The 60,948-nt window shown below is 35.8% G+C and overlaps 1 protein-coding gene and 1 pseudogene across 1 annotated transcript; both read right to left on the bottom strand.

Annotated features, from left to right (window-relative positions):
• Positions 1-5,182: 5,182 nt before the first annotated feature.
• On the bottom strand, positions 5,183-5,616 carry LOC101401291 (transmembrane protein 230-like; annotated as a pseudogene).
• Positions 5,617-37,559: 31,943 nt separating this feature from the next.
• Positions 37,560-59,866, bottom strand: LOC101401555 (amine sulfotransferase-like). Its single transcript, XM_087443767.1, is given in 6 exon segments — positions 37,560-37,717; positions 39,133-39,319; positions 50,730-50,824; positions 51,693-51,819; positions 57,739-57,947; positions 59,725-59,866. Coding segments are annotated over 6 exon segments (918 nt in total).
• Positions 59,867-60,948: the final 1,082 nt, after the last annotated feature.

Consider the following 60,948-nt stretch of genomic DNA (forward strand, 5'->3'; position numbering starts at 1 on the left):
TGTGTCCTTCTGTTGTGGCCTGTTTGCTCTCCCTGTAGGCGCCCAGGGAAGCCGAGTTATGCTCCTGGCCAGCTGTTGTAATGCTCAGCTGCTTGTAGTTGTTGTGGGCCCTTCAGTCTCTTTATCATTTGTGTGGAGCCCCAGCACAGTTGGCTACAAGTTCTAATACCACATTTGTGTTTCAGTATTTCTTTTAAGTGAGTAGGCCCCCCGTGTGGCAGGTTGTTATGCTCAGAGGCTTACAAATGCTATAAGCCTCCAGCCTTTAGGTCTCTTGTCAGCTCTCTGAGGATTGCAGCTGGGTGGGGCTGGCCTCAGGCACGGGAGCACCCAATTGTTTCAGGCTTTGGAAGGTGGGACAACCCCCTATGTGGGTCTTTGAGAAGCACAAGTCTTCTGCAGCTGACAAGCCCTGCCACCCCACAGGTCCACACACACAGTCAACACAGTCCTGCCCCGTGTGCACACCCTGACCTCCTGAAGTGGATCCAATCTCTCCACAGCGGGAACCCCACACACTCCACCACCGCCCCACACTCTCCACCCGCTCCTTGTGCACGCCCTGCCCCACTGAAGTGGGCTCAGTTGCCAGGCTGCAGAGAATCCAGTCACCAATCTATGCAGGCCCACAAGTTGCCTGAGGGCTTGTTGTTGGGTGGGGCCAGTCTCTAGGGTGGGCTGCAAAACGGCAGCCCCTTAAGGTCTTCCCCATATAAATCACTACTTAGAATTTTGCTTTAATGAGACCAGCCCTTCTATGACCCAGAGGCAAATTAAAAATATTTGGGGATCATTACATATTCTGGATATTAGTGTAACTTAAATGTCCTCCTTCTCATGCACTTAGTTATTAAATAAACCTTCAAGTATATGTCCCAATACCTGCCTAGTGGTAAATATCCCTGCTTCCTTTCCCAGCCCACTACAGAAACTCAGTGTTTGATAGGTTGTCTTCAACTGCTTCAGTATTTTGTCCCTTTCTCTCACCAAAATCCAAAATAACTTTTAACTATATTGTAAAAGACCTTATTTGACAGGATATTAAATTCACTTAGCTTCATAATATCCAATAGATTAAGAGTATTTGCCTATATATAATACTAGTAAAAGGGCTGAGTCCTCATATTATAAAAGTACCATTTTATTTCTTACATTAGCTATTGAATATGGAACTTATCAGATTTGGGATATGTGATTATGAAGACATTATCATATCTGATTTCAAAATAATAAAATTTTCTGTAAAGTCAACATCAACTCCAACATGTTTAATAATATCCTTTAAATTTCAATAAATGTTTCCAAGTTGTCCATAATTCAATTGCCTACAAATGACAGATAAAATTCTTTGAAAGAAATTTAGTAGAATTTCATATCTTCTTCCCTTCCATATCTTTGCTTTTTGGTCAAATATTGAGAAAAAAGTTGATTTGTTGTTTTCTCTACATACATAAATAACTACTGACTCTGAAGTCTGTTAGTATTTGCTTAACATATTTCAGTGCTTGGGTGTTGGGAGCATATATATTTATGATTTTTGTATCTTTTTGCTATATTGACCCCTCTATCATTATATAATGACCTTCTTTGTCTCCTGTTACTGTCTTTGTCTTAAAGTCTGTTTCATAAGATATGAAAAAGCAGGCTGTGCCTGCTTACTTGTGGTTTCTGCTTACTTGTAGTCTAATCTTCCATCCCTTCAAATTGAGCCTACATGCCTCTTTAGAGCTGAAATGAGTCTCCTGAGGCAGCATATAGTTGTGTCTCATTTTTTCATCCACCCAGCCACTCTGTTGCTTTTGATTGGTGATTTCAATCCATTCATATTTGGAGTTATTATTGATATATAAGGCTTACTGCTGTCAACTTATGCTTTGCCTTCTGATTATTTTCTATCTCCATTGTTTCTTGCCCCTTCGTTTCTATCTTTTTATTTATTTATTTTTAATTTTTTGTTTATTGCAGTAACATTGGTTTATAACATTGTATCTATCTTTTTAAATTGGTAGTTTTCCTTAGTAATTTTTTCTCAGTCTCTTTTTTTTTGCTTTTGTTTTCCCTTCTGTTTCTTTCTTTCTAAATTGGTAGTTTTCCATAGTAAGTTTTTCTCAATCTCCCTTTCTTTTTTATATTTTGTGTCTCTTCTCTAAAGTTTTGCTTTGTGATTACCATGAGGCTTGCATAAAATATCCCACAGATACAATAGTCCTTTTTCTACTGATTTCAAATTACCTTCATTTGCCTATAATGTTCCACCCTTTAATCCTTCCCTTTTATATTTTTGAAGTCAGAAATTACCTCTTATTATGCTGTGAATTTGTTAACCAATTGTAGTAGCTATAATTACGTTTAATACTCTCTTCCTTTAACCTTTACGCTACAATTAAGTGTTGAACACACTATTCTAAAACAGAGTTACAGTTTTCTAATTGTGACTATCACCTTTATCAGAGTTTGGTGTACTTTCATTTTTTTATTTGTCACTAATTAGCCTCTTTTCATTTGAGCTTGAAGAATTCCTTTCAACATTTCTTGCAAGGCAGGTCTGGTGGTGATGAACTCCCTCACCTTTTGTTTGTCTGGGAAAGCTTTTATTTCTCCTTCATATATAAAGGATAAATTTGCTGGATAGAGTATTCTTGGCTCACAATTTTTATTTTTCAGTACTTTGAATATGTCATTTCACTCTCTTCTGTCCTGTAGAATTTCTGCTGAGATATCTGTTGATAGCATAATGGGGGTTCCTTTATAGGTTTCTTACATTTTTCCCTGGCTGCCATTAAAATTTTTTATCATTGATTTTTAAAAACTTCATTGGAGTTTGGAGAAGGTCTTGGAGAAGGTCTTTTTGCACTGAAATAATGTGTTCTTTTTACTGTTGAGTATGATGTTAGCTATGGGTTTGTCACATATGGCCTTTATTATGTTGAGGTATATTCCCACTATACACACTCTGTTCAGAGTTTTTATCATAAATGGATGTGGAATTTGGTCAGATGCTTTTTGTGCATCTATTGAGATGATCACAGTTTTTTTATCCTTCATTTTTTTAAGGCGGTATATCACATTGATTGATTTGCAGATGTTGAACTATCCTTGCCTCCCTGGAAGAAACCCCACTTGATCATGGTGTGTGATCCTTTTAACATATGGTTGACTTTGGTTTGCTAATATTTTGTTGAGGATTCCTTTACATCACTTAGTCCCTTTTAATATTAATTTTTCATATTGAAATTGTGGTGGATTGTTGACTGGTTACTCTTCCAATGGACTTTTTTTTCTTTCCTTTTTTTTTTTTTGTGAGGAAGATTAGCCCTGAGCTAATATCCATTGCCAATCCTCCTCTTTTTTGCTAACATCCATGCCCATCTTCCGCTACTTTATGTGGGACACCGCCACAGCATGGCTTGGCAAGCACTGAGTTGGTCCGCGCCCGGGATCCAAACCTGGAAACCCCAGGCAGCTGAAGTGGAGCATGTGAACTTAACTGCTACGCCACCAGCCTGGTCCCCAGTGGACTTTTCCTATATTCTGTGGTTTCTAATAAGATGGAGGACTGATGTTGCTATCAGAACCCAAACAGATTACAGCTCCTATTATCTCTGTTCATTTAGCACAATTTGATAGATCACAAAAGAATATTTAGAAATTTACCATTTTTTATCATTCTTTCACATCTGTGTACATAATATAGGACCAATGGAAGATCACTAAACTCTTTTTTAACTTGGGTATGTCTTGTTTATCCTAAAGGTAACACACTTGAGAGTATCTTTCTTTCCCTTTATCAATTGCCAACATTCTTTGCCCAGAAAATACACTGTTTTCTTTATCTCTCACAAATCTAAGTCTATATCCTTTATCTACAACACTTCAGAAAGTATTTCTTTTTATAGGATGATATCTTTTACCCTAGAAAACATGACTACTTTCTCAATTGTTACCTTTAATCTGGAGCCACAGCCTTAACTGCAGACATATCCCCACATTCAGTCCTTTTTTCTAGATCCTCTCTTCACCTTCTCTATCAAAGCCACATTGAACAGGAAGATAATGAGGCTTAAGCTTCAGGGTCCTACCCATGTATAGGCCCCTTGCCATGCCCTGCACTTAATTTTGTATTCATAATTTTGTGTTCTTTTTCTTAAGAGACCCCTCCAAATTACATATGCTTCAGCCCCATAAATCCCTAATTTGCCCTATTCCTATGTAGGACTCAAGAGGTGAAGGCTCATACAAATAAAAAGCAGCCCAATGTCCTGATTTAAAATGAGATTATAAATTTTACAGATTAGCAGTCTTATTCTCTTGGGTGGTCAACTCTCCTATGTTAGCTTGAAGGGAATGGAAGCAATTTACTTGTGGCTTTAGTTAACTTTATGGGCAGTCTTCTCTAGAACCCTATTTTACATCGAAGAATTGACAATTTTGAGAATACCTATGTGCCATGTTGTTGATATAACATACTTTATGTGACCCCTATTGAAACCCCAAACAGTAGGAATTATGGTTCCAAACTCTGTCTCAGAGTATGAAGTAATTTGTCCAAGGTTACACAGCTAGAAATTTTGCATCAGTTCTGTCTGACTCTAAAGCTCACGGGGCTTCCACATAACACAACTGTAGTGCTCTTTTTATATTTCTTAAAATTGATATTCTATTTTACCAAGATCATCCATGGAATATAAAGCTAAAGGTAAGTGTGGGTGATAAGATACTGATAAATTTTTCAAATAAATTACTTAGTAACAGGAAATTAGACATACTGCATTTTTCCATTTCTCACAAGATACAATTATCAGTAGTGACTATTTAAAAGAAATGTTCAGCTTTAGATAAGGTGGTGGTGGCAACATTTTCTTCTATAGAATAACTTTTTACTTTCCCCCACAATTAATATTGCTGTTCCTCCACTATACATATCCATGTGGAAAAATTTGTCAGGTGTTTTTCTAGGGCCAGCAAAGTAAAAATAGAGAAAGTTCTGGTTTCCTATTTGTCTAATTGTAAATGCAATGACATTTTGGGGATAGATTTATATCTGACCACAGTTTTGCTAAATATTAACAAAGTTGCAGAATTCCTTTATCCTTAGGCATGGATTTCCATAGCTTCTGCCAAATGACTTAAAGTTCCGCTCAGCCCCATCTGTGACTCTTCTGGCTCCAGTGGCAGCTAGTAATCAGTCCAGAAGGTCACGGTAGGAGTAGCCCTGGCAGCCTTGGTATGCTCTGTGGGCGATGGGCAGGTGGTAAAACTCAGGCAGGAACCCCAGGATGCCCACAATCAGAAAGGAAACTGCCCGGTTGACACCCACTTTGCCGAGGAAGCCCGCCAGCAGGAGGCTGCCTGTGATAAGAAGAAAGGCAACAATCAAAAACTGCACAGTGAACAGGCAATGGCCTGGTAAGGAATCGTAGTGGAGGTTTTCTTCCTTCTTACACTTTAACAAGCAAATTCTTATGACACCCGGACATCTTTTCGATTTAAAGCTACCTTCACTGGTCAAGTTCCCTTCTGAAGGGTGACGTATCCACCGACAGCGCTGGAAAGCTTTGAGTATTTCACTTTGCTACTGTTGATCCCAGCAGCCACGTTGGTGCGAGTGGGCGCCATAACCCACGGAGTGGTTGGGGGCTCACCCGTTGCCACACTGTGGGCGGGGTCGTCAAGGCCCGCGCACCCACCCAAAGACTGCCCTGACCTACAAGGGGAGTTGTCTTAGCATCACTCATTCATCTGTCTCCCAGAAATTAATTGTTTCTCGGACTCTGCTGTGTTTTTGATAGAATCCCCCTCTTATCATGCAAAGTTGTGATTACTTAGATAGTCTGATGGTATATTGGTCTATTTGTTATTTTCCTAGGCCAATTATAGTAAACTCCCAGATTCCTTTATCTCTGAAACTATTTTGACTGAGTAGATTAGCTTACATTTAATAGATTTCATTCAGTCAATTTCATTGAATTTCCATTTTCTCTCAATTTTCATAATCATATCCCATTTTTGCCCCTCTTCCATTCCATTGGTCTAACATGCAGCACACATAGCTAATCTGATCAGCCTCAAATGGCCAATCAAGAGGAGAGGAGAGACATGAGTATTGGAACCCAACCTTGGTGAAATCCTGGCTCTGCCTCTTATTAGCTGTGTAAGCTTGGTCATAGTGCATATCCAGGACCCTAGTTCCTTCTGTAAATGGGCATTGTAACTTGTGCTGCATAAGATTATTGTGAAGACTTACTGAACGAATTATGCAAACTGCATTGCTTATAGCAGGTGCTCTCCATGGAGCTTTGATCCTGACGTGATCAAGGGCAAAGCATGTCCAAAGACTTGAAGGCATTTCACTCCTAAATTTTGGTTCATTGTATAGGCAACAGCTTTCCTGCAAATTGTATTGCCTGAAAATTGAATTGGCTGCCTTGTGGGAGTGGTGTGCCCTTTGGAATGCTAGGGTTTAATCGAAGTAGTGTAGTCTTCTGTTAGGCTATTGCAGAGGGGGTTCCCACTACATGAGAGGTTATATTGGAGACCTCCAAGTTCTCTGTCAACTCCTAGAGTTTAGACCTGAGCTGCAGCCTTTGCTTCAAGGTTCTTGACCAACTGAATGTATGATTTCTCCCTCTTCTGTGCTTTATGCCTACTTCTTACTCACCTATGCCTTCTTTGTAGTTTACAATTCATCTTAAAATTTATAACCTACTGCATTCAATATCCCATTTAATTCAATTTAACCTCATTTTGAATATGCCTTTCAAATTTGACCAGTGAGTTCTATTTTTTAAGTGTATTCTTTCATATTTGAGATTATCTCATTATCCAAAGTAGAATATAAACTTCTCTATGGAAGTAATGGTATTGTTTTAAAATTCTCTTAACCACGCAGAGCCTAGCAGTGAGTCCTTTGCCTTTACTAAACCCTATGTTTGTTGGTTAAATTTACCACAAAATGCAAATATATAACTACCTAAGATAATTCTCCCTACAACTATTCGAATTTAAATTATAATTTTACCTTTACTTACATAGTATTTTATAATGTACATCTCCTCTCCCCAACATATCTCAGAAATAAAAATTTGAATTTGCATATTTGACCCCAAGGTCACACAGCTAGTTAATATGGAAGCTAGAATGAGTTATGTGTAGAGGATCTCCCATTAAGATCTAGAGACAAGTCATTTGTAATGGAGTTGAACTTTGACTTCACTACAACTTAGTGTGTTATGTGCATATGATCACATTTAGTATGAACTAGATGATAAAAAGAGTGTATCAGACCTGTCAGTTTTGGCGTATTCAGTCTAGACCTCTGCATTAGGAAAGTGAAGAGCCATCAAGAGAGAGCTGTTTGAGTAAAGAGAGTTGAACTGAGGCAGAGGAGTGCCTTCCTACTCCGAATGTGCCTATCTCAGAGATACTGTGATACTCAGAGATTCAGCGAGAGCCTCCTGGCACAAAGGAGACCTGTGCCTGAGGCTGTAGTTGAGCTGCTGGGAAACAAGAGGAAAAGGTATGAAGAAGAGGCCTAGACTGTAGAACAATACTGACATGGTAGAGTGCAGAGGAGTTTGATAATTCATTGCGGAAATGTATTTCAAATAGTTTAACATTAATATATTATTTTATTTATTTATTTATTTATTTATTTATTTATTTATTTTTGTGAGGAAGATCAGCCCTGAGCTAACATCCATGCTAATCCTCCTCTTTTTGCTGAGGAAGACCGGCTCTGAGCTCACATCTATTGCCGATCCTCCTCCTTTTTTTTTTCTTTTTTTTCCCCAAAACCCTAATAGATAGTTGTATGTCATAGTTGCACATCCTTCTAGTTGCTGTATGTGGGATGTGGCCTCAGCATGGCCGGACAAGCGATGCGTCAGTGCGCACCCGGGATCCAAACCTGGGCCGCCAGTAGCGGAGCGCGCGCACTTAACCGCTAAGCCACCGGGCCGGCCCTAATATATTATTTTATTATATTAATTATATCCACTGGAGTGGTCCATATCATGTTGTTGTTTGCTTAAATAGGACAGTTTATTTTATTTGTATGTAAGTAAATAATCTGTAAGTTTAAAAATATAAATAGAAGTAATCTCAGTACTCATTTAAAATAGCTTAAGGTCCAGGCTTACACTGAGGTTCTGTGACCTTTTGGCCTGTTGTTACTTAAGATCATTAAGGAAAGTATTGAGTTTTGTAGCCCTGACCAAGGAACTACCCAACACTTCCCTAAACTCAAAGCGGCAGAGATGCTGTAAAATTATCCAGAAATCTGAAAGTTCTCCTCAAAATACACCTTATTTGAGCAAAACTCACTTGCAACTGAGCTTTTCTCTGTTTTCTCGCGTCTGTGCTCATCACTGTTACATACGATTATTGGCAACTGAAATCAACAAAACGATGTTTTACTTTATGTGTATCTTCCCTAAGCATGTATAACAGATACATAATGAGTAACTAAAATATTTTTAAAGAACTGTGTCTATCCTGCTGTCAACAACGTGTGTGTGGTTTCACTCTATTCCACATGATAATATATTGATAAGTGCCTTTTCTGTTCTCTTTCTAGGTGCAATTGGAGATTAGAAAAATCATATGACTGTGTCACAGAATGAGAGATTTGACAGATTTTTCAGGAAAAGATGGAAGATCTTCCTATTAAATTTATTTGGAATAGTACTGAAGAACCTTAAATTCAAGGCAGAAAAAATTACCTACAACATTTGTGCATTAGAATTACACAAATATGTAAAAGCAAGACAGATTTTTTTTGGATTCTTTGATTTTTTTGCCCTGCATTTGCTTCTTTTAAAGTTTGAATTCAATCTTAGGCACACTTTTTTCCTTGACTTGATTGTGTAAATTTTCGGCTTGGCTATTTAGAGGAAACAGATCTCCTGCTTCTTCACTTACAGATTTTTAACTCCCATGCCCCTAATTACCAAGAGATAAAAACCATATAAATGTGGGACTGGTGGACAGACGGTTTCCATAGCACCCTTTCATGAATACAGTCCCTCAGTTTACAGCCCAGTCTGTCCCTGGTAGAATGCTTCACAATGGTTCTCTTTTTTTGCTTTAATGAGAATGGAAGAATTGCTGTCACAATGAAGTAGCACCAGGATCTGTCAGCCACTTGTGTGTACCATCATTCCAAAGGCCTTGATATCAGGGTCTATCTTTGTTTCCTTACAGCGTTTTTTTGCTTCTTTTTTATTACAATAGCTCTTTAATAAGTTTACTATACAATAGTTACTTTGGTTATTTCTTCCTTGTGGAAAAGCTTGAATTAAATGGCTGTATTACTGAATCATCTGAATTAGACTTGGTCTGATTATTCATCCATATATAGCTGCATCAACAAAATTAGGTTGTTTGCAATGGTTACCCCACCCACAAACACACACATTACTGAACTAACTACAGCTAGAACACAGATTGTTCTGCAGAGAACAAGATCAGATATAGACAATGGCTTTTTCTTTGTCCAAGATTTTGCAGAAATTTTCTGTTAATGAGATGATACCCATTTAGGAATAATTGTTTTGAAGACCATAAATGATTCTATACATCAGCAATTTTGCTGGAATTATTTGGATTTTAGAAATTTTAACACTACTCAATTTATAAACACATACACTCTTCATAGTCTACTGCTCACTTGGAAATCCATTCATAATTTTTAAAATGATAGTGGAAATATTAGTATTTCCTTCTTTTTAAAAGAATTAGTGGCATTGCCTGACAGGCTCATGCATTTATTCACTTATGTAACCGCTTTCCTTTCATCCTAAAGTCCTTAGATTTTCCTGGATTCTGCCCTCAAATCTACCTTTTCTGTTGATATCTGTCTTCTGTCTCTTACTGTGTGCACACTGACCTCTGGCCACAGAAAACTATTTGGTGATTCACAAAAGCAACATGCTCTCCTTTCTCATCTTGTAAGCTTTCACACTCCTAATTGTTTTCTCAAGAATATTTTCCTCTTTGTCTGCCTAGTTACCTTTGTTTCTCTTTCAAGACTTAACTCATTGAACGAACATTCATTTCATTACTACTGTGTATTAGGCTCTGTGATATGATAGTAAAGCATCAAAGTCCCTTTTCTCATAGAATATTTAGTCTCAGCATGAGAGTGGAGAGAGGAGAGATGTTAAACAAAAACACAAATAAATTTAGAACAATAGACTATAATAAATGTAATATAAAAAGGTAAATGAACCAACAACACTGTAACCGGGTGACCTACCCTAGGTTAAGAAATCAGGGAACGCTTCTTGTAGAGAATACAGACCTGTAAGTCAGGTGAAAGACCTATAGGTCAGAAGGATTGTGGCTCTCTAGGAATTGACAGGTGACAAGGTGGCTGTAGATCAGAGAATGAAAAGGACAGCAATGTGGGATGGGACTGCAACCAGACCTGGGCCAGCCACACAAGACTTTTTAGGCCCTAACAGGTATTGAGGTAAAGGATACATTACTCTATGTATCCATTCCGCTACAAAGAGTGGCTTTTTTGGTGAGGAAGATTGGTCCTGAGCTATCTGTTTCCAATCTTCCTCTTTTGGCTTGAGAAGATTGTCCCTGAGTTAACATCCATGCTAATCGTCCTCTACTTTGTACATGGGACACCACCACAGTGTGGCTTGATGAGTGGTACGTAGGTCCGCACCTGGGATCCGAACCCGAGAGCTCTGGACCACCAAAATGGAGCATGGGAACCCAATCATTATGTCACTGGGCCAGCCCCCTAAGAGTGGTTTTTAATTTATTTAATTTTAAAAGCTACCATGATGTTAGAGGAACCCAGGATTAAATTTAACTTGTGACAAGTGGATCTAACTATATTCGAAATGTATGACATGACCCCACTAAGTAGGATGGGAAAAAACGATCTGATCTAGAGAACTTTAGAAACCAATATTTTATCTTGGTATGGTAAGGCTGAAGACAAAAAGAGCTGAATACCGGGCCGGCCCTATGGCTTAGTGGTTAAGTGAGCGTGCTCTGCTACTGGCGGCCCGGGTTTGGATCCCGGGCACGCACCGATGCACCGCTTCTCTGGCAATGCTGAGGCCGCATCCCACATACAGCAACTAGAAGGATGTGCAACTATGACTTACAACTATCTACTGGGGCTTTGGGGAAAAAAAAGAAAAAAAAAAGGAGGAGGATTGGTAATAGATGTTAGCTCAGAGCCGGTCTTCCTCAGCCAAAAGAGGAGGATTAGCATGGATGTTAGCTCAGGGCTGATCTTCCTCACACACACAAAAAATAATAATAACAAATAAACAAATAAAACTGTAAAAAAAAAAAAGCTGAATACCAACACTATACTCCACTTGGTAAATTTTTTTCTCATAGAAGTATGATTTAACAATTCTTAAACTGCTTTACATGTATTTTAGGGTTGAACAAATTAGCAAGTGTATTATAGGAATAGATTTCTCACTGTGAGAGAAAGAAGGAACATTAGAACTCTTTGTGCTACCTTTGAAAAACTTCTGTAGGTCTCTTATTTAAAAATAAAAAGTTTAAAAATAGATATTGATATTCTCCAACTTTATTCTTCTTCAAGATATTGTTAGCTATTCTATTTTATAATTTTTTTACGAAATAGTTTAAGACTCACAAGAAGATGCAAAAATACCACAGAGAATTGTAGTGTTCCTTTCTCTAAGCTTCCCCAATGATAATTACTTCCCAAACCCTAGTATATTATCAAAAGAAGGCAGCTGACATTGGTACGATACTATTAACTCAAATACAGACATTATTTGGATTTTACCAGGTTTTACACACACTTGTTATGGGGGTGTGAGGTGTTTGGAGTTCTGTGAAACTTTATCAGGTGTAGATTCATCAGGACAATCAGGTTACAAAACTGTCCCATCACCACAAAGAAACTTCTTTGTGCTGTCCCTTAGTAGTCACACCCACCTCCCATCTGTAAAACCTGGATATCACTGATCTGTTCTCCACCACTATAATTTTTTGTGTGTGTGAGGAAGATTAGCCCTGAGCTAACATCTATGGCCAACCCTTCTCTTTTTGCTGAGGAAGATGGGCCCTGGTCTAACACCCGTGCCCTTCTTCCTCTACTTTATATGTGGGACGCCTGCCACAGCATGGCTTGATAAGCGGTGCACACGTCCGCACCCAGGATCTGAACCTGTGAACCTGGGGCCGCGGAAGAAGAGTGCATGAACCTAACCACTCCGCAACCGGGCCGACCCCTTCCAGGACTATAATTTTTTACCTTTGAGAAAGTAAAAAAAATGGAATCATAAAGAATGGAACATTTTGAGTTTGGTTTCCTTCACTTGGTATAATGCCCTTGCAATCCTTCCAATTTATTGTGCTTTGTTCATGCTTTTTAGTGTCTGAATGGAATTCCATTGTATGGATATACTATAGTTTTTTATCCATTCACCTACTGAAGGACATTTGGAATACATCCAGTTTTGGATTGTTAGATAGAGATGCTATGAAAATTTATATACAAGTTTGTGTGTGAATATGAGTTTACATTCTCTAGGATAACTATCCAGCAGTGAAATTGCTGAGTTGTGTGTTAAGAATATGTTTAATTTTATGAGAAGTTGCCAAACTGTCTTCCAAAGTGATTGTACCATTTCGTATATTCACCAGTAATGTAGGAGAGATCAATTTGCTGCACATCTTTGCAGCACATGGTATTGTCCATATTTTTAAATCCATTTAATAAGTGTATAGTTGTATCTCATAGTAGCTTTAATTTCCATTGCTCTAATGGCTATTAGTGGTACCTATCTTTTCAAGTTTGCCCTTCCTTTATCCTCCTTGAGAAAGTGTCTTTCAAGTCTTTTGCTCATTTTCTAATTGGATGGTTTGTTTTCTTACTGATGAATTTAGAGAATCCATATATTCTGGATACAAGTCCTTTATTAGATATGAGATTTGCAAATATTTCCTCTCAGTCTATAGCTTTTTCTTTCATCTCCTAATGAGGTCTTTTGCAGTATAAAAGTGTTTATTTTGATCAAGTTTAATTTATCGTATCTTTCTTTTATGGATCACGGCTTTGATGTCACTTCTAAGAACTTTTTGCCCATGTCTAGATCATGAATATTTTCTCCTAAAAGTATTATAGATTAATGTTTTATATTTAGATCCACAATGCATTTTGAGTTAATTTTTATTAGGTATGAGATTTAGGTCAAGTGTCACTGTATTTTTCTGTGAATTTCCATTTATTACAACTCCATTTGTTGAAAAATCTATCCTTCTCCATGGAATTGCTTTGCACCTCTGTCAAAATTCAGCTGGCGTACTTGTGTAGTTCTATATTTGGCATCTCTATTCTGTTGTATTGGTCCATGTGTCTATTCTTCTGCCAAAACCATGCTGTCTTGATTAACTGTTGCTATATAGACAGTCTTAAAATTGAGAATTACCTTTTCTATAGCTATAAAGAATCTTACCTGGATTTTGGCAGGGATTTCATTAAACCTATAGATTAATTTGTGCAAAGCTATATCTTTACTATGATGAATCTTACACTCAATGAGCATGGTATGTTGCTCCATTTAATTTAGTTTTTCTTGATTTCTGTTATTATAATATTTTCTTCATCAGCATGCAGACCTTGTACACGTTTTCTTAGATGTGTACCAAATATTTATCTTTCTTTGGAGCAATTTTGTATGGTACTAAGTTTTTAATTTTTCATTTATTCATTGGTAGCATATAAAAATGTGATTGATTTTTGTGTGTTGAGAGCTTGTATTCTGCACCTTTGCCAAACTCACTTATTAGTTCTACCATATTTTTTGCTAATACCTTAGAATTTTCTACGTAGTCCAGCATGTCACTTGCAAATGGACAATCCTTGCCTCTACTTTTCCAATTTATGTGCCTTTTATTTCCTTTGCTTGCCCTGTTATCCTAGCTAGGCTTTCCAGTACTTTGCAGAATAGGAGGGATGAGCATAGACTTAAATCTCCAATTATTATTACAGTGACTGCTGACATGTATTTATATATTTGTCTCATGCATCAGGACTAATCAGCATTACACTACTTAGTGACTCCTTTGGTTTGGCTCCAGAACCTGCCCTAATGGCTCTGGTTTAGAGTAGCAATTATTACTTAAATTGTAGCATATTCTATTAGTTTACTGGGGCTGCTGTAATAAAATACCAATATGCAAGTGGCTTAAAACAACAGGAATGTATTATCTCATAGTTTTGGAAGCTAGAAGTCCAAAATCAAGATGTCAACAGGGCCATACTCCCTCTGAAACCTGTAGGAGAGAATCATTCCTTGCCTCTTCTGTGTTCTGGTATTTGCCAGAATCTTTGGCCTAGAGATGCATCACTCCAAACTCAGCTTCTGTTGTTACATGGCTGTCCTCACCCTGTGTCCCTTTCCCCTTCTTATAAGGACACCAATTTTATTGGATTAAGGGCCCACCCACTGCAGTATCTGAATATAGCTAATTACATCTACAATGACCCTATTTCTAAATAATGTCACAATTTAAGGTAATGGAGGTTAGGACATCAACATATCTTTTTAAAGGATAGAACTCAAGCTATAACCAGCACAGTGGAGACATTTTCACTATCTCATCCTCTTAAGGATGCTACATGTTCTATGTGTAGTATTTGTGACTCATGACTATTTTGCCCTGACCATAGATTGACTGCTCAGGGAAACTAAGTGACCTAAGATATGCCATTTATTTTCTCTCCCCGAAATTTGAATTCAGCAACACCAGCCTTTTCTCTGTTTGTTGTTTGAACTGAGGTTATTTGGACATTATATCTGGCTGCCATCATACTAAAGTAAAGGCAGTCTTCGGAGACAGAGGGAGAGAAGAATGTATCCTTCACATGATCGACACAGAGATGAGAGACCAGGAAGCTTTATTATGAGGAAAAAAAAAGGTTGAAAAGATATATGAATCCCCGATTTCTTCATACTTCTTGGTGTTAGTTCTTCAGGAAGTGCCAGATAATTCCTTTTGCAATGTTCCATGAATCATTTTAACGAACTACCCTATTTTGCACAAGCCAGTTGGAAATAGATTATTCTTATTTGCAACAAAGTGCAAATAAGATGCCAAGAGAAAGAGTTTCTAGATGCCAAGAGAAAGAGTTTCAAAAATGAGAGAAAATCTCCACAAAGATGTAAATAAATGTTTTACCTGTGCAATAAAAATAAGCCGATTGTATGGACGTGGAAAAATATATCAGTTGAAAAAAGAAATGTAGTGAAAGTAAAATTAAAATTACAAAAAACTGAGAAAAATTGAATAGGAGTTTAGGTTTCCAAGAAATGAAATTATAGGATCATAGGATGTGACTACTTTTAAGACTTTTGATTCTGTTTCAAAATTGGTATAAAGAAGATTTAAACTGATTTCCATTTCCAAAAATATGTGAGAATGTTTATTTCACCCTACTCTCTCTAACATTGAGCATTCCCCAGTTTTTCAACTTTTGCTAATTAGTGATTAATGTTTTATCTTTTATATAAACTGCAAACTTGGGGCCAGCTGGGTGGCGCAAGCGGTTAAGTGCGCGCACTCCACTGCGGCGGCAGGCGGCCTGGGGTTCGCCGGTTCGGATCCTGGGTGCGCACTGACGCACTGCTTGGCAAGCCATGTTGTGGCTGCGTCCCATATAAAGTGGAGGAAGATGGGCATGGATGTTAGCCCAGGGCCAGTCTTCCTCAGCAAAAAAAGGAGGATTGGCAGATGTTAGCACAGAGCTGATCTCCTCACAAAAAAAATAAAACAAATAAAAATAAACTGCAAGCTTTTTGTCTGTTTTCTCAGAAAGTTTTCATGCACATGAATTTTTTCACATATTTTATTAAAATATGACAAAAATGCAGAAAAATTCACAAATCACACGTGCACAGCCCCATAAGTATTCACAACGTGACCACATCATGGAATAAGCACTAAGATCAAGAAACAGGATATTACCAAGACCTCAAGAATTCTCTCATTTGCCTGTCCACTTACTACACCGTCCCCCAAAGGTAACCACTCTCTTTCCAAAATCATAGTTCAATTTTACTCATTTTTTAATCTATATAACAAATCATACAATAAATGTCTGGCTTTTTTCCACTGAATGGAACATTTCTGATATTCATATATCTTTTCCGTGTAGCTGTAATTCATGTATCCTTTCTCATGTATAGTGTTTCCTTATATAAGAGGCCACGATTTGCTTATTTATTTTACTGTACATGGACATTGGGTTATTTCCATTTGTTGACTGCTATGGATGGTCATGGCTTAAAATGTTTATGATTGTAAATTTACCAATTTTTTTTCTTTTAAGTTTCTTTTACTGTTTTTATGCTTCAAAAGTTTTTCTCTATTTCAGAATTATTAACAGATTAACCTATATTTTTCTAGTTATTCAAAATGATTTTATCTTAAATATTTAACTATTAACTACATGTGAAATTAGTTTAGTGAGTGTTATGTTATGGACACAATTATATTCTTTGATCCAATAGTTAAGTGATTGAACTGTTAGATGGTAAATCTATCTGTGATCTTTGATGTTTAGTGCAAACTTTGTGATCTGGTAAATTATTAAACAGAGGCATTTGTTTACATGTGAGTTCTCTATTTATTTCAACATTCACCTTGATATTTAAACCAAAGTATTATCAAATAGAAGGATTTTTAACATTTGATTCATCCTTAATTTAATTGTAGATAAAAAATAAATACACCCTACAGAAGAGTCTCTCAAGACATTTACAATTCATGTTCCATGTTTTCTGTTTTTTCTTTATCATATATGCTACCAATGCAGACTATCTCCCAAATCATTTTAATTATTGAAATTTCAAAGTGTTCATCAAACTTATGGCAACTAATCTAAGCTTAGTTTACCCACTTTTTTTTAATTGATATTTTAATAGTTTATAACATTGTGAAATTTTGGGTTGTACATTTTTGTTTGTCCATCACCATATATACATCTCCCTTCACCCCTTGTGTCCACTCCTTACCCGCATTGCCCCTGGTAACCACAATACAGTTTTCTCTGTCCATGTGTTGGTTTATATTCCACATATAAGTGAGATAATACAGTGTTTGTCTTTCTCTTTCTGGCTTATTTCACTTAACATAATACCCTCCAGGCCCATCCATGTTGTTGCAAATGGGACGATTTTGTCTTTCTTTATGGCTGAGTAGTATTGCATTGTATATATATACCACACCTTCTTGATCCAATCATCAGTCGAGGGACACTTAGGTTGTTTCCACTTCTTGGCTATAGTGAATAATGCTGCAATGAACATAGGGGTGCATAATCCTCTCTGGATTATTGATTTCAGGTTCTTTGGTTAGATTCCGAGTAGTGGGATAGCTGGATCATAGGGCATTTCTATTTTTAATTTTTTGAGGAATCTCCATACTGTTTTCCACAGAGGCTGCATCAGTTTGCATTCCCACCAGCAGTGAATGAGTATTCCCTTTTCTCCACAACCTCTGCAACGTTTGTTATTTTTTGTCTTGGTGATTATAGCCATTCTAACGAGTGTAAGGTGATATATTAGTGTAGTTTTGATTTGCATTTCCTTGATGATTAGTGATGTTGAACTTCTTTTCATATGTCTATTGGCCGTCTGTATCCCTTCCTTGGAAAAGTATCTGTTCATATCCTCTGCCCATTTTTTGATTGGGTTGTTTGTTTTTTTATTGTTCAGTTGTGTGAGTTCTTTACATAGTATGGAGATTAACCTCTTGTCGGATATATGATTTGCAAATATTTTCTGCCAGCTGGTGGGTTGTCTATTTATTTTGATCCTGGTTTCATTTGCCTTGTAGAAGCTCTTCAATCTGATGAAATCTCATTTATTTATTTTTTCTTTAGTTTCCCTTGCCTGAGTACACATAGCATCCGAAAAGATTCCTTTATGACCAATGTCAAACAGTGTATTGCCTATAATTTCTTCTAGGAGTTTTATAGTTTCAGGTCTCACCTTCAGGTCTTTGCTCCATTTTGAGTTAATTTTTGTGAATGGTGAAAGCAGATGGTCTACTTTCATTCTTTCACATGTGGCTATCCAGTTTTCCCAGCACCGTTTATTGAAGAGACTTTCCTTTCTCCATTGTATGTTCTTACCTCCTTTGTCAAAGATTAGCTGTCTGTAGATGTGTGGTTTTATTTCTGGGCTTTCAGTTTTTTTCCATTGATCTGTGTGTCTGTTTTTGTACCAGTACCATGGTGTTTTGATTACTATTGCTTTGTAGTATGTTTTGAAGTCATGGATAAGATATAGTAATCAAAACAGTGTGGTATTGGCATAAAAACAGACACATAGATCAATGGAACAGAATAAAGAGCCCAGAAATAAACCCAAGGATATGTGGTCTATTAATTTATGACCAACAAGCCAAGAATATACAATAGGGAAAGGATAGTCTCGTCAATAAACAGTGTTAAGAAAACAAGAAAGCCACATGAAAAGAATAAAATTGGACCACTACCTTACACTATACACAAACAACAACTCAAAATGGACTAAAGACTTGAACATAAGACCTCAAGTCGTAAAACTCTTAGAAGAAAATAATAGGCGGTGAGATCACTGGCATTGGTCTTTGCAATGATGTTTTTGGATATAACACCAAAAGCAAATGCAAAATTTGGGACTACTTGAAACTAAAAAGCTTCTGTACAGCAAAGGAAACCATCAACACAATGAAAAGGCAACCTACAGAATTGGAGAAAATATTTGCAAATCATGCATCAGATAAGGGCTTATTTAAAATATATAAATAACTCATACAACTCAATGGCAAAGAAGCTAACAATTCAATTAAAAAATGGGCAGAGACCTGAATAGACATTTTTTTCAAAAAAGACAGACAAATGGCCAACAGATACCTGGAAACATACACAGCATCACTAATCATCAGGGAAATGCAAATCAAAACCACGATGATATATCACCTCACACTTGTTAGAATGGCTGTCATCAAAAAGACAAGAGATGACAAGTGTTCTTGAGGATGTGGAGAAAAGGAAAACCTTGTGCACAATTTAAAAAGATATATGCATCCTTTGGTTCACTGGAACATTCTTTACAATAGCCAAGACATGGAAACAAACTGAAAGTCCACTGATGGATGAACGGACCAAAAAAATGTGGTATATATATTATACCATGAAATATTATTTGGCCATAAAAAGAAGGAAATGTTGTCATTTGTGACATGTATGGAACTCAAGGGCATTATGCTAAATGAAATAAGGCAGACAGAGATAGACAGATACTGTATGATCTCACTCACACGTGGAATCTAAAAAAAACAAACTCATAGAAACAAAGAACAGATTGGTGATTACAGAGACGAGGATTGGGGGGGTGGGGGAAATGGTGAAGATGGTCCACAGGTACAAACCTCTGGTTACAAGATTAATATGTTCTGGGGATGTAATGTACAACATGGCTACTATTGTTTCCTATATGGTACTGTATATTTGAAATTTGCTAAGAGAGTAAATCTTAAAAGTTCTCAGGACAGGGGGTCAGCCCAGTGGTGTAGTGGTTAAGTTCATGTGCTCTGCCTCAGGCACCCAGGGTTCGCAGGTTCAGATCCCAGGTGTGGACCTATGCATTGTTCATCAAGCCATGCTGTGGCGGCATCCCATATACAAAATAAAGGAAGATGGGCACAGATGTTAGCCCAGGGCTAATCTTCATCACCAAAAAGAGGAAGATGGCAACACGTGTGGACCTACACACTGCTCATCAAGCCATGCTGTGATGGCATCCCATATACAAAATAGAGGAAGATGGGCACGGAAGTTAGCTCAGGGCCAATCTTCCTCCCCGCCAAAAAAAAAAAATTTTCAGGACAAAAAAACATTCTAACTATACATGGTGATGGGTGTTAACTAAACTTGTTGTGGTGATCATTTCACAATATATGCATATCTCAAACTATTATGTTGTACAGTTTAAACTAATACAATGTTATATATCAATCAAATTTCAATTAAATGTGGGAAAATATTTTTTTTTAAATGTTACTGATACATATAAAGTAAAATATGAAGGTTAAAATCTGTCAGTTCCACATCCTTGTCCACTCCTCGTACATAAGTACTGCTAATAGTAGGTATGTATACCTGAAATTTTTTTTATGCTGAAGGGGTTCCAAACAGGCCACCCCAAATGTACCACTTTGACACATTGATAATTTTGAGCTGAAGGCACCTGAGAGACAGCAGATGCAGGAGGGACTCGGTGACCTCTCCCTTTTACCTAAAAGCAGGTCATAAAATTTCCCATAAAAAAAGTACCAGTACATGTACCAGGAAAAAAAGAACATTCTTATTGCCAGAGAATGAGAGTCAACCCCAAAGTGGATGTGTACAACAAACCTGATCAAATAACCCTTATCTTCCATTAGTTTACCATCTATTTCTTACACATTGTCCCACAATTTACTGCCCCTTAGACAAGCCCCTTTGTCTAGTCACATCCCCACATTTTTATCGTTTGTTGTGTAAAAAGGTATATAAGGTTTTAAGCCTAATGGCTTCTCTGGGTCTTCATTTTCCTTCCGAAGTCTCTCATGTACATGTCAAAGTATTAAATAAATGTGTATGCTTTTCTTCTGTTAATCTGTCTTATGTCAGATTCTTAGGCCAGCCATAGAACCTAAGAGTGTAGAGGAAGTATTTCCTCCCCTACAATAAACACTAATATGCATCCCTACATTTATACATCATTTTTCTACACACAAATTATGTGGCTTTTGTTACTTTTCTTTCTGTGTTTCTGTCTCTGTCTCTCTTTCTTCTTTCTCCTTTAAAAACAAATATGGGGTTATAGAATAGTTATTCCTCTACAACTTGCTTTTTCAACTCACCAATTAATTATGAATATTTTTCCATGACAGTGTATATATAAACATATGCATATGTGTGTATATATACATATATGGGCATACATACACACGTACACATGTCTTTGTCCACTCGGGGTACAATAACAAAATACCACAGCCTGGGTAGCTAATAAACAACACTAATCTATTTCACAGTTCTGGAGGCTAGAAGTCAAGGTCAGTGTCTCACGAAAACTCTCTTCCTGGTTCATAGCTGGAGCCTTCTTGCTGTGTCCTCACAGGGTGGAAGGAGCTAGGGATCTCTCTGGAGCCTCTTTTATAAGACCTCTAATCTAATTTGTGAAGGCTCCACTCTCATGACCTAATCTCCTCCCAAAGGCCGGACCTCCTAACACCATCACCTTTGGGGTTTATGATTTTAACATATGAATTTTGGGGAGATGTAAACATTCAGACCATAGCAATATACATCAATGTACATATACATCTTACCCTCCCTTCTCCTAAGAAGCAAATGATATGGTAACTGGAACCCATTCCCAGGGCCTCTCTCTGAATCCCTTGATAGCCTTTTAGGTAATTTGATGTTTCAGAGGGACCTTCTGGGCCACCACTGTCCAGTTGTATGTCCCATACCCATCACATGTCGACAAGAGGCTAACTTGAATGTAGACGTGTACCCTGCGTCACGCTGGCTGCCCAGCTACACCACGACACTTTCAACATTTAGTTAATTGGGAGACACAGGTACCTTCAAATGCAATTAAAAGGTTATCCTCAAAAAAAGCCCCTACTACTGGCTCATCAAGTGCTGACTTGGCTTTAATCTAGGAAGGTTACAGGAGGAGCACACAGGACCTTTAGGGCTCCCTTAGAGCTGCAGTGCTCACTGCAGGGTCCAGCAGACTCAGCTGGAGTAACAAAAATATTGTAAAAGTACTCACACCCTTCATTCTCTTTCTGTGAACCCCTCTAATTTACAATTATGCCCAGTTTTGTTTTCTGGCTTTTTTGGAAGCTAAAAAAACTTTCAAAAAGAAAGACTTTTTTTATGAAGAATTTATGGGGGCCGGCCGGGTGGCGCAAGCGGTTTGATTAAGTGCGTGTGCTCCGCTGTGGCGGCCTGGGGTTCGCCAGTTTGGATCCCGGGAGCGCACTGACGCACCGCTTCTCAGGCCATGCTGTGGCGGCGTCCCATATAAAGTGGAGGAAGATGGGCATGGATGTTAGCTCAGGGCCAGTCTTCCTCAGCAAAAAGAGGAAGATTGGCAGATGTTAGCACAGGGCTGATCTTCCTCATAAAAAAAAAAAAGAATTTATGTTTTACTTATATTCAAAGATTATTATCTAAAATATCTCTGATCTTACAAATTCTGATTGGTTCCTATGGTTTAGATACAATATTTTTTAAAAGCTGAAAGAGTCACCATTTGATCACCCCATTTCAGGTAATCAGGAATCCAAGGCATTGGAAACGGGCTTAGTTCGGGTGGCTAGCAAACAGAATGAACGAATGGGGGGTGGGAAGGGGCAAAAGAATGTGTCCTCAGAATACAGTACATGAAATAAAACTGAGCTGCCTGAGAGGAACAAACAGAATAGAAAATGAAATAAAAATCGGGCCTTAGTCATATGGGGTCATCAGCAGGATAAGGGCGGGCACAGGTGGGGGATGAAGGCACCGGGCCCTGAGGCAGAACCTTGGGAGAGAAGCGAGAAAAAGGGCAGCTCCTTAAGGTCTTCCCCATGCAGATCACTACTTAGAATCTTGCTTTAATGGGACCAGCCCTTCTCTGACCCAGAGCCTAATTAAAAATATTTGGGGACTATTACATATTCTAGTTATTAGTATAAGTGAAACTTCCTCCTTCTCATGCCCTTAGTCATTAAATAAAGCTTCAAGTACATGTCCCAATACTTGCTTCATGGTAAATATCCCTGCTTCCTTTCCCAGCTCACTTCAGCAATCAGTGTTTGATAAGCTGACTTCAATTTAATGCCTCAGTATTTTGTTCCTTTCACTTGCAAAAATCAAAAATAATGTTCAGCTACATTGTAAAAGACTTTATTTCCCAGGATATTAAATTAATTTTGTAATTTCCAGTAGATTAAGAGTATATGTCCATATATACTACTAGTAAAAAGACTGAGTTCTCATATTTAAATGTATCATTTTACTTATTATGTTAGCTATTTAATATGAAACTTATCTAATTTGGGGTACATGATTATGAACACATCATCATCTCTGGTTTCAAAATCATCTAAATTTTCTAAAAACTCAACATCAACTCCAACATATTGAAAATAATATCTTTTAAATTTCAATAAAAATGTTTCTGTGTCTTCCATAATTTAGTCACCTACAAAACACAGATAAAATTCTTTGAAAGAAATTAAGTAGAATTTTATATCTTCTTCCCTTCCATATCTTTGCTTGTTGGCCATGTATTGAGAAAAGAAATTGATTTCTCCTTTTCTCCAAAAACACTGACAACCTGCTGGCTCCGAAGCTACTCTCCCAGAGTCTGGATGTGTGGGGTTGGCTCCAGAGCCCAGGAGCCTGCTGTCGCCATGCTGGGTCTTGCTTTTGTGTGTGTGTGCTCCATGCCGGTAGGTACAGGGCAAATAGTTAAAGAGGAATTATTGCAATAATCCCCAAAATGATGCTTTTAATTATAAATCTGATATATATTAACACAATAAAAATGAATCTACAAATTGGACTTAAACAGGCTTGAGAAATTCTTGTCTATTAGACTAGCCAGACCGTCCTTCATCAGTCAGGCTTTTTTTTTTTTTCCTGGAGCTGAACTACAATGGTTTAGGTTTCAGCAAGTTTATTAGAGCTATTCTTTGTATATTTTCTGAGTGCGAGATATCAGTTTATAATACCTTTAGTAACTTTTTATTTAAATTTGATTTTATTTCTTAACTTGCAATTTGTTAGAGCAATTGATGGAGTAAAACTATGAAATAAGACATGAATGTTTCCTGGATGTCTGAGAAACTGCAGGTGAGAAATTAAATTGTCCAGAATGACAAAATAAAAAGCAGCACAAAGTGAAAGTGTGAATGAAACATTCAAACAGTGGGACACACATAGGGAGTGCAAGCCAAGCCCTGTGAGTCATCATTTATGTATATATTTTGTCTTTCCTTATTATCTGTCACTAGCCTTGTGGAAAACTCTATTATGATATTAAGAACTCTGAGATTTTGGTTGATTTGGGGATTCTTCCAGAGGAATCTCAAGTTTCTTTTTTTCTTTTCCCCAAATAGTCACAGGAATGGCTGAAACAAAAGAACATCAGAATGGCACAATTGGAAAGCAATACAAGGAAACCTGGGCCAAGGGTCATTATAAGAGAAAGGAAATAAGTGATTGGTAAAATATATTTTGACAGTCACACTGTAACTGGAAAACATAGGTTTAATCTCTCATAAAATGAGATTTATGAAAGGAAAAATTTAGTTAGAACCATCAACAGGAATTCACAACCAGGGAAGGGAGAGTGAGGGGCCGCAAAGTGGGGAGTGGAGGGGGAAAGAGAGAGACTTATTCTGTCACTAGAGTCATTTAAGGAGTCTCTTCACTGCTGTCCTCCAGTGTTCAAGAAGAAGAACCTAATTTATAGTTTGATCCCCAGATTTTGGCTCTAATATTAACTTCCATTAAAAAGAAGCAGTGCTCCCTGAAGAGGAGCCAATTCCATGTCTCGGGATCAAAACAATAAAGTTGAGCCTGTAACGTGTCGATCTTCTCATGAAGTAAACATAACTTCAGTGCTATTGGGGGTAGTGCTAAAGGGATAAAGAGAACAAAATGAGGACTGCTAGTGACCCTGAGTAACATTTTAAGCATCAGAGGACAAACAATGACTACAATCAGTTAGAACAAGTAAAGATGATTTGAAGAAGCATGAGTGCGTGATGATGCTATTCAAAGGAAAGTAAACAAGCTTGATGTGATCTGCAACACATTTCTAAAATCCCTAACATAAATTATGTGACTACCACATGAAAATCTAATCAACAACCAGGTAATCAATTATATATTGTTAGTAAAGGTAGAGAGGACATGCTTAGAATGCAATTTAAAATATATACGCATAGCTTATTAATTTGACGGAGGAACAATGAGAATTACTAATAAGAAAAATATGGAAAATACAGAGTGGCTTCTAGAGGTGAGATAAAAAGTAATGAAAGACTTACGTAAAAGGTACAGGAATGTTGAGGAGTGAATGTTTGTCCCTTGCTATCTTTTCACAAGAGCATAATAACAGTACCTTATATTTGGGGTACCTGGGCTAAAATATTGTAAGAGATACATCTGGGACAGATATTGATCGTGGTCTGGATGTCACACAGGTCTCATAGAACAAATGGCTTATACGCATCTTAGTGAAGAGAAATGTATAGAGTAGACTTTGGGCGAGTGCACATAACCCACATCTGAGTTTCTACCTGATTGTCAATCTCTTTGGAAGGAACACTGGGCATGTGACATGTTTACAATTGCACAGTATGGAATGTTGAGGCCTATTGCACAACAGGTGAGAACTGTAATTAGAATGGTGATGAATCACATTCTGTTCAAGTGGCCCATTAAGGCTATTTTTAAGTGTCTATCAGTATCTAATTCACTTTTTTTTTTTTTTTTTTTTTGTGAGGGAGATCGGCCCTGAGCTAACATCCATGCTAATCCTCCTCTTTTTTTTGCTGAGGAAGACTGGCTTTGAACTAACATCTATTGCCAATCCTCCTCCTTTTTTTCTTCCCCAAAGCCCCAGCAGGTAGTTGTATGTCACAGTTGCACATCCTTCTAGTTGCTGTATGTAGGACGTGGCCTCAGCATGGCCGGAGAAGCGGTGAGTCCGTGCGCACCCAGGATCCGAACCCCGGGCCGCCAGTAGCAGAGCGAGCGCCCTTAACCGCTAAGCCACTTGGCCGGCCCATATCACTATCTAATTCTTGATGTTCAAGAGCACTGTGAAATGCAGTGAAAATAAGGAAATTGCCTTTACCAACAGGTAATCAAAGATCCAGAACATTCATATCTAAACGAAGGGGCAAAGCAATTAAAAATACTTTGGGAAGTGGCAGGGAGAATGTGAAAAAATGTTGAGTGGGGCAAATAAATAGATCAAAAATATTTATGGTAGCCAAAATACATTGCTTCTGAGTGTGGTGTTGAGCCCAGTTAAGTGGGAGATTTGATGAAGAAGAGATTGGGCTGCTTGGAGCTTGTGTAGAGTTGTGTGGACGTTATAATAATAGGAAATATTATTTTTCTTCTAACATTTTACTGAACTAATAGGGAATAAAGAACCACAAGAAGAAGACAAAAAGGGGCATATTGTGAATGGGCTCTATTCCTGGGGAGATAAAATGTTTTGAAAGATATGGAAAAGTTTATTGTGATCATAAGAGGGAGGAGAATAGAGAACAAACATGGTAGACCTAAAATCTCCTTCTACTGTCATACATTATATAAATTCTACTGTCTTATAGTCTACTTATATTAAAAACTACTATAAATACGACTGTCATGGTGAATTATATCTTTGTTTCAGTATTATATGTTCCTAAATGTCTAGGTAAAAATTTTGGAGCAATATTGTGGCTAGATTTATTGAAAATCAAAGCAAACACGTACTAGTATAGTATAGACACATGAGCGGGAATGCAATACGTCACCCCAAACTGTGCCCCTTTGACATGTGAATTGTTTTGAACTGAAAGCAATTAAGACCCAGCAAACTCAGGAAAAGCTTTTTACCTTTCCCACCTCCTCCTCCTCCTCCTCCTCCTCCTCCTCCTTCTTCTAAGGCCAATAATCCCAACATGAGGACCATACCCTCATGAACTTATCTAACTATAATTATCTCCCCAAAGCCTCATCTTCAAAACCATCCCATTTGGGGGTTAGGGCTTCAACATATGAATTTTGAGGAGACATAAACATTCAATCTATTACAGGTACTGAGGTGAAGGATTCATGATTGTATGCATCCATCCCATCATAAAGAGTGGCTTTTACTATATGTATATTTTAAAAGCTGCCATGATGTCAGAGGTACCCAGGATAGAACTTAACTTGTGACAAATGGATCTAACTATGTTCCACATGAAAGACACAACCCCACTGAATAGGATGAGAAAACTGAATCTGAACTAAAGAACTTTAGAAACCAATATTTTGCCTAGGTATTATAAGGCTAGAGAAAAGAAGAACTCAATACCAATGCTATACTTCAATTGGTAAATTTCTATCTCGTAGAAGTATGATTTAGCAACTCTTAAACTACTTGACATGTGTACTAGGGTTGAAGAAATAAGAAGTGTATTGTAGGTATGGGTTTCGCACTGTGAGAGGAAGAAGGAACATTGGAATACTTTGCACAAACTTTGAAAATCTTCTGTAGATCTCTTATATAAAAATGACAAGTTTGAAAAGAGATCTTGATAACTATCTGAGGTGAATTCTCCAGCTTTGTTCTTCTTCAAGATTATGTTGGCTATTCTATTTTATAATTTTATCAGGAAATACTTTAAGACTCACAAGAAGATGCAAAAATAGTACAGATAATCCAGTTGTCCCCTTCACTAAGCTTGCCCAATGACAATTATTTCCATAACCATGGTACATTATCAAAATCAGGAAGTTGACGTTGGTACAATACTTGACATTGTTCAAATACAGACATTATTTTTTTTCAGTTATTTTATTGAGATTGTAGTGCTTTATAAAATTGTGTAATTTTGGGTGTACATTATTATTTATCAATTTCTGAATAGACTTCATCCTGCTCACCACCAGTAGTCTAATTTTTGTCCATCACCTCACATATGTGCCCCTTTACCTCTTTCACCCATCCCTAACCCCTTCCCCTCTGGTAACCACTAATCTGTTCTCTTTATCCATGTTTATCTTCCACATATGAGTGAAATCAAGCGGTATTTGTCTTTCTATGTCTGGCTTGTTTCGCTTAACACCATACTCTCAAGGACCATCCATGTTGTTGCAAATGGGACGATTTTGTATTTTTATGGCTGAGTAGTATTCTGTTTTATATATGTACCACATCTTTATCCACTAATCCATAGAAGGGCACTTGGGTTGCTTCCAAGTCTTGGCTATTGTGACATTACTTTTTACATTCACTCGTTTGGGGGGTGTAGGTGATTCGAGTTCTATGAAACTTTATCAGGTATAGATTCAAGTAACCATCAGCACAATCAGGATACAAAACTGTCCCATCACCAGAGAGAAACTGCTTTGTGCTGCCCCTTAGTAGTCACACCCACCTCCCAACTGTAAAACCTGGATATCACTGATCTGTTCTCCATCAGTAAAATATTTTCACTTTGAGAAACTCATAAAAAAAAAACCATAAAGAATGTAACCTTTTGAGTTTGGCTTTCTTCACTTAGTATAATGCCTCTGTAGTCCATCCAAGTTGGGATGGATTTTTGTGTTTTGTTCATGCCTTTTCATTGCTGAGTGGAATTCCTTTGTATGGATATACTACAGTTTTTTATCCATTTGCCTATTGAAAGACTTTTGGGATACATTCACTTTTGGATTATTACAAAGCAATGTTATGAAAATTTATATGCAAGTTTGTGCATGAATATGAGTTTCCATTCTCTAGGATAACTACCGACCAGGGGTATGGCTCAGTTGTATGTTAAGTATATGTTTAACTTTATAAGAAGATGCCAAATTGTCTTCCAAAGTGGCTGCACCATTTTGTATATTTGCCAGCAACGTAGGAGAGATCCATTTGCTCCACATTTTTGCCAGCACATGGTATTGTCAACATTTTAAAATCTATCCTAATAAGTATATAGTAATATCTCATAGTAGTTTTAATTTCCATTTCTCTAATGGCTAATAGTGGTACACATGTTTTCAAGTGCTTATTTGCTATTCCTTTATCCTCTTTGGTAAAGTGCCTTTTGAGTTTTTGCCCATTTTCTAATTGGAGTTTATTTACTTAACTATTGACTTTTTGAGATTTCATTATGCCTGTATAAAAGTCTTTTATTAGATATGTGTTTGGCAAATATTTTCTCTCCGTCTATGGCTTTTCTTTTCATTTCCTAAAAAAGTCTCCTGCAGTGCAAAAGTTTTCTTTATTTTGATCAAGTTTAATTTATCATATCTTTCTTTTATGGATGATGGCCTGGTGTCATGTCTAAGAACTCTTGCCTATACCTAGATCATGAATATTTTCTCCTATATTTTCTTCTAAAATTATTATAGATTTCTGTTTTATATTTAGATCCACAATGCATTTTGAGTTAATTTTTGTAAGGTATGAGGTTTAGGTCAAGTGTCATTGTTTTTGTCTATGAATGTCCAATTATTATAACATTTTTTGTTGAAACCTTCTTTTCCATGGAATTGCTTTGCACCTTTGTCAAAATTAATCTGCTGTGCTTGTGTAGTTCTATATATATGGAATACGTATTCTGTTCCATTGGTCTATGTGCCTGTTTTTCTGCCAAAACCCATGCTGTCTTGATTAACTCTTGCTATGCTGTAAGTCTTAAAATTGAGAATTAGCTTTTCTTTTTTGTTTTTATTGTGGTAGCATTAGCTTATAACATTGTATGAATTTCAGGTGTACATCATTATACTTCGATTTCTGCATAGATTACATAATGTTCGCCACCCAAAGACTAATTACAATCCATCACTACACACATGTATCATCCCTTTCAGCTTCCTGCCTCCCCCCTTCCCTCTGGTAACCACCAATCCAATCTCTGTCTTTATGTGATTGTTTGTTGTTGTTTTTATCCTCTACTTATGAGTGAGATCATACAGGATTTGATTTCTCCCTCTGACTTATTTCACTTAGCATAATACCCTCAAGGTCCATCCACGTTGTCACAAATGACTAGATTTCATCATTTCTTATGGCTGAGTAGTATTCCATAGAATTAGCTTTTCTATAGCTACAAAGAATCCTATTTCGATTTTGGTAGGAATTTCGTGAAATCTGTAGATAAACTTGGGGAGAATTGACATCTTTACTATGATGAATCTTATAATCAAAGGACATGATATATTGCTCCATTTAATTTAATTTTCCTTGATTCCTTTCATTACAATATTTTGTTCATGAGCATGCATACCCTGTACGTTTTCTTAGATATGCACCAAATATTTCCCTTTTTCTGGAGCAATTATATACAGTATTATGTTTTTAATTTTTCAATAGTTCATTGCTAACCCTTAAAAATATGATCGACTTTTAAGTGTCAAACTTGTATTTTGCAACTTTGTCAAACTCTAGCTGATTTTCTGTTAATCCCTTGGAATTTTCTACATAAACAATCATGCCATTTGCACACAAGCAATCCTTGTTTCTTCCTTTCCAATTTATATGCCTTTTATTTCCTTCGCTTGCCTTATTGTCCTGCTAGACTTTTGCATTACTATACTGAATACAAGTGATGAGAATGGGCTTAAACCTCTAATTATTACTACAGTTTTGCTAACACATGTTTGGATGTTTACTTCGTGCATCAGAACTAATCAGCACTATGCTACCTTACTGACTCTGATTTGGCTCCAGAACCTGCCCTAATGGCTCTGGTTTAGAGTAGCAATTATTTCATTAAGTTGTAGGTATTGTATTAGTTTCCTAGGGCTGTTGTAATAAAATACCAATATGCAGGTGACTTAAAACAGCAGCAATTTATTGTCTCATTTCTGGAAGCTAGAAGTACAAAATCAAGATGTCAGCACAGCCATACTCCCTCTGAAATGTGTAGGAGAGAATCATTCCTTGCCTCTTCTTAGTTCTGGTGTTTGCCAGCATTCTTTAACTTATAGATGCATGACTCCAAAGTCAGCCTCTGTGGTCACATGGCTGTCCTCACCCTGTGTCCCTCTCCTCTTCTTATAAGAACACCGGTTTTACGGGATTAAGGCCCCACCCTACTCCAGTATCTGAATATAACTAATTACGTCTACAATGATCCTATTTCCAAATATTGTCCTATTTTGAGACAGTGGAGGTTAGGACTTCAATGTATCATTTTGGGGGACATAATTCAAGCCATAACCACTCTAATAGATTTTTTTTCATTGTGTATCTATTCCTCTCAAGGATGCTACATATTCTGTGTGCAGTGTTTGTACTCCATGACTATTTTACCCGGACCATAGGTTGACTGCTCATGGAAGCTAAGTGAGCTAACCTACACCATTCAGTTTCTCTCCCTAGAATTTTAATTTGAATTCAACAACACCAGAGTTTTCTTTGTTTGTTATTGTTACTGAGGTCATTTGAACATAATGTATGACTACCATCATGTTGAAGCAAAGCCAGCCTTCAGAGACAGAGGGAAAGAAGAATGTATCCTTTACGTGAAGAACACAGAGATGAGAGACCATGAAGCTCTAAGACAAGAGAGAGAGAAAAAAGATGTTGCAAGGATGTAAGAACCCTGACTGCTTCATACTACCTAGTTCTGGTTCTTCAGGAATTGCAAAACAATTCCTTTTTTGGTGTTCCAAAAATCATTTTAGTGTACCACACTATTTTGCACAAGCTAGTTAGAATATTCTTATTTACAACAAAGTGCTTGACCTAGATGCCAACAGAAAGAGTTTCAAAAATGAGACAAAACCTCAGATTCATGTTCTCCACAAAGATATAAATACGTTTTTTATTTGTGCAAGAAAAATAAGCCAATTGCATGGACGTGAAAAAGTATTAGTTGAAAAATGTTTGTTTCTTTAGTCGAAAAAACTACATTTGTGTAGGTAAAGTTGAAATTGAAGAAAATTGAGTTAATTGAATAGGAGTTGAAGTTTCTTACAAATGAAACTGCAGAATAACAGGATGTGACTATATTTCAGACTCAATTCTGTTTCAAAATTGCTATTAAGATTTGAACTGATTTTCATTAATATCAAAATAGATGAGAATGCTTATTTTACCCTAGTTTTTCTTTTTCTTTTTTTTTAATTTTTTGTTTACAGCAGTAACATTGGTTTACAACACTGCAAAAGCCTCAGGTGTACATCACTACACCCCCACCTCTGCACAGACTACATCATGTTCACCACCAAAACACCAACCAAAACCCATCACCACACACATGTACCGAACCATCCCCCTCCCACCCCCCCGGCAACCACCAAACCAATCTCTGTCCCTATGTGTTTGTTTATTGTTGTTATTATCTACTACTTAAGGAAGGAAATCATACGGTATTTGACCTTCTCCCTCTGACTTATTTCACTTTGCATTATACCCTCAATGTCCATCCATGTTGTCACAAATGGCTGGATTTCATCATTTCTTATGGCTGAGTAGTATTCCATTGTGTATATATACCACAGCTTCTTTATCCATTCGTCCCTTGATGGGCACTTAGGTTGCTTCCAAGTCTTGGCTATTGTGAATAACGCTGCAATGAACACAGGGGTGCATGTACCTTTACAAATTGGTGTTTTCAAGTTCTTTGGATAAATACCCAACAGTGGAATAGCTGGATCATATGGTAGTTCTATCCTTGATTTTTTGAGGAATCTCCATACAGTTTTCCATAGTGGCTGCACCAGTTTGCACTCCCACCAGCTGTGTATGAGAGTTCCCTTCTCTCCACATCCTCTCCACACATGTTGTTTCCTGTCTTGTTAATTATAGCCATTCTGACGGGCGTGAGGTGATATCTCATTGTAGTTTTGATTTGCATTTCCCTGATAGTTAGTGATTTTGAACATCTTTTCATGTGTCTGTTGGCCATCTGTATATCTTCTTTGGAGAAATGTCTGTTCATGTCTTTTGCCCATTTTTTAATTGGGTTGGTAGTTTTTTTGTTGTTGAGATGCATGAGTTCTTTGTATATTTTGGAGATTAAGCCCTTATCAGATGTATGGTTTGCAAATATCTTCTCCCAATTGTTAGGTTGTCTTTTCATTTTGTTGGTGGTTTCCTTGGCTGTGCAGAAGCTTTTTAGTTTGATGTAGTCCCATTTGTTTATTTTTTCTATTGTTTCTCTTGCCCAGTCAGACATGGTGTTTGAAAAGATGTTGCTAAGACCGATGTCGAAGAGCGTACTGCCTATGTTTTCTTCTAGAAGTTTCACAGTTTCAGATCTTACATTCAAGTCTTTAATCCATTTGGAGTTAATTTTTGTGTATGGTGTAAGGTAAGGGTCTACCTTCATTTTTTTGCATGTGGCTATCCAGTTTTCCCAACACCATTTGTTGAAGAGACTTTCTTTTCCCCATTGTATATTCTTGGCTGCTTTGTCAAAGATTAACTGTCCATAGATGTGTGGGTTTATTTCTGGGCTTTCGATTCTATTCCATTGATCTGTGTGTCTGTTTTTGTGCCAGTACCATGCTGTTTTGGTTACTATAGCTTTGCAGTATATTTTGAAATCAGGGAGTGTGATACCTCCAGCTTTGTTCTTTTTTCTCAGGATTCCTTTAGCTATTCAGGGTCTTTTGATGTTCCATATAAATTTTAGGATTCTTTGTTCTATTTCTGTGAAAAATGTTGTTGGAACTTTGATAGGGATTGCATTGAATCTATAGGTGGCTTTTGGAAGTATGGACATCTTAACTATGTTAATTCTTCCAATCCAAGAGCACGGAATATCTTTTCATTTCTTTGTGTCTTCTTCAATTTCTTTCAGCAATGTTTTATAGTTTTCGGTGTAGAGATCTTTCACCTCTTTGGTTAAGTTTATTCCTAGGTATTTTATTCTTTTTGTTGCAATTGTAAATGGGATTGTATTCTTAATTTCTCTTTCTGCTACTTCGTTGTTAGTGTACAGAGATGCAACTGATTTTTGTATGTTGATTTTGTATTCTGCAACGTTACCATATTCGTTTATTACTTCTAAAAGTTTTCTGGTGGATTCTGTAGGGTTTTCTATATATAAAATCATGTCATCTGCAAATAGTGACAGTTTCACTTCTTCCTTTCCGATTTGGATCCCTTTTATTTCTTTCTCTTGCCTTATTGCTCTGGCTAGGACTTCCAGTGCTATGTTAAATAGGAGTGGTGACAGTGGGCATCCTTGTCTGGTTCCTGTTCTTAGAGGAATAGCTTTCAGTTTTTCACCATTGAGGATGATATTAGCTGTGGGTTTCTCATATATGGTCTTTATTATGTTGAGGTACTTTCCTTCTATACCCATTTTATTCAGAGTTTTTATCATAAATGGATGCTGTATCTTGTCAAATGCTTTCTCTGCATCTATTGAGATGATCATGTGATTTTTATTCTTCATTTTATTAATGTGGTGTATTACGTTGATTGATTTGCAAATGTTAAACCATCCCTGCATACCTGGAATAAATCCCACTTGATCATGGTGTATAATCTTTTTAATGTATTGTTGTATGCGATTTGGTAGTATTTTGTTGAGGATTTTTGCATCAATGTTCATCAGTGATATTGGCCTGTAATTTTCTTTTTTTGTGGTGTCCTTGTCTGGTTTTGGTATCAGGGTAATGTCAGCTTCATAGAATGAGTTAGGGAGCTTCCCCCTCCTCCTCAATTTTTTGGAAGAGTTTGAGAAGGATAGGTATTAAGTCTTCTTTGAATGTTTGGTAGAATTCACCAGGGAAGCCGTCTGGTCCTGGACTTTTATTTTTGGGGAGGTTTTTGATTACTGTTTCGATCTCCTTACTGGTGATTGGTCTATTCAAATTCTCTACTTCTTCTTGATCCAGTTTTGGAAGGTTGTGTGATTCTAAGAATTTATCCATTTCTTCCAGATTGTCGAATTGGTTGGCATATAGCTTTTCATAGTATTCTCTTATAATCTTTTGTATTTCTGAGGTGTCTGTTGTAACCTCTCCTCTTTCATTTCTGATTTTACTTATTTGTGCCTTCTCTCTTTTTTTCTTGGTGAGTCTAGCTAAAGGTTTGTCAATTTTGTTTATCTCTTCAAAGAACCAGCTCTTGGTTTTATTAATTTTTTCTATTGTTTTTTGGTCTCTATTTCATTTATTTCTGCTCTGATTTTTATTATTTCCCTTCTTCTACTGATTTTGGGCTTTGTTTGTTCTTCTTTTTCCAGTTCCTTTAGGTGCATTGTTAGATTGTTTATTTGAGATTTTTCTTGTTTGTTGAGATAGGCCTGTATTGCTATAAACTTCCCTCTTAGAACCGCTTTTGCTGTATCCCATAAATTCTGGCATGTAGTATTTTCATTTTCATTTGTCTCCAGGTATTTTTTGATTTCTTCTTTGATTTCTTCATTAATCCAGTCGTTGTTCAGTAGCATTTTATTTAATCTCCACGTATTTGTGGTTTTTCTGATTTTCTTCCTATAGTCGATTTCTAGTTTCATACCGTTGTGGTCAGAAAAGATGCTTGGTATTATTTCAATCTTCTTAAATTTATGGAGACTTGTTTTGTGGCCTAATATGTGATCAATCCTGTAGAATGTTCCATGTGCATTTGAAAAGAACGTGTATTCTTCGGTTTTTGGATGGAATGCTGTGTATATATCTACTAGGTCCATCTGTTCTAGTGTGTCGTTTAAGGCCAATGTTTACTTATTGATCTTCTGTTTGTATGATCTATCCGTTGGTGTAAGTGGAGTGTTAAAGTCCCCTACTATTATTGTGTTACTGTCTATTTCTGTTTTTATGTCTGTTAATAATTGCTTTATATGTTTAGCTGCACCTACATTGGGTGCGTAGATATTTACAAGTGTTATATCCTCTTGTTGGATTGTTCCCTTGATCATTACGTAATGCCCTTCTTTGTCTCTTTTTACAGTTTTTGTTTTAAAGTCTATTTTGTCTGATATGAGTACTGCTACCCCAACTTTCTTTTCATTGCCATTTGCGTGGAGTATCTTTTTCCATACCTTCCCTTTCAGTTTGTGAGTGTCTTTAGGTCTGAAGTGTGTCTCTTGTATGCAGCATACATATGGATCTTGTTTTTTTATCCAGTCAGCCACCCTATGCCTTTTATTTGGAGCATTTAGTCCATTGACGTTTAAAGTCGCTATTGATAAGTATGTACTTACTGCCATTTTTTAACTTTTTTTTTTCCTCAGTGTTTTAGTAGTCCTTCTCTGTTCCTTTCTTCTTCTATACAGAATTGATGGTCACTTTAGTTTGACCTCTATCTGAAAGCTGTACTCTTCAACTCCCCTCCTCCCTCCTTTTATGTTTTTGATATCATGTCTAACCTCTTTTTTGTGCTTTTGTATCCATTACCCTCTTAACATGGAAATAGATAATTTATCCTATTTGTGGTCTTCTCTTTTCCCCTTAAGTCAGTCCCTTTAACATTTCTTATAGCACTGTTTTCTTGGTGACAAACTCCTTTAATTTTTGCTTGTCTGGGAAATTTTTGATCTCTCCTTCCATTTTGAATGATAACCTTGCTTACCCTAGTTTTTCTAACATTGAGCATTCTCCAGTTTTTAAACTTTTGTTAATTATGAATTAATGTTTTGTCTTTCCTATAAACTGCAAGCTTTTTGCTGGCCGAGTCTTACAGAAAATGTTCATATTTATGAATTATTTCCCAAATTTTATTAAAATATGACAAAATACAGAAAAATTGACAAGTCATATGTGCACAGCCTGATAAATATACACCAAGTGACCACATCTATGGAATCAGCACTAAGACCAAGAAACAGGATATTGCCAAGACCCCAGGATTCTCTCATTTGCCTGTCCAGATGCTACACCATCCCCCATAGGTAACCACTCTCTCACTCTCTCTCTAAAGCCGTAGACTGATTTTTTACCTGATTTTAATCTCATATAATGAACTGGGCAATAACTGTCTGGCTTTTTTCCACTGAATATAATGTTTCCGAGATTCATGTATCTTTTTCACATAGCTGTAATTCATGCATCTGTACTGATGTACAGTATTTCCTTATATGAGAGGCCACATTTTCCTTATTTACTTGGTTGTACGTGGACATTGGATTATTTCTACTTGTTGACTGTTACGGATGGTGATGCCTTGAAATGTTCATGATTTTAAATTTACTAAATTTTTTCTTTTAAGTGGCTTCTATTGCTTTTATGCTTCAAAAGTTTTTCTCTATTTTGAAATGATTAACAGATTCATCTACATTTTTCTAGTTATTCAAAATGATTTTATCTTAAATATTAACCACATGTGAAATCAGTTTAGTGAATGATATGTTATGGATACAACTATTTTTTTCACCTGAATAGTTAGATGATTAATCTGTCTTTGATCCTTGATCTTTAGTGCAAACTTTGTGATCCGGTAATTGTTAAACAGATGCGTGTGTTTACATGTGAGTTCTCTATTTATACTGACATTCATACTGATTTTAAACCAAGGAATCAAAGTTTAATTAAAGAATAAAAGGATTTTTAATGTTTGATTTATCCTAAATTTAATTGTAGTTAAAGAAAAAATATGCACTACAGAAAAGTCTCTCAAGACATTTACAATTCATGTCCCATGCTTTCTGTTTTTCACTTCGTCATACAGGCTACCAATACAAGCTATCTTCCAAATAACTTAATTTTTGAAATTTCAAAGTATTCATCAGACTCGTGGAAACTAATCTAAACATAGTTTATTCATTTTTTATTAATAATGTTTTATAATTAACGCTTGTATGAGGAGCACAAATTAACATGTATATTAAAGTATGCTTTCTAGTTAGTGGATTTTCCACATGATTCTTTTGCACTAATTCTCCTCCTCATTTATATCCCAGATGAACTTCAAGGGAAAATCTTTCATCTTCTTTTGGAATATCCTGTCAAATCTCTCATTTTGCTCCACAGTCAAGTGATGTTTCCAGTCTCCAACGGTACCTAGTCAGACAAGCACATGAACAGCACCTGGGTGAGGAAGTAGCGCTATCAGGACAAAAGTTTCCTGCAACCCTCTTTAATTTGTCCCGCAAGCCAAACTAAAAATCGGTTAGGTCTCCGTGGGGTTTGATACTTCCCTTTTTCTTATACAAGGAGGAGCTAAGGAACAAACTTAGGAACACCGTTAACACAGAATACAGAGTTACAGACCACTTCCTTATCTGATAGACTTCCACCAACCACTACCACTAAATTATAATCTTTCTTTGAAAGGAAAAACAAAACTAAAATATGAAAAAATTAGAATATTTAAATATATTTTACTAAATGCCAGGCACCATATTTGGCAAAGTACGTCTATCATGTAAAATAAATCTTAACACAACCCTACAAGGTATTTCTTCATTTTCAAAATGGAAAAACTGAGAACCCAAAGATTTTCAAGTAATGATGTCAAAGTCACAGAGGGTTCCTAGAGCTGCCATGGCTGCAGTTTTACTTGATGAAAGTTTGAAACCATCATTAAGCCAAACTTTTAATAGAGATTAATAGTTTGACATTTTCAGCTATCAGATTTTCTTATGTAAACATTGTCATTTGGAAAAGTTAGCAAGCAATTATGGACATGAGATAAGCTTTATATCTGATCTAGCGGAGCAATGATAAATCAAAGTGATAATAAATGAGACAAAAGAAGAAGCAATTATTTTTAAAAATATCAATATCTACAGCAATATCAAAAAATCTTTACATAACTAAGAATTAATCAATTTGCATCATCATAATGCTGTTATGAACAAATTAGAGAATAAAATATGAATAAAATAAAAAATTACAAATTATGTTTTGGAATGATATACATTAAAAATTTAAATTAAAAAATTTTTGAATTTAAAGACTATCAGGAAGAAAATATATTCACTCTTAACATTCATTCTTAACTCCTGTCATGTTATAGGAGCAGAATAAAAATTTCTTGCACGTTGTTGAATAGGTGAATCCATAGCAGACTGTGTTAATAACAGTAATAAAAACTCAATTCCCCACAATAAAATTAATATTAAGTTTCCTTCTAGAATGTTCTAGGAGAAATAAAGGGAAACAAGAATTGGAGTTCTCCTGGTCACATATTTCCACTGCCTTTAAGTAACACTTGCTAGCAAATTTTAAGGAGTAGGTAACATGGACTAGAAAGAAGAAATCTAATGTTTATTAGTCAGGTTTAAGTGTCAGGCTCTGTACTAAAGAACGATTTGGTTTCCTGAGACGCTTCTCGGGGCTGTTTTCAGTTAGGATCTTTGATTCTCTCGGGGCCTTATATGGCATTACTTGGAAAAAAAATGTTGGCAGCACTCCTTAATTAGTGCAGGGGCCAAGGACTCAACACTTTTGTTTCTATAACCACTGAGTATCACCTTTGCGTAAGAAATCTCCCTCATTTGTTCTTGTCCCCCATTCATGTTTTAGAAGATGCTGATAATTTGCTTGTGGATCAAACTTCATGTTCTGAAATGTAGCCTGTTTCACAATAGCTTCCACATCCTCGTCACTCAGTTCTTTCTCAAGAAAACTGCTGATTTTAAGCACAGAACTTCTGAGATCCTGAAAGAATTATGAGTATGAGAAATGATTCAGCTTATAAGGAATGCGTGAGTTACAGCCAAACATCTTTAACACATTTTGGAAAACTGAAAGTACTTGGGCTTAATCTAAGTCTAAAGTTTCACGAGGATATACTTTCTTATTCCTTCTATGAAAATGAATGCCTTGATTGCTAGCTTCGTTAGAGCTTCCTACTGCCTGATGTTATAACAACAGCTCACCTTCATTCCTTCATTCAACCAACACTTTTAGAATATCTTATATATTTAAGAACTGTGCCAGGTGCTGGAGAAGTTTAAGACAACAATAGTACGCTATCTCTGCTTGTTAAGAGTTTACAATCTCATGAGAGAAAGGGTAAAGCAACAAATTAAATACAATGTGCCCAAGAAAGAAAAGTCCAGGTCTAGATGGCTTCATGGTGATTTCTAGCAAACATTTAAAGAAGAATTAACACCAAATATCTTCAAACTCTTCCAGGTAATTGAAGAGGAGGAAATACTTCCAAACTCATTCTATAAGGCCAGCATTATCCTGATACCAAAGCTAGACAAAGACACTGCAAGTAAAGAAAACTAAAGAACCACACCACTTACGAAAGATAGGATGCAAAAATCCTCAACAAATTACTAGCAGAACAAATTGAACAACATATTGAAAGGATTATACACCATTTTCAAGTGGGATTTACTCCTGGAATGCAAATATAGTTCAACATATGAAAATTAATCTATTTAGTACATCACTTTTACAGAATGAAGAGAAAAAATCAAACATGTGATCATGTCAATTGATGCAGAAAAAGTATCTGGCATTATCCCACATCTTTTAATACTCAATAGTGAAAGACTGAAAGACGTTCTGCTAAGATCAAGAACAGGGCAAGGATGCCCATTCTCACCACTTATGTTCAATATAGTACTGAAAGATGAAGTCAGAGAAATTAAGCAAGAAAAGAAAATAAAAGGTGTCCAAATTGGAAAAGAAGAAGGAACATTATCTTGGTTCACAAACAACACGATTTTATGCATAGAAAACTCTAAAAATTCCACAAAAATACTATTAGAACTAATAAAGAAATTCAGGGTAGTCACAGGATACAAAGCAAAACACAAAAATCGCTTGTATTTCTTTACACTAACAATGAACAATCCAAAAGGAAATTAAGAAAACAATTCCGATTATGATTGCATCAAAAAGAATAAAATACTTAGGAATAAACTTAACCAAGGAGATGAAAGACTAATGTACTAAAAACTATAAGACATTGGTAAACAAAATTAAAGAAGATGCAAATAACTGGAACAACAACCCATGATCATGAATTGGAAGATTTAATAATATCAAGATATCGATGGAATACTATTCAGCCATAAGAAACAATGAAATCCAGCCATTTGTGACAACATGGATGGACATTGAGGGTATAATGCAAAGTGAAATAAGTCAGAGGGAGAAGGTCAAATGCCGTATGATTTCCTTCACTAAGTAATAGATAATAACAACAATAAACAAACACATAGGGACAGAGATTGGATTGGTGGCTACCAGAGGGGAAGGGTGAAAGGGATAATTCGGTACATGTGTGTGGTGATGGGTTGTAATTAGTATTTTGGTGGTGAACATGATGTAATCTATGCAGAAATAGAAGTATAACGATGTACGCCTGAAATTTTTACAATGTTATAAATCAATGTTACTGCAATAAACAAAAAATTAAAAAAAAAAGATATCAATGCTATCCAAAGTGATTCACAGATTCAATGAGATCCCCATCAATATCCCAAGATATTTTTTTTAATTGAGGTTACATGGGCTTATAACAGTGTGTAAATTTCTGGTGTACCTTATCATATCTCAGTTTCTGTACAGATGGTGTCATGTTCACCACCAAGAGTCTGATTTTATTGGTCACCATACTTCTGTCCCTCTTTACTTCTTTCACCCTACGCCCCACCACCTTCCCATCTGGTAACCACCAATCTGTTCTCCTTACCATTGGGTTTGTTTGTTTATCTTCCACATATGAGAGAAATCATACCATGTTTGTCTTTCTCTGTCTGGCTTATTTCACAGAATGTAATATCCTCAAGTTTCATTCATGTTTCTGCAAATGGCATGAATTTGTGTTTTTTATGGCTGAGTAGTATTCCATTGTACATATGTTTATCCATTTATCTGTTGGTGGGCATTTGGGTTGCTTCCATGTCTTGGCTATTGTCAATAATGTTGTGATGAACATAGGGATGCGTAAATCTCTTTGAATTGTTGATTTCATGTTCTTTGGATAAATACTCAATAGAGGAATAGCTGAATCATAGGGTATTTTTAGTTTTAGTTTTTTGAGAAATTTCCATACTGTTTTCCATAGTGGTTGCACCAGTTTGCATTCCCACCAGAAGTGTATGAAGGTTCCTTTTTCTCCACTTCCTCTCCAACACTTGTTATTTCTTGTCTTGTTAGTTCTAGCTATTCTGATGGGTGCGAGGTGATATTTCATTGAAGATTTGATATGCATTTCCCTAATAATTAGTGATGTTGAACAACTTTTCATATGCCTGCTTGCCATTTGTATATCTTCTTTGGAAAAATGCCTGTTCATATCTTCTGCCCATTTTTTGATTGGGTGATTCCTTTTTTGTTGTTGTTGAGTTGTCTGGGCTCTTTATATATTTGGAAATTAACCCCTTGTTGGATATATGATTTGCAAATATTTTCTCCCAGTTGGTGGGCTGTCTTTTCATTTTGTTGATAGTTTCCTTTGCAGGGTAGTAGCCTTTTAGTCTGATGTAATCCATTTATTTACTTTTTCTTTTGTTTCTGTTGCCTGAGTAGACATGGTATTCAAAAAGATACTGCTAAGACCAACATCAAAGAGTGTACTGCCTATGTTTTCTTCTACGAGTTTTATGGCTTCAGGTCTTACATTCAAGTCTTTAATCCATTTTGAGGTAATTTTGCGTATAGTGTAAGATAATGGTCTACATTCATTGTTTTGAATATGGCTGTCCAATTTTACCCAATACCATTTATTGAACAGACTTTCCTTTCTCCATTGTATGTTGTTGGCTCCATTGCCAAAGGCTAGCTGTCCATAGATGTGTGGTGTTATTTCTGGGGTTTCAATTCCTTCCCATTGATCTGTGTGTCTATTTTTCTTCCAGTACCACGCTGTTTTGATTACTATAGCTTTGTAGTATATTTTGAATTCAGGGAGTGATACCTCCAACTTTGCTCTTTTTTCTCAGGATTGCTTTGGTTATTCGGGGTCTTTGGTTGTTTCATATAAATTTTCAGATTATTTGTTCTATTTCCATGAAGAATGTCATAAGGATTCTGAATGGGACTGCACTGAATCTGTAGACTGCTTTAGGTAATATGGACATTTTAACTATGTTAATACTTCCAATACACAAACATAGAATATCTCTCCATTTCTTTATGACATCTTCCATTTCTTTCAATAATATCTTATAGTTTTCAGTGTATAGGTCTTTCACTTCCTTGGTTAAATTTATTTGTGGGTATTACTGCCTACTCTGCCCTGATTTTTTGTTTTTTGGTTACCAATAGATTTGTGTAAAAGATCTCATAGATGAGATAGTCCTTTTTCTGATCACCTCTTATCTCCATTAGCTTATGCAGGTTCCATATCTTTCTTTTTCCCTTTCTATGTTTTTGTTGTCATAGCTTATTCTTTTTTGTGTTGTGAGTTTGGGACCAAGTTGAAGTGTTTATAATTCTGATGCATTTTTTCCCCTTTATGTTTTATGTTATAATTTAGTCTTTGCTAACCTATTCTGATACAGAGCTGCAATTTTCTTATTTTGTCTATTTCTCTCCTTGCTAAAATCCCTGTAAACCTTTGCCTTTGTTTCGGGTAGGAGGGCTTCCTTCAAGATTTCTTCTAGGACAGGTCTAGTGGTAATGAACTCCCTTACCTTTTTTTTTGTCTGGGAAAGCTTTTATTTCTCCATCATATCTGAAGGATATTTTTACCGGGTAGAGTATTCTTGGATCATAGTTTTTTTCTTTCAGTATTTTGAATATGTCATTCCACTCCCTCCTAGCCTGTATAGTTTCTGCTGAGAAATCTGCTGAAAGCCAGATGCGGGTTCCTTTTGAGGTTATTTTCTTTAATCTGGCTGGACTTAATATTCTTTCCTTGTAATTGAGTTTTGACAGTTTTAATATTATATATAAAAATATGTCTTGAAGGTCTTTTACATTGAGATAGTTAGGAGTTATATTAGCTTCATGTACTTGCATGTCCAGTTCCCTCCCCAGGTTTTGGAAATTCTCAGCTATTATTTCTTTGAATAAGCTCTCTGCTCCTTTCTTTCTCTCTTCTCCCTCTGGGATACCTATAATTGTTATGTTATTTTTCCTAATGGAGCAAATATTTCTTGAAGAATTTCTTCATTTTTTTCAATCATAGTTATTTTTCCTCCTCCACCTGAATCATTTCTATGTTTCTATCTTCAACCTCACTAATTCTGTCCTACGTAAGGTCTACTCTATTTTTAATGTTTTCTACGTTATTTTTTTTAATCTCATTAATTATGTCCTTAATCTGCAGAATTTCTGTATGTTTGTTTTTTATAAAGCTTCAATCTCTTTGGTGAAGTATTCCTTCTGTTCATTAATAATTTTCCTGAGCTTGATGGAATAATTTTCCTATATTTCTGAGTTTTCTGGTTACTCATTGGGTTTCTTCATGACAGCTATTTTGAATTCTCTGCCAGTTAAATTGCAATCTGTGAATTCAGATTTGATTTCTGGAGAGTTGTCATAATCCTTCTGTTCTACCATGTTACTGTCGTTTTTCATGGCGTTTGATTAATTGATCCTCTGCCAGTGCGTCTGTGGCAGCAATCACCTTCTCCTATTTGGTAGGAGTTTAGTTACTTTGGTTCCAGTTGCCTGGGTTTCATGTTCCTCCATTGGGTCTCTGTAGGCTTGGATGCTACTGTCTTGTGTGCCACCTGCATTGCTGTTCCCCAGTTTTCTGGGGATGCTGATTGCACTGTTGCCAGGCATGCTGGGTTCATGGGTGTCACTGTTACTAACATGGTCCTGTGGCCCCTGGGGCTTATTTGCAGCCCCTGCTGCAGGTGGAGTTGCCGTCAGGGGTGCTGCCACTGGGGGCTGGGTTTTCCCACCCTGTCTGCTCACAGTTTTGCAGATCGGACTGCTGCCGCTGCCATCGCTCCTCCAACTATCATGCGACAGGGATGCTTCAGTGCCACTGAGGCTGCCCCTCAGGAGTTTCCAATCACATTTTTTGAAGATGATAGAAAAATTCATTCTTAAATTCATATATGAAATCTCAAGGGACCCCAAATATCTAAAACAATCTTGAAAAAGAAGAACAAAGTTGGGAACTTCACACCTCCTGGTTTCAAAACTTGCTGCAAATCCAGTTATCAAAGCAGTGTGGTACTCACGTAACGAAAAAAAAATAGATCAATGGAACAGAATTGAGAGCCCAGAAAAAGACCATCAAATACATGGTCAAATGAAATTTGACAAGGGTACCAAGATCTTTCAATGGGGAAAGGACAGTCTTTTCAATAAATGGTATTGAGGAAACTGGATATCTACATGCAAAAGAATGAATTTGGGCTCCTACTTATACTATACACAAAAATTAACTCAAAATGGGTCACCTAAACATAAGAACTAAAATTATAAAACTCTTAGAAGAAAACATAGGAGAAAGCTTCATGACATTGGATTTGGCAATGATTTCTTGGATATGACATCAAAAGCACAGGCAAAAAACAAAAAAGGATAAAATGGACTACATCAAAATTTAAGCTTTTGTGCATCAATGGACAGAAAGAGTGAAAAGGCAACCAATAGTATAGAAAATACTTTCACATCATATATCTGATAATGGGTCAATATCTAAAGTACATAAGAAAACCTCCTACACTCAAAAACAAAAAACCCAAACAACACAGTTAAAAAATGGACAAAGGACTTAAGTAGATATTTCTCCAAAGAAGATATGCGAAAGGTCAATAAGCACGTGAAAAAAATACTCAACATCACTAAACTTTAGGGAAACACAAATCAAAAACCACAATGAGATATCACTTAATACCCAGTAGGATGGCTATTATTTTAAAAAAGCAAAAACAAAAATGGAATACAACAAATGCTGATGATGATGTGGGATTAGAACCATTGTACAAAACTAGTGGGAATATAAAATGGTGCAGCTGCTATGGAAAATAGTATTAACAGTATGCTGGATGCTCAAAACGTCAAGAATAGAATTACCATATGATCCAATGATTAACCTTGTGCACATATACACAAAAGAATTAAAAATGGAGACTGAAAAAGAGATTTATACACTCATGTTGTATACTCATAGGAGCATTATTCACAATAGTCAAAAAGGAGAAGCAATCCTTGTGTCCATCAGTGGATGAATATGGCTAAACAAAATGTGATAGATACATACAATGGAATATTATTCAGCCTTAAAAGGGAAGGAAATTCTGACGTATGCTACAACATGGATGAATCTTGATGACATTATGCTAACTGAATTAAGCCCCTCATAAAAGGACCAATACTGTATGATTCCACTCAGATGAGATACTTAGAGAAATCAAATTCATAGAGACAGAAAATAGAATGGTGGTGGCCAGAGGCTGAGAGGAGAGGAGAATGGGGAGTTATTGTTTTGGGGTACACAATTTCAGTTCTGCAAGATGAAAAAAATGCTCTGGAGATAGGTGGGGATGATGGTTTCACAATAATATAAATGTATTTAATGCCACAGAACTGTACACTTAAAAATGGATAAAATGGTCAATTTTATGTTACAGATACTTTGGCACAATAAAAAAATACATTGGGGGAAAACTGGAAACAGAAACACAATGTGCAATGGTAGTTCATAGAGAGAGAGAGATTAGGAGAGGTTAGAGCAATTTTCAAGAAGAAAAAACATTTCTTCCAATTCAAGAAGGAAGAATAAGAAATATCCCTGGAAAATCATGAGAATTACTTTCTGAGTGTAAAAAAAGTCCCAAATTAGAGAAACTTGAAATGCCCTCCATATCTAATGAAAATTGAACTTCCGTGTGCTTGGTACTTGATAGACTCATGAGTAATGTAGTGGAGAGGCAGGTTGAGGACAGGGTGAAGGGCCCTGCTGAGCTTGCTGAGTATGTTAGCATTTACCTTTCAGGTGGCAACAGTCAGTGCAAGAGGTTGAGTATGGTCAGTGAGTAAAATAACAGGACCCTAGTTATCAAATTCTTTCTACAAGAAGTTTTATATACAATAACTAACATGCAATCACGATATGCAAGAACATGAAGAGATAAGACAATATTGCCAAGAACTAGCATAGGTAAAGAAAATAGAAATAGAATGACATACGTTACAGATACTGCAATCATCAGAAAGAATTTTTAAATAACTATGGTTGTGGTATTCAAGATGATAAAAGTCAAAAATAAAAATTTTATTTTAAAGCAGAAACTATAAAAAATAATATAGCATATTTAAAATCAATCCCAATTCATGAATAGAAATGAAGACCTTGGTGAATAATTTTAATAGCACATTTGACTCAGATGAATGAAGAAACAGTGAACTGGGAGCTAGGGATAGAAGGAAACATTCAGAATGATACCTCAAGGAGAGACAAAACAGAGATCAGCTTCCTCTAAAAAGCCTTCCTTGCTTGTAAGGCAGTTTGTAAGACTTTTCTATGTCTCTGTAAAGTTCTCCACTTAGCATCTTTCTTCAGCAGGGGAGCCGTTCTCCAATACTTCCACTTAATAGTGTCCTTTATTCTGAGCCATATTCCACAAAGTAGTAAACTATCCTTCATGCAAGACAATGAGAACTCTTCTCGTTTACCACCCTATTACTTCAGTCTCCAAAGATTACCACACCCAGGCAACAGGTATCTAAGAATTTCTTTACTGAAGTTTTCAGCCAATTACTACATATAAAGGAAAGATTACAGGAGGGGCAAGATTCAATCTTTCACTATATTAGGCTATCTCCAAGATATGCCACTGAATAGTTCCTCAGTTCTCTTAAGATAAATAAAATCTTCTTAAGATTTTTTTTTTACATTTTAAAATAAAACACAAATGCAGAAAAGGCATAAAAACAAATACACAGCTTAATGAATTATTATGAAGTGAACACTCATGGTTCCAACATATACATCAAGAAATTGAACAATGGCAGTATTCCAGAACCCCACCAAACACATCTCTTTCCTAATCATAAGCCTTGCATTCCCCTCCTTCAAATAATAACTATTCTTATTTCTATAATGGTTATTTCTTTACTCTTATTTATAGTTTTATCATGTAAATATGAAACCACAAACAATATAGCCATTTCTGCCTCCATTCTAACTACCTACTACCGGACAGTAGAAACAGGAAAGTAGTAAATGATTTTTTATAGTCATATGTTCCTGGAAATATCACCTCTATGTCAGTGGGAAAGTTGCAAAATCCTCTGAGTTAAGCTATATGGGCTTTGGGTGTTTCTGATGCAAATACCATTGGAGAACCAGACCTAACAGTACTAGGTAAAATTTATAAGACATTTCCAAGGGAAATAGCAGATCAGGGAAGGCCTCAAAATCTACACCAACACCGTTTTATACCTCAGTCCTTGAGAAAATTGAGATCTTATTCTAGAAATAGTTTTAAAGAGAAAAATTTGAGTTGACTAAGATCTATCTTCCCTGACAGGGTAAATTGAAAGAAGATCCTTTTCCTATTATGTGGTTAAAAAAATATTTTGAAAGGCTGTTGGGAAACCAAGATCAAAAATACATTAACAATGGGCTGCTTGGTGGAAGGTAAGAGAAAAGTTATACCTGGTGATAGTATATTGATGACAGAACAGAGAAACATTCAAGAGATTTTGCATAGTTTACAGTGGGGTCTCTTTGTCCACATTTTCAGTAATTCTATTGTTTATGAATGCTTTTGTTGTGAACATATTCTTATGGAAGAATTCAAACATAAATGTAGGGAAGGAATCAGATTTGCATTTTCAGATGACAACTCTGGTTGAAGAATGGAGAATAAATGAAGATGACGTAAGATTGAAGGTGGATGCATCAATTAGGAAGGCTGCTGTAGAAACTAAGCAAAAGATGATGGTGACCAGGACTAGGGAAGAGGCAAGTGGGTTGAGGTAAGTTGTGTCTTCCACAGAGGTTTCAAACACAATTCGCGTGACTCAGTGATTGATTGATGAAATGAAGGTGCAACAGTGAAGTAGGTGTTAATATCAAGCCTGGTTTCTGATTTAGGTCACTTGAATTACAGTGCAATTCATGATAGAAGAAGCAGCTTTTGTTGGGAGGTGATAAATTCTCTTCTGGACATGATTTGTTTGAAGTCCAAATATTAGATATAAAAGTAGGTATATAGAAGAGAGTTACAATACGTATGTGTCTGGGCTGGTGATATATATTTGGCATTTATTCCCCAACCCACTCCAATCCAGTTTACTGTACCTCATACTACACTTCACATCACTTGATGTAATGGACATTATAAACTCTCTTTTTGACTTGACTTCTCAGCAGCCTTAAACATCTTAAAAGGACCTAGAAGTTCCTTCCTGACACAACTGCTTGGCTTCTATGTCACCACACATGCCTCTTTTTCTTTCTTTCTCTCTGAGTTCTCCTTTTCTGTTTCCTTGGTGGACTCATCCTGCTCTATCCATGCTTTATATACCTTAAGGTCTCTCAGTAACATAGTCTTCTCCCTCCCTCCCTCCTTTTCACTCCCTTCTTCCTCGCTCTCCCTCTGCCCCATCCCTTCCCACTCTCAATTTTATCCAGGTTAGTGATGATGCCCAAATTAAGATCATTGACATTTTTAGCACAAATCTCTTCTTTGAGCTTTAGAACTGCATTTTCGACTTATTTCCAACACCTTCATTTGGATACTACTAAGTCGCCTTGAACTCCGTATGTCAAAACCAACTTCATAATCTTCTCCCTCTAGCCATATCCCGCTTCAGTGTCCCCTAAACACGCTCATGAATGACACCATTATCTACATAGTTATGTGAACCAGGAATTAGGAAACATCCTTGACACCTCTCTTTTTATCATTTTTCCCATATATACTCCTTTTCCTTTTTACCTCCTAAATATGTTTTAAGCTCTGCATTCTCTCCAATGTCAGTGATACCATTCCATCCAAAGCATGAATGATTTTCAGTGAATTAGTCAATGGTCTCTTACTAGTTTGCCTATATTCACTATTGTCACTTTTCAATCCTCTAATGGGAATGATATTCTAAAAATATTAATTCTATCACATTGCTATCCAACCTGTAAATCTTCAAGGGCTCCTGACTGTTTTTATGATTAAAGAAATCACTGACATGAACATAGTCTGCAGACCTAGCACACTCTGGCTCCTAGAAACCTCTCGATCTAAATCTTTTATCACTTCCACTTGCTCTTTAACTTTTTCCTTCAGTTCCTCAAGGGTGTCATGTATTTTAGGACATCAGGGAATTGCACATCCCCTTTCTTTGGCTTAGAATTCTTCTTTACTTCTCTTCCTTCTGTTAACTCACATTCATTAGCTTGCAGTTATTATGTTACTTTTTCCAGAAAACACTACCTGTCACCTTTGACTCTACCAGATACCCTTATTCCATTCATTGACATCATACCTGCAGTGTTCCTTAACAACCCTTATCACATTTTTGAATTTTATATACCTGCTTGGGGAATATCTGACTTTCCTGTGGGATTATATGCTCTATAAATGAAGGGTTCAATCTTCTTTGTCTCATGATTTAGTGCCTTTCTCATGGTAGGCATTCAATAATTCTTGAAGAAATGAGTTAATAAATTACATATTAGTGAATCAACATATCAACCAGAGATCACAAAATAGGAAGCTTCAAATGTGTGTCATTTGGTTTATGTAATGTTTTAAGACAGCTTTGATTGGATGGTAACATGTTAACATTATGTGATTTCACATCAAAGTTACATTTAAGATTCCCATAAAAAAATAAAAAACAGGAAGAACTTGCATCACAGGACACACATTCACCTCTATTTAGCCGTATCTTTGTGGCTTCTGACCCCAGGGCTCCACAGTGCCCTTTCTCTATTTTAAGCTATGGCTGCTCTAGACAATTGAATTTTCTTTTACTGCTGCAGGTGGTTACACGAAAAGGGATCACAAAGATGACTGTGTACAGTGAGAGGAGATCCCTGAGGATGACTGGTAATTAAGTGATAGGCAGGAAATTAGAAACCTCAAAAAAAGTCTGAGAAGCAGTTAGGTACAAAGATAACTAGGGGAATGTGGTTCAATGACACCAGGATGAGAAAGACTTCCAAAGAAATTTAACTTTCTCCTCTTACCTTCTTCATCTCCTCATACATCATGAACAGAATATTCAATTCACTTCTGTGCTCATACCAGGCTCTGATGTGGTCAAACCAAAGGTTAGCACAAACTGTGGGGAAAATTAATAAGTAAAAAGGTAAAAGTGTTGCACTTATTGAGCAGCAAACTACAGTCTTTCTTTTCTGTTCTGGAATCCTTAGAATGAAAAGTAAACCTCCCACCACTGAACATCTATGCTACTCTTTAAAAATAGTGTTTTGGGGAACAACTACATGATTTTAATAGAAGCCCGCCTTTGCAAAGTACTCTATAGGAAAGCAGGAATGAAGAAAAAAGAAGCCCAAAGAACTAATTTTGAAGACTTCTTTAAGGTAAGCCCTTTCCTTTCCCTACTTCCTCCACCTGAAAACATACTTCTTTATTTCTCCTCTTATTCTCTATTTTAAGATCTTGGCATAGCTGCTTTATCTACAATGAGACAGAAACAATATAATCTTCTAAATGAGTGAGAGCTCCAAGTTCACATTCCACCAGCCTCTTGAATCAACCTATCCTCCTCAGCGTTGGAATGAATTCCACAGCTACCATGTAAGGCCTACCACAGATTCATAACAGAACACAAAAATTACACTCACCCTGAATGAACATTAGCTATTTTGGAACACATGGCTCTAGCTTTGGATCAACATAGTTTGAATTGCTAGACCATTTGTGGTTCTCTTGTGATTTGGTCAAAATATTTCTTAAACAACATGCTTTTGCAAACTTGATAATCCCCAAAATGGTCCTAGTGAGAATAGCAAACCCATTGAGTGGCAGATTAAGTTGACAGACAATAGTAACCATTTATGTGCCTTCCACCTTCTATCATTACCCTTCTCCATCTCTAAAATATGTTCTCTAACAAGTTCAAGAATTTGGCTAAATGACAACGTTGCCTCATAAACATGTTGCCTGATAAATAAATTCATAGTTACCTTTTCCATCTAGAAACCTTTTCATGAAATGTTCTAAGTTATCTGTAGCTTCTAATAGAGCCATCAAATTCGAAAAATGAAAATATGAGATCAAAACATCCTTGGGGTTTCTATAGATGTAAATAATCTGCAGAGGGAATAACAAAACAGTTTTAACAATTCCTGGTTATCCTTACATATTTTTTTAAAAACTGTATATGATTTTATTATATAAAGGCATGATTTTTTTTTCATCTGTTCATACTCATGGAAATTTAGGTTGTTCTCAATTTTTTGCTATTACAAAGACTGTTGCTACAAATACCTTTATTCTAATGATATTTCAAATGTGGAGCTATATAGGACTAATTTCTAAAAGTGAGATTATTTACTTGTAAATTTTATTGATATTGCAAATTACCTGCATAGCTGTTTCAATTTACCCTCCATAAGCATTAAGTGATATTTGATATACAGCCAAGATAGCATCGGAGATCGGTGGAAAAAGAAAAAGCTACTTAATGGATGATGTTGAAAAAATAATTATTCATAAAGAAAAGAAAACATTTCCACCTCACACCATACACAAAAAATTATTTAGAAATTGAATAAGGATTTAAACACGAAAACAAAACCTTGACATCTTAAAAAATAAATACTATATTTCTGGTCTTAGAGAAGGGAAGAATTTCCTAAACAGAGAAAATTTTATTGGAAAGAAAAATAGATTAATTGGACTACATTAAAGTTAAGAATGCGGTTAATGAAAATATGCCATAAAGTTGTAAAAAGCAACAGAAAATGAGAAAAACAGCACATATAAGCAATTACAGACTGGTATCCAGAATATATAGTTTAAAAATCAGTAAGAAATAAAAAATTGGACAAAAGTCACAATCATTTCACAGAATAAGAAATAATTATGGCCAATAAACACATCAAAAATGCTTAATCAAAAACATAGAAATAAAGCTTCTTGACATTGGTCTTGGTAATGATTTTTTGGGTATGACACCTAAAACACAAGCAACAAAATCAAAAATAAACAAGTGGGACTACATCTACCTACCTAACACTTCTGACAGCAAAAGAAACCATCAAGAAAGTGAAAACACAACCTGTGGAATGGGGAAAAATAAATACTTGTAAACCATGTATCTAATAAGGGGTTAATATCCAAAATATACAAAGAACTCATACAACTCAATAGCAAAAAAAAAAAAAAAAAAAAATCCAATTAAAAAGTGAAAAAAAGACTTGAATAAACATTTCTCCAAAGAAGATAACACAGAAACCAACAGGTACACGAAAAGATGCTCCACATGACTAGTTACTAGGAAATACAAATTAAAACTGAATGAGATTTCACCTCACGCCTTTAGAATGGCCATCATCTAAAAGACAAGAGATATCAAATGTTGGCGTGGATGGGGAGGAAAGGGAACCCTTGTGCTGTGCTGACATTGTAAATTGGTACAGCCACTATGAAAATCAGTATGGAGGATCCTCACAAATTTAAAATAGAACTACCATATGATCCAGCTATTCCACTTCTGGGAATATATCGAAAGGAAATGAAAGCACTAACTTGAAAAGATATCTGTACCCCCATGTTCACGGCAGCATTATTTACAATAGCCAAGACAGAAAACAATCTAAGTGTCCATCGATGAACAAACGGATAAAGAAGTTGTGATATATATACAATGGAGTATTAGTCATAAAAAAACAGAGAAATCCTACCATTTGTGACAACGTGGATGGACCTTGAAGGTGTTATGCTGAGTGAAATAAGTCAGACAGAGAAAGACAAATACTATATGATCTCACTTAGATGTGGAATCTAAAAAAAAACAACTCACACAAAAAGAGATCAGACTCAGTGTTGCCAGAGGCAGAGGGTAGGAAGAGGAGGAATTGCAGGAAGGTTGTCAAAAGGTACAAACTTTCAGTTATAAGATAAATAAGTACTAGAGATTTAATGTATCACATGATGACTAAAGCTAACACTGCTGTATGATATACAGGAAAGTTATTAAGAGTAAATCCTGAAAGTTCTCATTATAAGGAGAAAAATTTTCCTTTTGTTCTTTCTTTTCCTTCTATTGCATCTATGTGAGAAGTTTGATGTTACTGAACCAATTGTGATAATCACTTCACAATACATGTAAACAACCCCAAAATAAAAGGTGTTTAATCTCATTACTGATTAGAGAAATGCAAATTAAGATCAGTTTCAGGTACCATTTTATAATTACCAGATTGATAGAAATTTGAAAATCTGATAGGAAAAGTTACCAGGAGAAAAATAAGAACTCAATTTCAGCATAAACTGGTACAACTGCTTTGTTTAAAAAAAATAGCATCATCTTATAAAGTCAAATATTTTTGTACTTTGTGGCTTTGCAATTCTACTCCTGGGTGTATACTCTAGGGAATTTCGTTCAGATGTGCACCAGGGGACATTCTCAGAAATGTTCATAGCAGTATGTGTTATAATAACAAAATAGTACAATAATCTAGTTATTCAATGAAAGGAAAGCTTAGATCTGATAGAATTACTTACACAACTTGTAAAATTATACAGAAATGGAAAGCAATATTGAAAATCAAGAACAAGAAAAGGCATATGGCAAAACCCCAGGGAAAAAGAAAGCAAGTGACAATATAAAGTTAAGTAAAATTTAAGGGCAAATGGTTTAACAGCACATAATTTGTTTGCAATTACCAGCAGAACAGGAATCTTTGTATACTGAATAGCATAATAGAAAAATGGCACAAATTCTAATAAGCCTGTAAAGATTTTGATTTAGCAACAATCATAGTGGGAGATTTACACACACTTACCTTTAAACATAAGGATAAAAGGATTAACAAAATTAATTTATACCAGTAAAATTATTAATTATAAAAATTAATTATAAAATTAATACTACCAGTACTCAGTGATAGTAACATAATATTAATATTCAATGATGAGAAAGTTAAAAAAGGAAATTCTATAAACACTTGGAAATACAAACTCTTCAAAATAACTAGGATCAATTAGAAAATTAAAACGGAAATGATAGATTATTAGATACTAACAAATTTATAGTCATAGCTATACTAAAAATAATCATCATTTTAGTGTGTTAATTTAAAAAATATTGGAAAAGATAATGGTAGGCACTTAAAGGACACAGAAAAAATAAATGCAAACAAAATACGAGGAATTAATTAAAATGAAAGCAGAAATCAGCAAAGTAGAAAACATTAAAATATGTTTAAAAAAGAAGCAAGTTTTTTGGATGAACAAAAATCCATATAATAGAAAACTGCTGATATCCTGAAAAATGTAAGATGGAAAAACATAAAATTCCTTGTCATTAAAATATATGAAAACGCTATAATCACAGAGCTGGAGAAAATTCACCAGACCATGAGAGAATATGTTGAAATTTTTTTCAATGTTTTGAAATATAGATGAAATAGGGATAATTTACTTTGAAAATAAACCTGTGATACCAGTTTAGGGAAAGGCAGCTAATTTGGATAGGCTGATAAGAAAACATGAAAACATTGTAGAACTATAAAGCTGACAAGGTCAGATATATTTATTACAGACTTTAATAAAAGTTTAAAAATACATTTAATTTATATTTTTAAACTATTTGATAACTTAGCAAAAATATACAGAGCTTCAAAATTTATTTTACAACTAGAATTACAGCAATACTAAAATCAAATAAAGATAGAGCAATCATAAAAATTAAAGTCTATTTTTAATATAATTCCAGATAAAAATTCCTGAGAAAAATTTAACAAAATTCCTCCAGCAGTACGTTAAAATAAGTATCGTACTATGAGCAAGTAGGACTTATATCAGAAATAGAACATTATTAAATTATTAGTGGATTGTTTTTACTAGAGATTAAAGGAGGGAAGAAAAAACATTGTACGTTCAGAGCTGCCAAAGAGGATATTTTATGTAATTAAACCTATTCTGAATAAAGCAAAACCAAAAATAAAAGTAAAACTCCAAGTAAACTGAGAAAAGAAAAAAATTTCTCAATACTATGTTCCTCAAAACCAAACTGCAAAACAAAATGAAAACAAGAAAGGATACTAAAAATGCCAGGGGGTCAAGGACAAGAGAAGAACATTTGTCATCACCTCTATTATTCTGGTTTTTCTGCAGATTTCAACAGCTGAAACAGGGGAAAAAAAATGTAAATATAGAAATGTCAAGGAAAATAAAATGTATTATTATTTTAAGATGAAATATATTCCGGAGAATAAAGGGAAAATTAATAAAACTAATAAAAGACATTAAAGGAGCCAAGTAGAGTACAAAACCAGAGCCTTTCTCTTTATAACAACAATAACTAATAGAAAAGACAGCAGTGAAAAAAATGTCCAGTTCATGATAGCTGTAAAAAATAACACAAAACTGGAAATTTAGGTAAAAATGTGTAACAAGCATACAAAGAATAAAATAGCACATTTGGGGAACATGAAAGTAGGCTTGACAAATAAAGAGCAATAGAACAATACTGGGTAGGTCTTGGAATATTGCAATGCTAATGATTGTCTCTGAATTAATCTATACATTTAATTAATTCCAATTAACATCTAAAAATCGTTGGGGGAATTAACACATAAAAAAATAAAGTTGATAGCACGTGCCTTATCAGTTACACTATTTAAAAAAGTGAAGAACTGCCACGTACTAAACAGACAACAAATTTCGGAATAAAAAATGCAGAATCAGAGGGAGGGACTATGGAAGCTTAGTATATCAATATGTAGACTTGAACACAGTAGGGAAAGAGTAAATGCTTAAACAAATCACATTGGGTCAATTGCCCAATTGCCCTCGGCAAATACCATGCAATAGTCATATTTCAAATCACATGCAGTATCTGATAAAATTTACAGCTAAATGTAAAAAATAAAAACATAAAGTTAATTGGGAAAAAAACCTAGAAAGTATTTACATAATCTTTGTGTTGGGGAAGTGTGTTCTTAGCAAGACACAAGAGCTAGAAGCTATGAAGGAAAGATTGAAAGATTGGTTATATAGAATTAAAAGAATTCAACAATTTTTAAAGGTAACCTATTAATTAGGAAAACATTTGCCCCATATAAATGCTTCTGCAAAATAGTAAATAAAAGGCAAGCAAAAGAAAAATGGCAAAGAATATAAAGGATGTTTCAAGGCCTGGAAATATACAAAAAGATGCCCATACTTATTAAAACCCAAAGAACTGCAAATTACTCAAGACTGAGATTGTTTTTACTTAGCACATTTGCAAAGATTGGTCATTCTAGTCACTGGTGAGTGAGTGAGAAAAAATGCATTCTTATGTACTATCTGATGAAGTATAAGTTGATTGATTGTAGAAAGCAAGTACATAATATCTACTTAAAATATTTGGACAGTATAACCTGAAAACTCCACTTTTAGGGAAACATTTCAGCAGATCAAAAAATTGCAAAGCTCTATAACAATGTTTACTGCAATGTGATACACACATTTGCTGAAACCTACCTGTACATGGATACACATCAATATTGTATAGCCACAGAATAAAATCCTACTAAACCATTAAAAGAGTAGAATTTTATGTGCTGACATAAAAGAATCTTGGCTATATGTTATATAATTACACTGCAAACAATGTGTGTGGTGAGACCCAAGTTATGTATATACTTATAATTCCATATATATTTTTAACGTGTAAAACAATATCATAAAGATTGTAATAATCACATTTGAAGGAATGTGGATGAGTTGTGCTGGAGAACAATATTGGAAGAAAGAGGGCCGGCCCCGTGGCTTAGCGGTTAAGTGCGTGCGCTCCGATGCAGGCGGCCCGGGTTCGGATCCCGGGCGCGCACAGACGCACTGCTTCTCCGGCCATGCTGAGGCCTTGTCCCACATACAGCAACTGGAAGAATGTGCAACTATGACATACAACTATCGCCTGGGGCTTTATGGGAAAAATAAATAAATAAATAAATAAATAAAAAAAAAAAGAATTTTTGTTTGTGCAAAGGTCCATAAGCTATTTCTGTGACATACTTTGGCTTTTTTGTTCTTGAGGCCTTTTGGTGCTAAATAATATGGGAGGTGGGAAGCGAAGAGACGAGGGGATGGTCTCCTGCAGTTGTCCACGTTGCCAATATTGTATTCGAGGAAGGGGACTCGATCACTTGTGTCCACGATTTCAGTTCTGTTACGATGTCCCTCAAAATAAATCAAGCTTAATATCTGCTGAGTCCAGATGGTACCTGTAAAAGTAAATAGTCTTGTTTTCAACTCTGAATTAATTTTAGTAATAACTCTCAATACTAATTCTTTTTATTTCTTTTAGCCACTTTAAGTATGTCAATGAATTTGTACAAATTTTTGTATTTGTTTGTATTTTACATTAAAATTAGTAAAGATAAAATCAAGGGCTCTTAGTTCCTTCTTCACTCTGAGTCCACGATAGTAATGATTCAGATTAATCTTTCAGCTCTTTCTTTCTTTCCTGTACTTCATGTCAGTTCTCTTTCTACGATTCTCTGTGGCTACCTCTGTTTCTCCTTCCTTAGTCTCCTTTCTTAGGGCTTGATCTTTTAGAAGTACAGACAATTCAAGCTCAAGGCCCTTTTCACCCTTTCATCTTTTTTTCTTTCTAATTGTGTAGCATAGGTCTTCCCATATATACAGTATTGAATGAAAGTAGTGATAGCAGGCATTCTTGCCCTGTTCCTGATTTAAAACGTTTCACTATTGCATATGATATTTGTGGTAGTGTTTGGTAGATTCTATCAACTTAAAGAAGTTTCCTTTTCTCCCTAGTTTGTTAGTAGTTTCCATTATGAATGGATGCTGAATTTTATTGAATGCTTGTTCTGCGTCTATTGAGATGATAATTCAGGCTTTCTCCTATACTCTAGTAATGTGGGTGAACTACACTAACAAATTTTTTAAGTAATTTTGACTCTTGAATTAAACCCACCTTGGTTATAGTGGGGGTTTTTTTGCGTTATTAGATTTGCTTTGCTTATATTCAGTTCAGGATTTTTGCCTCTATGTTCATGAATATACCATCAGTGTTCTAAAAGGATGTGAGACGACAAAAATCTTACGAATGTCACTACTCAACTGATTTATCTACATGATAGATTTGATACAATTTATGGTGAATCCTGGGGAGATTCACTAATCTCCCCTCCAAAAGGATTGAGGACTGGTGTGCAGTGCCCCAAACACTTGGGCTGGATTAAAGGTAAAGGTGATCTTTTATGACTGAAGTGCTTCACCTACAATTAGGCAAACTGAGATGCCAGCAACATCAAAAGGAGGAAGAAAAAATACTAGTTGTATGTTTCCCAGAGTGGAGGAATCCAGGGATAAGGCAATGGCGTACTAATTTGGGGAAAGTAAACAAAGTCCTGAATTTCAAAACAGATGGTGAAGGGGAGAGAATGGAGCATTTCCATGAAAATCAGGAATAACTTATTTGTATTGACTCAGACTCCATTGTATCTTTGAGCAGCATTAGCCACTCCATACAGCATTGCTCCAACGACACCAATCATCTTATGTTCTAAAAAGCACAATAAAAAAACAAGCTTTTTTTTGGAATGTAGGATTGAGGGCAATTTACTTTGGTTCTAAGAATATCATTATTATAGAGAAATACAAAAGAAGTTGGGTAATTGAGGAGCATATTAGAGGTTAGTTCTGACAGTGAAATCCTACTAAGAAAAATCCTGCTGGGTTTTTAAATATATTTTCTTCCATTCTCAGACCAAGCCAACAGGGTCAGCATTGACCAAATATCTGCATTGGCTCAATATTTGTTTTCTTATGTGCTGTCAGAAATGACAATATATGCATCTCAAATAGCCTCACATAGTAGAAATTTGAGATTTATTTAACTTTTTTTCTAATCCTAAATCATTGTCTAAAGGTAGACTGGGCTCCTGCCAATGTCTGGAAAAGGGCCCCTTGGTACACATCTGTCACCAAACCAGAGAGAAGACTGATAACAGGTGGCCCACTCCTCAAACTTACCAGATTTTGGATATGTAATTATGAAGACATCATCATCTCTAATTTCAAAATCATCTATATTTTTTAGTAGGTCAACATTAACTAAAGAACGTACAAAATAAAAACCTTTGAAGTTGAACAAATACGTGTCTGTGTTGTCCATAGTTATTCACCTACAAGTAAAAACAGAAAAAATTCTTTTCAAGTTCTTAGTATTTTATCATAATGACTAACACTTATTGAATGTTCAATATCTGCCAAGCACCATTTAAATGTCATATGTGTATCAACGCATTTACCATCCTAAACACCTTTCATGTAATAAATCCTCTAATCTTCACAGCAACTCAGCATTGCTAAAAGTGTTGTTATTATCACTATTTGAAAGATGAGAAAACTAACATACTAAAATTTTAAACAGTTTTTCCTGAAACCCCATGAGGGAGGTATTATCATGATTCCAAACATATAGATGAGGAAGGTAGGGCACAGGAGGTTCAGCAAATTGTTCAAGGTTGCCCAGCCAGCAGAGCGTGCAAGATTGTGATACCAGACTCAGACCACAGAGTCCATGGTTTAATCAATTACCGTACGGTTTCTTGGTATTTTATTGTTTTATTTTTTACGTTTTCACTGTTATAGAAATAGGAAATCCTTTAATGAACGTTATTTTTATTTCTTTATTTTTTCTGGAACACGAATAATCTGCTGCCTCTGAAAGAAGCTTCTGAGCCTCTGGCATCTGGTATACTGTTTCAAATGCATTGTGGAAAATACCCATTGGTTTTACTTTGGAAATGTCGCCCTCTTTTAGTCGCAAGAAATCCTGTAGTTATTATATTATACAATAGATGTTAGCTATCAGAAATCTGAAATAAATCTAAGAAAGTCAAAATAAAAATAGTCTAAAGACATTTTTATTCAAAAATCAGACCAGCCAAGCTTGCTTATGGATGAGCAACCATTTATTAGCACTGCCTGAGAAATCTATTCTTGAATGATATATAGATGAGAGAATCCCGGAAGTTCTAATAACATTAGGTTAGAACCAGCATATAGGCATACCTTGTTTTATTGTACTACACTTTATTGTGCTTCACAGATATTGCTAATGTAATTAGTGAAGATGGCTACACTAAACAACAGATTTTCAATGTAGACGAAATAGCCTCATATTGGAAGATGGTGCTTTTGAGGACTTTCACAGCTAGAGAGGAGAAATCAATGCCTGGCTTCAAAGCTTCA

Source organism: Ceratotherium simum, chromosome 19 (assembly GCF_057802395.1).
Source record: "Ceratotherium simum simum isolate JZ-2026a chromosome 19, ASM5780239v1, whole genome shotgun sequence".
NCBI classification, from domain to species: Eukaryota; Metazoa; Chordata; class Mammalia; order Perissodactyla; family Rhinocerotidae; genus Ceratotherium; species Ceratotherium simum.